Here is a 60,948-nt window from a genome sequence, read left to right as displayed (position 1 = left end):
CATCAGGCTTTACACGTTGAAGGACAATGTGATTAAAGCCAGATCAAATAAAAAAAACAGCCAGCTGACCATGTTGCCCATTTATCGCCCACCTATATCTACAAAGCGAGGGGAAAAAAAAACAAGAAAAACATCCAAAGCTCATCAATTTATAACGGGCTCATGGGAAATAAAATTCTCTATCGGAACAGAAAACAAATTAGTCCAAGCTTGGGTAGTCCGAAAGCTATGTCTGCCAGGGATGAATAAATCATGAGTTTACTTTTATGAATTCACTTACAAAAATGCCAACTATGGACCTTTTTTTTTTTTTTTGTTCTCCCACATCTGTAATACTAAAGATACAATGTGTGGCTGTCACAGCAAATGCTGGATTGTGACGCTGCTAGGTCTGTGTAGCTCCTATGCAGAAAAAAAATGATTCAATGAAAGCACAGGAGACACACCCATTACTATGGGTGCTTTTTCTGCTCTCTCTGTGTGCTAAGCAATCAGCCTCACTCATCTATAGCCATGTCATCTGATAAGAAATCAACATATTGTAACCATCTCTATTCTGACGTGATATTTATGACACCCAATACACTCCTTTTTTTATTTTTTTTGTACACATTGTAACATTGATGGTGTACCCAGCTTGCTGGTGATAGAGCAGGTATGACAATGAAGGGTGGAAAGTCACCAGTGCAATTTGGCATCTAAAAATAATAATTTTTGAGTTTTTTGAAAAATGTATATAATCAGTTAATAATAATAGTGCTTTAATATGAAGGAAAAGGTATTTAAAAAAAATCCTTATTCTGATGGCACTTTTCAGCAGAAAAGGTGACAGCAGCATCCCCCCCTAGAGCTCCCCTAGAAGTCCCCGCCCCGTCCCCGCACAGAGCCCGCCCCCTGCCTCTAGTACCCGGCTCCCTGCCTTGCTGTCCTTGCCATTGTCTCAGACGTTCCATACTCGAACGTCGTAACCTCCAGCGCTCCATCTCCAGACCACCCAGCAAGCTAGAACCATGAGGGAGATCGTTCACATCCAGGCCGGTCAGTGTGGCAACCAGATCGGAGCTAAGGTGAGGCTGGCATGCTCAGAGGATAGGCACCTGCTGGCAGAACCCATCAGACTCCAGATGGTCACCCCACCTTTATATAACGGTACTGAGCCATTAGATCCTTCCTACGTGGGCTGATCTCTATAGAAAATGGGGGGATCACTCATATAACTGCCTACCCATATATCTGTAGAAACAATATTATTAAAAAATAAATAAATATTCCCTCCAATGAAGAATTCTGCATGCTGGATGGGGATCTGGTTAGGGTGATGATGGGCTGGGCTTGATTTCATGGGATTACATTTTTTTTCTTATTTAGTTTATGTATATCATATGGTATTAAAATCATTTATGCAATTGGTATGTATGCCAGATTAAATACACATAATTATTTTATTAAAAGAAGGTTGTCACTTCAATGAAAAAAAAAAATCACAAGACTCTAATGGCGGTATTCTATGGTTTCTGCCCAGCAGTAATAGCATTAGGAGTTCTGTACTTGTAAGGTGGGGGAGCTGTGTGTTCCTGCACTGCCTTCCACAGCAAATATATATACCAGTGTGAACGATAAATACTGGCTGTAAAGTGGTAAAAATATAATTAAAAGATATAATTATATATATCGTACATATTTAAAATGGGGGGGGGGGGCATTTTTTTTTCTGCTCAATACAGGTAAAGTTTTTGTTTTGATTTAATAGATTCTCATTACATTTGTTGAACAGTATCTACATTTTAATGAGTAATGTCGTTTTGGAGGGAATTTCTTCCGTTCGTTTCCCCCACCCCCCACTGCGATCCTCTAACGTGGTCGTCAGTTCGGATATAAAATACAATTAAACATTAATTGTATTTTATATCCGAACTGACGACCACGTACAGAAGTGTTAAATGCCACATTGCACAGCCATGTGCCTACAATACTCCGGAAACTGTGACCGAATAGGGAGCAGATACTATTCCACTATAAAAGAATGGAATCCAGTAGGAAAACATCAGATGCCTTCTATTAGAAAAAATCGCCCAATTATTTATTTATATATATATATATATATATATATATATATATATATATATATATTCTATCCTAGTAATTTGACATAAACACTAAGCATTTTTATTGTATTTGCTTTTTATTGTTATTATTTTTTATTATTGTAAAATACGTTTTTAGGGAATTCTGTTTGCTGCATATTTTCGATTTTGAATAAAGTTTTTATGTTCATATCACTTATTAACACATTAAAATCAGATTTTGTTTTAAATAAAATGTATGAATACATTTTGAACCCCCCTCCCCCTCCCCTCTTGCTAACAGGAGATCAGTGTGCTATGGCGCCAACAGCTTTTCCCTCCCCCGACCACCTCCTCCTTCCTCTCTAGCTTTTCAGTCTTTGTTCTCAGGAAGCCTCTAAAATAGGGAGGGAGTTTCTTTAAAAATTGCATTTTTGACTTTTTTTCAATATCGAAAAGTCCACTGGGAGGCATTTTTTTCTCCTCTTAGAAGTGGTCTCACCCATATTCATTTTATATTTACCCCAAAATCCCCCCGGGAAAAAAAGAAAAATGCTTGTGACGTAGACACTAACTGCAGTGCAGTAAAGCTGCCCAGTAATACTATTACAGGAAAGATTAGGGGAAGGGTGTGTATTCACATCACATAGCCATCTGCAGGGTAGAAGAATGTACATCTTCACCATGGGAAGCCTCTATATAAAGCCATAAGCACTTATTTTGATTTAAATAAAAAGAAATATTAAACTGCCGCATTTCTTAAAAATATACATTTGTTTGTGTAAAATTTTTACAAAATATAAATCTTTTTGGCTTTGCTATGTAAAAGCTAATATTTTAGCAATAGCTTTATTTCACTGTATTATTCTGAAATACAATCCCAGTTGTCTTCCTAATGGCTGCAAGACTGGGTGATTAAAGTGTCAGAGTATTGTGCAGTTTTCTGGCTATAAATGGGATAGGGGAACCCTCCTAATTATAATGGGCTGGCAGCATGACCGATGGCTGAGATAGCGGATGTGTGCTACACATTGTAAGTCTATGCTGATGACAGCCTGGTGCAGCTGCAGTGCCACACCCTGGGGTGTAAACCTACACCCCATCTATCCCTGAGCAGCAGAGATCTGTGCATACTATAAGATTTAAATAACTGATAAAAGGTTGTTTAATATAAATGACAATATTAGTAGTATGATAGTACAGAATATAATGCACTAATAATACAGGGATACATGCTAGGTAGATCAGAGAGTGATACAGTATAGAGAAAGCAAAGGATGGATAGAACATGATGTAAACAGAAACTTAGCTATTAATATAGATACAATATAGACAAAAAAAAATATATAATTTTATATGTCTCCCTTTATTTATTTATTTATATATATATATATATATATATATATATATATATATATATATATATATATATATATATATATATATATATATATATATATATATTTGATACATGCATAGATACAAACATAACTAGACAGGGATAGATGGACAGATTATTATTATACAGGTTTCATATAATGCCAACAGATTGCACAGCTTTTCACAACTTGAGGGCAGACCGTACAGTTACAATACACGTTAATACAGAATCAAAGGGCCCTGCAGATACATCCATATATACATTATGCAGATACTGCTTACACTCTATATGACAGTTAGTGTGCTTTAACACTGAGGCATTGGGGGCGTCTGCGGTCGCTTTACCGTAGTTTTAGCGGCGGTATTCGCCCGCTAACAGGGAGCTTTTAACCCCTTCTAGTGGCCAAACAAGGTTAAAACCGCACCCGCAAAGCACCGCTGCAGCTTTGGCAATGGTTCGGCGGCGCTGCCCATTGATTTCAGTGGGCAGGGGCATTTTAGAAGCGGTGTATACACCGCTCCTACAGTGCTGCAAAGATGCTGCTTGCGGCGCTTTACCGCAATTTTAGCGACGCTAGCGGATCGCTTTTAACCCCCTCTAGTGGCCGAAAATGGGTTAAAACCGCCCGCAAAGCACAGCTTTGCCAGTGGTTCGGCGGCGCTGCCCATTGATTTCAATGGGCAGGGGCACTTTAGGAACGGTGTATACACCACTCCTACAGCGCTGCAAAGATGCTGCTTGCAGGACTTTTTTTTACCATCCTGTAATTGCACCGCTCCAGTGTGAAAGCACTCGGGCTTTCACACTGGAGAGACAGTAGAGGCTTTTTACAAACGCTATGCAGGCGCTAGTTTTAGACCCCTTTCACACTGGGGCGTTTTTCTCAAGCGCTTTAGCGTTAAAAAAGCGCCTGTAAAGCGCTTGAAAGAAGCCTCATCTGCAGTCCCAATGTGAAATGTCAGCGCCCGAAAAACGCTCGTAAAGCGCCGCTTAAACTAGCAGCGCTTTACCAGCGTTTTTTGAGCGTTAATGGGGTACTTTTAACCCCTGCTAGTGGCCAAATAAAGGGTTAAAAGCGCCCACAAAACGCTGCTGCCAATAGCGTTTTTCAGGCGTTTTTCGGGCGTTTTACAAGCGCTTCCCATTGATTTCAATGGGAAGGGGCGTTTTAGGAGCGTTGTATTCACCGCTCCAAAAGCGCTGCAAAGAAGCTGCTTGCAGGACTTTTTTTTTACGCTCTTCCAGCGCAGCGCCTCAGTGTGAAAGGACTCGGGCTTTTACATTGGGATTGCAGTTGCAGCTTCTTTTAGGCGCTTTTTTTAACGCTAAAGCGCCTGAAAAACGCCCCAGTGTGAAAGGGATCTTGGTGTGAAAGCACTCGGGCTTTTACATTGGGATTGCAGTTTCAGCTTCTTTCAGGCGCTTTTTTTAACGCTAAAGCGCATGAAAAACGCCTGAAAAATGCCCCAGTGTGAAAGGGGTCTTAGCGCCTGTAAAGCGCCTCAGTGTGAAAGCAGTTTTATGTTCCTGAGCACTCTGCAATCTATACTAAGACATTCATCAGTTGCAAGTGCATTTTGTAGTTCTTTTCTGAACCTTATGGTGTAGGATTGCCACCAATGATGTTCCCATCGGTCATATTGTTACCCATTATAATCATAGAGTATATGGGGTCCTTCATAGGATTGATAGTAGATATTGACTTTGACTCTCATTGACCACATTCCAAACAAAATGTTCTTTTGGATTGCTGATCTCTTGCTATGCAAGTGACTTCATTTGGGGGTGACTGGGCCTAGTGTCACATCCCCTTGCGCCACCCTCTATATTTTTAAGGCTGTATTGTTCTCCAATTTCCTCTGTCGATGTGGAGATGTGACGGGAGGGGGAGGGGAGGCCAAACCACAGTACGCTCAAGTGAAGCAGCAAAGGGAGGGTAGGTCTGCGTTCCATAGAGTAGGGATAGCATTGTAGAGCCACAAAATCAGACAGCACAAGACTGCACATGATTCATACACACAGAGCTCCTAGGAATGTTTTGTTCACATTTCCCAGAAGGACTTTAAAACCCACCAGTTCAATCAAGTTACTGTGTTGCGTTGGTGTTGGCACTCTGATCTGTGACCTCAAAGAGGAGGACCAGCTCGGGGTGAAAAAAAACTAAAATTCAGCAGCTACAAATACTGTAGCTGCTGACTTTTAATATTAGGACACTTACCTGTCCAGGGAGCTTGCAATGTCTGCACCTGAGCCAATCTTTAGATCGAATCCCGGGTGCTGCCACTGCCATTCCTGGTAAGTGAACCAAGCAGTGAAGTCTTTGGGCTTCACTGCTGGCTCTCTACTGCGAATGCGCGAAGCGTGCTGCATTTTGTAATTGGCCTGGTGGTGGGGGAGGGAGGAGGGCGGCCAAATTTTCGGGAGATCGGGCCGTGGCCCATCTCCCAGAAGTGGGGAAGAGGACCTGTCAAAAATGGGTCTCTGTACCCCCCGGGGCGTATAAGCGGAAGTCCCACTTTTAGGTGGAACTCCGCTTTAGGCTACTTTGTTTAAAGTCGCATTCTCCAAGCTGTGGCCCAGGGTCCAAATGCGGCCCTTGGCTTGCCTTTATCTGGCCCTTGGGGCACTATTCCTCCCATTGACACCAACAATGGAGCAGAATTCCTTCCGTTGACACCAATGATGGGGCACTATTTCTCCAGCTGACACCAATGAAAGGGCTCTCTTCCTTCGACTGACACCAATGATGGGGCAGAATTCCTTCCACTGACACCACGACTGGGCACTATTCCTCCCACTGACACCAATGATGGGGCATTATATCTCCCACTGGACGCCAGGACATTCTACTTCAGCTGGCATTAGTCTGGTAGCCTGAAGGTCCTTTGTTCAGAAAGTTTGGAGACCCCTTATTTGAAGGGTCAGTCCAACCACAACAGATGATTTGATTATGGGTGGGTTGAGTCACCCACTGGCCTCTTAAATATGTTAATGGCTGTGGGGCAAAATTTCTTTGATAGGGTTCCTAGCTTAGTCCTCCATTGCCACATTGATCCTACTGCAGCATACACAATCAGTAAAGAAATCAAGGCAGGTGGATAAGCCTCACTTCTAGTGGCCATGACTGTAATAAACCCAAATCTGGTTTCTCAAATCCTCTGGATTTTCCCTTGAAGCCTGAGATCCTATATGTCACACCTGCTAGTGGGTTCCCAGCTATAGACTTGTACGTTGACAAGTACATCTGGTCCCCAGAGTTCTTGAAGGATTAACGACTTTTGTGGGTAACTCACATGGCCAAATCATCTACCAGTAACTGAAATACCAGTTTTGGGTAGGAGGACTCTTTAAGTGACTCTACAGATGTATTCGGGTTAAAAAGCAGCAGAATGAGGATGTGGTTGGAGCTTCCTGTTTCTGTCTGCCAGTAGATCAGACTGTGAAAGTGACACCTTCAGTGACAAGTCCCTAAAGTTTTTCATCTTTCTTCACAGTTCTGGGAGGTCATCAGTGATGAGCATGGAATCGACCCAACAGGAACATACCATGGAGACAGCGACCTGCAGCTGGACAGGATCAGCGTCTACTACAACGAGGCAACCGGTAATCTGAGTCTCCCTCAAACATACTTTAATCCTATGAACTCCTTTGTGGTGACAGCACATAACTTGATCAGGACTGGAAAAGCCTATACAGATACTTGGAAGCTTTAGCAAGGTCTAGAATCCAGCAAAATAGTTTAAAGCAAACCTGTGCTGTGAGAACGTCAGATGTTAACTTTTGTGGACATCCTTATCGCTATTCCCTTCATTCTTGTATTTCTGATTTACTGACCTGGAGCATGCATACAGTAAATAAATTCAATACTCCCATAGTCATACTTGTTCCTGGCAAGTGACACCAAAATTATTGAAATCATTAGATTAGCATTTTGTTACGCAGCGGCAGCTGCAGAGGGGAGGAGAGGGCACTTAACAACGGCTTGAATTTCCCAGAGCGGTGAAGTCACAATAGCCTCCAACGTCCAATGTGTGTTCCCTCCTCTCCCCTGCAGCCTCAACTGGCTGACACACAGGAACCTGATAATGTGACCAGGCCAGAGCGTGCTAAAAATAGGTAAGTATATGCATCTTTTTTTAACACAGGTTAGTCAGGATAGGTGTTAAGAAGGGAAAGGGGACATTTTTAGAACTGGTTAGGTTTAGGCTGGACTTCTACTTGAAGTTGTGCATTTGATTGTATTCATTGAGTACAGTTTTTTATTTTGCTTTGCACCTTGCTCACAAGTTTTATTATAGTGCTAGCTAGCATAAAATGGTTATGGTCCAGTATTAGATTGTGCACAGTGCAGCAGTCTAGCATCCAATGACTCATTGTCTTCGGAGAATTTAGATTGGTCAAATTTGGATTGCTACACATTGTTGCTTCCTGTACTGTATAGCTTATTAAAGCTGTTTATATGTATGTTCATTCTACATGAAGTTATCAGATTTTTTTTTTTTTTTCATTAACACCACAACACTGGTATCATATGCAATGCAGAAAAATGCAGACTTGTATTTTTCCTGCAGTGCACTAAATGTCACCACATGTCATCACACGCACACTGCTCTGCAGTGACATGCGACATTATGTGACAAATAAAGGGAACAATAAAAGATAAAGTAAAGAGTGCAATACCCTGAACATTGCACTGCCCCCTGCTGGACTTTACACAGACATTAGCCTGCATGGTCAAATGCTGCATTTTACAGTCGGCTAGTGTGAATGATCCCTGGATGCTTCTTCACAGTTGTCATTTTAAAAATATGTTTGGAATTTGGAGGGCTTTTTTTTTTTTTTCTTTCCCTAGAGCTCTAAATGTGAAATGAGGGTGTGGCTTGCATTCCTCTAACTGACTTGCTTCTTTTTAATACTGTGCTTGCTAACAAAGGTTTAGCCAGTGGTGCCATAGAACAAATTATCTGTTTTGGCCTTTCTGTATAGTCAGATTCTTACCAATTATTGTAATTATTAATATTATTTATTTATTTCATATACAGGTGGCAAATATGTCCCAAGAGCCATCCTCGTCGATCTGGAGCCAGGAACAATGGACTCTGTCCGATCCGGGCCCTTCGGACAGATATTTAGGCCCGACAATTTTGTATTTGGTAAGCTTTACTAAGTTAAAGAAAATATAATTTTACATATATTTAATTTTAAGTACAACAAGAGTCTAAAAATGTAGGGGAAAAAAAAGCTGCTATATACCATGATGTCCTTCATTGGGATCTGTACCAGGAAAGCAGCTTAGTTGTATGAAAATGCAGTGTCTTGTCTCAGCAGCAAAGTGTAAAGACTTATTTTGTGCAAACGGCGAATCTTTAAGTTCAAAGTCCAGCATTCATAGCAGAAACTATATTTTTCCAGTCTGGAATTCTGATTCTGAGATGGGTTTTTCTCATACACACGGTTTTAATAAGGCTCATATGAAATTGTCTGGGTTATTGACTGTTTGCTGATTAAGATTATTAATAGCTCCAAGAGTATACTCTTATACTTAACACCTTTCTTCCTTCCTCAGGACAAAGTGGTGCTGGCAACAACTGGGCTAAGGGCCACTACACAGAAGGAGCTGAGCTGGTAGACTCTGTTCTAGATGTGGTGAGAAAGGAGGCAGAGAGCTGTGATTGTCTTCAGGGCTTCCAGCTCACACACTCCCTGGGTGGTGGTACCGGATCTGGTATGGGCACACTTCTCATCAGCAAAATCCGAGAAGAGTATCCTGACCGTATAATGAACACCTTCAGTGTTGTGCCCTCCCCCAAGGTGTCCGACACTGTTGTGGAACCCTACAACGCCACACTCTCTGTTCATCAGCTGGTTGAAAACACAGATGAGACCTACTGCATTGACAATGAAGCCCTTTACGACATCTGCTTCCGCACCCTGAAGTTGACCACCCCAACCTATGGAGACCTGAACCATCTGGTTAGCGCTACCATGAGTGGAGTCACCACCTGCTTACGTTTCCCAGGCCAGCTAAATGCTGATCTTCGCAAACTGGCAGTCAACATGGTCCCCTTCCCACGTCTCCACTTCTTTATGCCAGGGTTCGCTCCTCTGACCAGCCGAGGCAGTCAGCAGTACCGTGCGCTAACCGTGCCTGAGCTCACTCAGCAGGTGTTCGATGCCAAAAACATGATGGCTGCCTGTGATCCACGCCATGGCCGATATCTGACAGTGGCAGCAGTGTTCCGTGGTCGCATGTCCATGAAGGAGGTTGACGAGCAGATGCTTAATGTCCAGAACAAGAACAGCAGCTACTTTGTAGAATGGATCCCCAACAATGTCAAGACGGCAGTGTGTGACATCCCACCACGCGGCCTTAAGATGGCAGTCACATTCATCGGCAACAGCACCGCCATCCAGGAGCTGTTCAAACGCATCTCAGAGCAGTTCACTGCCATGTTCCGTCGCAAGGCTTTCCTCCACTGGTACACGGGAGAGGGCATGGACGAAATGGAGTTCACAGAGGCTGAAAGCAACATGAATGACCTTGTCTCCGAGTACCAACAGTACCAAGATGCTACAGCAGAAGAAGAGGAAGATTTCAATGAAGAAGCAGAGGAGGAGGCTTGAGCTCTCTCTACCGCCACTACTCCTTCTCCGTCTCCACTTCTTCCTCCTCCTACATTCTCAGGCTGAGAGAAAAAAAAGTCTTTACAGATGATCTCCATTTGTTTTATTCCTCCATCTTTTTTTCATTTTTCAGTGTTTTTGTTTTATGCTTCACTATTCCTTCTCTGTATATGTTGCTTTAGTCTTGTGGAAAGTCCTTGATAGTAGGCCCTGGTTGGAGCAGGTAACATCTTGTTAAGGTTTCCAGTTTGATCTTAGGAGTTGTCATACAGCTGGCAAGCTGTAGCGGGCTCTTTAGATGACCGGCAAAGCTTTGATTACTCGAGTTCCATCAAAAGGTGGCCTACTTAAAGTCAAATAACTACCTGTAGCTTAGTGCTGGTCTCTAGCTACAGGTTGGTTAAAAGTCTAATTATACCCAGAGATTGTAGAAGAGCCTAAAAACATCTAATCCTAACAATACTTTTCTGAGCCCCGTTCAGTGGTGGCTTATTTGTCCTTTTTTACAAGCGGTTTCCTTTATTTTTTCATTTCCTTAAGTTATTACTGTGGACACACATAAAATGTACCAATCACTGCCATTTCCCTAATTACCAACTAAATGGAAACTGTAAAAAAAGTCTCCAATTTTAGCTTGGCTTGATATAGGTCTCAATGGAAAAAAAAAAAGGCTTTGCCCGTCATTGTTTACAATATAACAACTAGTGCTTGAGATCTAACAAAATGCACGTACCACTCTTTGCAGCAAACAGTATTTTTAAATTTGCAGATTTTGGTTTTATTAATGACGTGGGCCTGAATTCTGCAGCCTGGGATGGCCATACTCGAGTTGGCATGTGGTTACCAAGGCAACCATTGTATTTAAAAAGAGAAAAATAATGAATTTTGCTGTTCGAAAATGAAAGGAATTGTGGGGAAGAATCTATCTCTAAGTGAAAAGTGGATGTTTCATTTCTTCTCCTGTTTTTATTTTTGTTGTTCTGTTCATCCTCTTCTTCTCTTTCTCTCCTCATGCCATAATTATTTTTTATTTTACTGTTGCTTTTTCATATTGAAAAGATGACAAGCCTGTGACGGAAAAAAAAAATAAAAGTTTTTTTTTAAGTTTTGTTTGGTGTATGATGAGCTCTTTATTTGAATGCAGGGTGGAACACTTCAGCTGGAGGGAGGTAAGAGTGTTGGAAATTAAAGTGAACTTTTGCTTTGCCCATTCAAGGCAAAACAACGGTTTCACTTAAAAAATTACTTTGTTATTAGGGAATTCTCCATCCCCATGTAACCGTCATGGTTCCCTAGTGGCCAAACACCAAGCACTAGCGCTGTCACATGGGAGGAAGGAAATCACATGCTCCATAAATACTGAATATTTTTCTTTTGCCCTTGGCAGCCTTAAGCCCCACTATTCAATTTTCTGCTGTTTCTTCCTTCAGATTTTTTGGTAAATCTGAAGGAAAAAATCAGCAGAAAATTGATAGTGTGTATGGGGCTTTAAAGTGATTTTAAGGCTACTTTCACACTGAGCGATAGAAATAGCCTCTGAAAAGCGCCTCAAAACCGCCTCCCATTTATTGCAGTGTCTTTTCACACTGGAGCTGTGCCATTGTGGGACGTTACCAAAAGTCCTGCAAGCAGCATCTTTGGGGTGGTTTGGGAGCTCTGTAAAAAGTGCTGCCAAAATGCCTGCCCATTGCAATGAATGGGCAGCGCAAAAGCGTACTGAAAAGCGCTGCTAAAACAGCGATAAAGCGCCGCAAAAAACGAGCAGCGATTTAGCGCCAACGGCACAAGCGCTCAGTGTGAAAGTAGCCTAAATGATCACCTTTCTGTTTAAAATTGAAATAAGAAATCAAAACATTTTTTATATATATAGAAAAACATTTATATATACATTTTTCATCTTTTATAAGTGATTACATTACCTCTTTTTTCCTCCTTTCTCAGCTGCAAAAGGGCTGGGGAGGGGGAGAGAAACAACAGAACACTGAACTTTCAATTGAATGGCTGTGCAGGGGTGGAGCAGGTGTCAGTACAAGTCTGATCATTGGAGGAGTGTACACTGAGTTCCCAGTATAGTTAGAGCTGACCACTGTGTTCTCCTTCTTAGTGTGGTCAGTTTCTAATAGGAAAGCAGGGGGACTAGCAGGAAAACTAGGGATTTCACACAAAGGAAGCAATAAAAGAGAACAGGAGACTTTTATTCATAAAAGTACACGGTATAACAGGTACATATCAGGAATATGAAATGCTGGGATAACAAACACTTTAAGAGAGCAATGGAAGAGAAAAAAGAAAATAATGTGCTAACAGGCATTAAAAAAAAGATACTGCTTTGCCCTTACATGGGCAAAATACAGGATTTTGCACATATGGGGGCTTCTAATTAAGACATTTTTTGTTGTGTGACAGTTATCTGAAAAGTTACATACAACTAATTGAAAAATAAATCTGATTGTTATCTGTTAAGGCTCCATTCACACTTGTGCCATTTGTCATGTGACTTGGGACATCAAAGTCTCATGTCAAGTCGCACCCAATCTTATCAATGACACCCATTCAAATCAGTGTGACTTAAAATCGCAGCGACTTTGAAAAGGTCCCTGCACTACTTTGTTGTGACTGATCCATATAATGGACAGTCAGATCAGAATTGCACCAAAAGTTATATCAACTCCACACTGGAAATCATGCAACTTTGGAGATGCGCTAATGGGAATGGACCCTAAACAGGGAGGTGTGATACATTTCTTTCAACACAGCACATATTTGATTATGCATCTGTAAGGATGAACATCAGACATGTAGTTGAGACATTAAAAAAAGGCCATTTTGACCTTATTCTCCAAAATCTGGATCCTAAACTTTACAAATATAGTTTACAAGATAGTGGTCATTAAAAGGATCCTTCCAAATCTTTCACATACCATATGGTTTCTCACACGTTACTGTCTTGTGTTAGAATAATGAAGATGAAATCCCATTAAATCTTTTGCTTCAGTAAGTGGTATGTTTTCACACTTTGGGGGACAATTACAAGATGTTATTTACATTGTTTGGTGGCCTAAGAAAAAGACTTGATAGAAACACAATTAACAATTTAAAGCCCAACTCCAGCCAGAATTTTTTATTATTTTTTGTATGGGTCTGCAAGGGTCAATAGACCTTCTTCTGTTTTGACTTTTTATGGATGTCTGTTCCTATTGAGGTGATAGGAATAAGTTCCAATAAGAACATAGACTAAAACACACTAGAGTGGGGTAGATTTAGAACCACTGATAATGACAGCACTGTATGTGCTTTCCTTATAACTTCTCATTTGTTGTCCTGGTTCTACAAGGACAGGAGGTAATGTAAAATCCCCCCCCAGTGATGTCCCATACAGAAATAGAAACCTGAAAGGAAATGTAACTTTCCCCCAGAAAAAACAACAAAACAAGTTTGGCTAGATTTGGGGCTTAAAACAAAAACATGAAGATAGACACTTAGAACAGACATGACTACAAGAAGGCAGAAGAGAAACTGGGCTTTAGGAGGCAACACCAAACACAATCTCTTTCTCATCTATGGAGGGACCCATGAGTTCATAAACATTTGGGTCATACTGCTGCCTACAGTAGGTTGGGAGGCTGGCTGGCAGGCATAAAAAAATAAGCCAGCCCCCGTATAACCCCTCTTCTGCCCAGCATAACTAGTTTTGCTTGTGTCCCAAGAGGTTGGACACCCTTTTTCCATGGCTCTGCAAAAAAAAATGTAATTTCTTTCTTGGTGTCTTTGAAGTGATATTAACCACTTCAATACAGGGCACTTAAACACCTTCCTGCCCAGACCAATTTTGATCTTTCAGCGCTGTCGCACTTTGAATGACAATTGCGCGGTCATGCTACACTGTACCCAAATTACATTTTTTCCCACAAATAGAGCTTTCTTTTGGTGGTATTTGATCACCTCTACGGTTTTTATTTTTTGCGCTACAAATAAAAAAATACCGAAAATGTTGAAAAAAAAATGGTTTTTTTTGTTTCAGTTTCAAAACTTTCTAAATAAGTACGTTTTCTCCTTCACTGATGGGGCTACACTGATGGGCACTGATAAGGCGGCACTGATGGGCACCAATGAAGTGGCACTGATGAGGTGGCATTGATGGACACTGATAGGCGACACAAATGGGCACTGATAGGTGGCACAAATTGGCACTGATAGCTGGCACGGATTGGCATGGATGGGCGGCACAGATGGGCATGGATAGGCGGCACGGGTGGGCACTCATAGGCGGCACAGGTGGGCACTCATAGGCGGCACAGGTGGGCACTCATAGGCGGCACAGGTGGGCACTCATAGGCGGCATTGGTGTTATACTGTACTAATGGATGCCAATCAGTGCCAAACAATGCATGCCAATCAGTGATGCCCATTGTGGGCACTGATTGGCATCCATTATGGGCACTGATTGCCATCCATTGTGCTGACTGGCATCCCTGGTAGTCTAGGGAGGATTACCTTTTCCCTGGTGGTCTGGTGGCGTCCCTGGTGGTCCAGTGTGGGCATCCTCGGAGGGGCTGTGCTGATAATCGATCAGCACAGACCCCCCCTGTCAGAGGAGCAGCCGATCGGCTCTCCTCTACTCGCATCTGACAGACGCGAGTGAGGAAAAGCCGATCACCGGCTCTTCCCATTTACATTGTGATCAGCCGTGATTGGACACGGCTGATCACGTGGTAAAGAGTCTCCGTCGGAGACTCTTTACCGAGATCGTAGTTGCCGGGTGTCAGACTGTCAGGTCAGGATTATGAAACTACTTTGCCACCGTCAATTTGTAATAGGGCGGGCGGCAAGTGGTTAAGTTAAAATATTTATAAAAAAAAAAAAAGTGCAAAGTCATACTTTCATGCTCTGTGTAATGGTTTTGTACAGAGCAGCCCAATTCTCTTCTTTTCAGGTTCTCCCCAGGGCTTCTGGCTCCTCCTCTTTACACAGTGCCCCCATAGCAAGCAGCTTGCTATGTGTGCACTTGTGCGGGCTGACTCCTATACCTTGTATGGGACTTGGCCATCCCCCTGCTCCCTCCTCACTGGCTTTGTTTGACAGCAGTGCAAGCCAATGGCTCCTGCTGCTGCATCACAGCCAATGAGGAGGCAGAGACTTGGGAGTACAGCTGCTCTCGTGCACGATGCTGGATCATGATTGGGCTTGGGTAAATATTAGGGGAGTTGCGGAGGGAGCTGCATGCTAAAGGTTTTTGACCTTCATGTGTAGAATGCATGAAGGTCAAAAACCTTCAGCCTTTACAACCACTTTAACCTCTAGAGGTCCGCGCTGTAGCCGTCATTCTATTGACGTCGTCCCGTGCACGAGGGGCCTGTGTGGCACGCTCTGTGATCAGCGAGTCTGAGACTCGCCTGATCATAGATCGGAGCAAGGGGTCGATCCCAACCCCTTACCATGTGATCGCAACAGAGCTGGTAATCGGCTATTTTTCTTTCTCGTGCTGTCAGCGCGAGGAGAAAAAAAAATGCCGATCACCGGCGGCCGTGAGAGGGACTTCAGTCCCGATCACGGCCAGATCATCAGTGCCCACCTGCCCTCTGCCAGTGCCACCCAAGTAGGGGAAAAAGTGAAACTCATCAGTGCCACCTATTAGTGCACACAGTGCCACCTATCAGTGCCCACAATCTGCCACAAAAACAGTGCTGCACCCCAGTGCCACATATCCGTGCCCATCAGTGTCATCTACCAGTGCCGCCCATCAGTCCCATCTATCAGTGGTACCCATTAGTGCCCATTCGTGCCATCTTATCTTTGCCCATCAGTGCCGCCTTATCTGTGCCCATCGGTGCCACCTTAGCTGTGCCTATTAGTGCCACCTTAGCTGTGCCTATCAGTGCCCACCAGTGCCACCTCATCAGCGCATTTCAATGAAGGAGAAAAATGACCTGTTTGCAAAATTTTATAACAAACTATTAAACATGATTTTTTTTATTTTGCATCTTTTTTTTTTGTTTACTAAAAAATAAAACTCCCAGCTGTAATTAAATACCACCAAAAGAAAGCTCTATTTGTGGGGAAAAAAATGATAAAAATTTAATTTGGGTACAGTGTAGTTAGTATGGCCGCGCAATTATCATTCAAATTGCATCAGCGCTGAAAATTGGTCTGGGCAGGAGGGGGGTTTAAGTGCCCAGTAAGCAAGTGGTTAATAAAGATTATTGCCACAATGCTTTTTTTTTATGCTCTGTGATTTCAATCAAGATTCCATGCTACAGCACTGTTTGAGCTGGTTTCTATATACAGTACCTCACAAAAGTGAGTACATCCCTCATGCCGCGTACACACGATCAGAATTCTCCTCGGAAAAAGCTCTGATGGTTTTCCCGACGGAATTCGGCTCAAGCTGTCTTGCCTACACACGGTCACATCAAATTCCGATAGTTTATAACGTGGTGACGTAAAACACGTACGACGGGACTAGAAAAGGAAGTTCAATAGCCAGTAGCCAATAGCTTCTGTCTCGTAGTTGAATCTGAGCATGCGTGATTTTTGGCGTGTATGAATTGCATACACACGATCGGAGTTACCGATTTTATAAATTTTTGGCTGGCGGAAATTCGGACAGCTAAATTCCGATGGAACATACACACGGTCGCATTTTAAGATGAAAAGCTCTCATCAGTCTTTTTGTGGCCGGAAATTCCAATCGTGTGTATGCGGCATCACATTTTTGTAAATATTTTATTATATCGTTTCATGTGACAACACTGAAGAAATTACGCTTTGCTACAATGTAAAGTAGTGAGTGTACAGCTTGTATAACAGTGTAAATTTGCTGTCCCCTCCAAATAACTCAACACACAGCCATTAATGTCTAAACTGCTGGCAACAAAAATGAGTACTCAGTACACCCCTAAGTGAAAATGTCCAAATTGGGCCCAATTAGCCTTTTTCCCCTCCCTGGTGTTATGTGACTCATTAGTGTTACAAGGTCTCAGGTGTGAAGGGGGAGCAGGTGTGTTAAATATGTTATCGCTCTCTCTCATACTGGTTACTGGAAGTTCAACATTGCACCTCATGGAAAATAATTCTCTGAGGATCTGAAAAAAATAATTGCTCTACATAAAGATGGCCTAGGCCAGGGATATGCAATTAGCGGACCTCCAGAAGTTGAAGAACTACAAGTCCCATGAGGCATAGCAAGACTCTGACAGCCACAAGCATGACACCCAGAGGCATGATTGTACTTGTAGTTTTGCAACAGCTGGAGGTCTTGGCTATAAGAAGATTGCCAAGACCCTGAAACTGCGCTGCAGCATGGTGACCAAGACCATACAGCGGTTTAACAGGATAGGTTCCAGTCAGAACAGGCCTTGCCATGCTCAACCAAAGAAGTTGAGTGCATGTGCTCAGCGTCATATCCAGAGTTTGTCTTTGAGAAATAGATGTATGAGTGCTGCCAGCATTGTTGCAGAGGTTGAAGGAGTGGGGGGGAGGGTCAGCCTGTTAGTGCTCAGACCATACACCGCACACTGCATCAAATTGGTCTGCATGGCTGTTGTCCCAGAAGGAAGCCTCTTCTAAAGATGATGCACAAGAAACCCCCCAAACTGTTTTCTGAAGACAAGCAGACTAAGGACCTGCATTACTGGAACCATGTCCTGTGGTCTGATGAGACCAAGATAAACTTATTTTTTTCATATAGTGTCAAGTAGGGATGAGCCCGATGCTGGACTCGAACATCGAGTGTTCAGTGTTCGCCGAACATCGAACATTATGAGACGTTTGCGGGAAATTCAAGTGCCCGTGGAACGCGCCATAATGAATGGCGGGCTTTTTGCGTAAACTAGGCTCCACTTCAGCGTCATGGGGCGGAGCACTAGGAGGTAGGCTCGTCTGGAGTTCCTCCACCCCTCCCTCTCCACCTGGAATCCCCACGTAACACCTTGCCCTCCCCCAACACGCGGCGAGAAGCTGAGCGGTGAACGGACCCTATCGGTCATGCGGGTATGCGGAGGAGAGCCGGACTGTGTTCGGTCTGGGCGCCGCTCCCCCTCAGCCTGACGCGGCCTCGGGAGTAAGTGACCTGCCTCGTAAACACTAGGAGATCATCCCCCGGCCCGGATGCCGGACGCTTGACACCAGTTGCAGACCCGAAGCTCTGAGCGGCAGGTGAGCCCCTTACACTGCCTACACACAGGAGACTGGAACTCTGCCATACTGCTCTACGGCCAGGAGTCTGCCCTGGAAAACAATACACCGACCCAACACAGCAAAGTGAAAGGGAGTCTGAGGACTGGACACCCGAAGTGCTCGGATACTGGAACGGGGTATTGTAATCAACAAGGCGTGAGTTTAAATTGGGAATGTGGAGAGGAGAGCTTGACCTGGGAGAGGCATGATAGAACCGTATATGCTTTGTGAGCAATGAACTGTGTGTGAACTGTGTCATATGGAGAAGAGCTTTGCAACTATAAATGCCGCGATAAGATAGACTTTTGTTGGTTTTTTTGCTCTTGTTTTTCACGGCTCGTTTCTACTATCTCCCTAACCCTGGGCATGCATGAGGAGGCGGCTAAGTGAGGAAAAAGCAGGAGAATAGAGTTATAAGATCTCTAAGAGAATATAAAATATATTAAAACCCTCCCCCCTCTCAAAAGTCTTGTACGCTTTGATGGAGCTTATGGTAACTCCATGGGAGGGGGATCCAACTTTTTAAATCTAACCCTGGGGGGGTTCTACTCAATAAGAAAAAGTCTAGATGTATGTCCATTTCTAGATCAGTGCCCCAGGTTCTATGCTGATATAAGCACTGTAACAAAAGAGACCCTTCCCCAAGTAAATCTAATAAAGGTGAAAAAAGGACACTTAAAACCCTGAGGAGATAAGCAGAGAGACGCTACAAAAGAACACTAAACTTTTTTCACCTAGAAGGTCGCGGGGGTGCTATGGAGGCAATAAACTGATCATGGTCCACGGCTATGCTTTGGGGCCCCCCCCGAGGCGGTCTCTTCTCTGGAAAGATAGTTGGGCAATTGGGATAACTTGCAAGTTTAGAGTGACTATAACTTTAACCCCCCCCCCCTCCCTTCCTATTGAAACGGTCATTGTTTATACGCAATCCCGAGTCAAGGGGACGTCGAGAGGAGCAAGCAAGGACATCGTTTGTACAAGAAAGGGGATTAGTACCGCCCAAGTTGAGCCCTTGCTGCATAAACTCAACCCAAACTGCCAGAGACTGGACAAGGAAAGAAGAAGTCAATACGACACCTTGGGATAAAAGCCGATAAAAAGACTGTATAACAACTGACGGGACCTATAGTATGATTATAGCTTGAATATCCTCTGACCTCTGTATATGTTTTGTACGGTTTGATCGGGGGGTGCTCTATTTTTTAAGTAAAGGGCCCTGGGGAGAGGTGGGAGGGGGGAGAGAGGTGGACAGCCCCTAGAATCTAGGAGAAGGGATCCAGCTCAGTGGATTCCCCCCCGTCCTCTGACCCCCCCCCCCCCCCCCCCTAGCTGCCAGCCTGAGAAGGGACTGAAAACGAGTTGGGTGGAGCTAAAGGGAAGTATGAGAGGGAAAGCAAAAACAGGTAAAAAAGCCCCACTGGCCCCCAGTCCAGGGGGAATCCAGCGATATATGGCAAGTAACTCTAGTTTAATGGAGGAAGGCCCTTGCAGCCCCAAATTAGGAACAGCACGGAGATCCGGCCCAAACAGGCAGAAGATGTTAGAAGAAAGTAAAGGGGGAAAGGAAAATGGAGCTAATATGAGGGCCCCGAAGGAAGTAAATGTGAGGGAGGAAAAAAGACTGGGAGAGGAGGGTACAATGGGAGAAGGTAGTGTGCTAGATATACCCCAGGAGGGGGAAGCCCCTCTAATTAAGGAGATGTTAATGGAGATGTTCGCAAAAATGGAGGACTCCTTAAAAATGGAAATAGCAGGAGTAAGGGCAGATATAGGATTGGTCCTTGGGAGGGTGGAAGAGATAGAGGAAAGACTAGACAACCAAGACCAAAGATTAGATGAGATAACAGAACAAATCACATCCCTTCAGTTAGTGAATAGGAGCCTCCAATATAAACTGGAGGACCAGGATAACCGGGGGAGAAGGAAGAATGTGCGCATTAAAGGCCTCCCAGAGAAATACAGCAGTAGGGAACTGGGAAGTATAATAAAGCAGCTATTCAACCCGTTATTGGGAAGAGAACCTGGAGATACCCTCAGGATAGACAGAGCTCATAGGATAGTAAGGAGGATAGTTTCAAGGGAGGAGCATCCTAGAGATGTGATAGTGAGGTTTCATTACGTAGAAGAGAGAGGCCTCATTATGGAGAAACTGAGGACATCAGCAGGATTGACCTTCGAGGGGGTAGAGCTGCAGGTCTTCCCGGACCTGGCCACAGAAACATTAGTGAGAAGGAGACTGTTGAAACCCCTCACACAACAGATGTTGGCATCGGGAGTATCCTACCAATGGGGATTCCCAGCCTGTTTAATCGTGAAAAAAGACGGCCGCTCTGCAGTTCTGCGATTCCCCGAAGATTTGCAAGGGTTCTGTGAAAGGCTGGACATCCCCCCCCGGTTACCGGGGTGGGGGGAAGAAGAAAAGATCAGACCCATGCCAAGGAAGTTAAGATGAGGGGGGGGAGTAGCAGAGCCAATAGTAAAGTAGTGTCCCCAAAGAAGACGCAAAGAAAGTCCCAAAGAAGGGGAGGATGGGGCTGGGAGAAGGTGGATGAACTGCGGGGGTAAAGGGGGAGGGTGAGAGGGAGGAGGCCTTCGGAGAGTCTCCGGTGGGAGCCCTTGGGTAAATATGGGTAGGAGAGGTTTCCTACGAGAGAGGTACCTAACCCATATGAACAACAAAGATAGGGGGGAACTCCGACCACCCTTTTTAGGGGTACTGTTGCGGAGAAGGGGTGGGAAAGGGGGGGAGGGGGGATGGTGGGAAGATGGGGAGGGAGGGATTAGTGGGTCTGGGGGGCTACCCCCCCCTTTTTTTTGTTATCCTCCTATGTCCTCTCCCCCTGCACCCCAAAGGGGGTCTGCCCCCGGGTCAGCCTATGGGAGATTCCGCTCTATGTTGAAAGCATTTGATGGTTGTAATTAATGTAATATCATATAATGTGAGGGGATTAAATACAAAGGAAAAAAGGTTTAAGATAAATAAAGAACTCCAATTTTTAGGGGGGAGTGTGGTCTGTCTCCAAGAGACATATATTACTAATGCATCCCCCGTAAAACTGTCATCATCTCAATTTTCACTATGGTTTTACGGGGACACACCATCAGCCCACTCAAGAGGCGTAGCCACGGGGTTCAATAGAACAACCAGATTTGAAATAAAGAAACGATTGGCTGACCCGGAAGGTAGATACTTATTCTTAAGGGGTAAATTGTTCGATATGAAATGTACAATAGTGAATGTATATGCGCCCAACAGAAACCCTGACAGATTCTTAAGGAAGGTACTAGAGAAGCTGGAGGGTTTCAAAGTTGGCAAACTAATTATAGCAGGGGATCTGAATTGGACTTTAAACCCCAATTTGGACAACTCGGGGGGCGGTAGCAGGGCGGCAGAGGGTAGATATAGAGCATTAAAGAGAATTTTAGCCAATGCACAGCTTTTAGACGCATGGAGAATTTCCCACCTAAAAAAGAGAGATTACACCCATTACTCAGCCCCACATAAATCTTTCGCTAGATTGGATTATATATTGCTTGACCACCAATTAGTACCAAATCTCAAAAAAGCTGAAATTAAATCAATTACACTTTCAGATCATGCCCCAGTAGTAATACAGCTTGAAGTACAGGGAGAAAGGGGAACAGGGAGAACATGGAAATTAAATAACTCTCTCCTACAGGATCAGGAAATCACAGCCAAGATCGAACAGGAACTGACTAGCTTTTTTGAGTGGAATGATACACCAGATATATCTAGAGCTACCTTGTGGGAAACACACAAAGCAGTCATTAGAGGGGCCCTGATCGGGATTGGCGCTGGGAAGAAGAAGGAGAGGGAGCAACAAAAAGTTCATTTATATAGGGAGATCAACGAATTAGAACAGGAATCTAGACCAAAGGGATTACGCGAAAGACAGGAGTTAAGGGAAAAAAAAAGAGAATTGGAAAAAATCCTAGAACAAGAAAGGGAGTCTGCATTTCACAAAATAAATAGAGAGAGATACCAATGGGGTAATTGGTCTGGTAAATGGATGTCAAAAAGAGTTAAGGATTACAAGAATAGGACCCATATTTCAATGATCAAAGATAGAAGAGGAGAGATACAATATTCTACACCAAAAATTGCGGAAAATTTCCACACGTACTATAGTGAGCTGTATAATATAAGAGGGAAAGGGGGAGATAAGGGGACAAGGAAAGGAAGAATAGAAGAGTATCTTCGGGACATGGACTTCCCCAGAGGAGAAAAGGAGGAGATGGAGACACTAGAAGCTCCGATAACAATAGAGGAAGTGAAGAGAACAATTAATAATACAGCCCTCGGGGGGAGTCCAGGTCCCGATGGATACTCTATCCTGTACTATAAGAAATTCCAGAAGTTTCTAATACCGAAACTCTGTGACTATTTCAATGCAGTGGGAGCAGGAGAGAGGTTCCGGGAGGAGGCCCTATGTGCACATATAACCTTGATTTTGAAAGAGGGTAAGGATCCAGCAGCCTTGGAGAGTTATCGGCCGATCTCCCTATTAAATACGGATATAAAGATCTTTGCGAAAATAATGGCAGAAAGACTAAAAACCCTCCTCCCGAAATGGATACATCCGGACCAGGTGGGGTTTGTCCAGGGGAGAGAGGGGAGAGATAATTCCCTGAAGTCCATAGCGCTGATCCAGGAAGCTACTAGAAGAGAGATCCCCACAGTACTGCTGTCAGTAGATGCCGAAAAGGCCTTTGACAGAGTAGAGTGGGAGTTCATAGATGGGATACTAGAACATCTAGGACTGGGAGAAAAGATGCTGAGGTGGCTTAAAGAGGAAGTAAACCCTGATGGGTTTACTTCCTCTTTTTTTCCCTGCAAAGGTAAAGCATAATGGACTACTATGCATCGCATAGTAGCTCATTATGTGTCACTTACCTGACACAGGAGCCAGCGAAGTCGCCGCTGATCCCTGTAGTCCGCCGCATCCATGTTGCTGGTGGCGTCTCGCAGCTCCGACGAATCACAGCGGCGAAGCCGCGATGACGTCACTCCCGCGCATGCGCACGGGAGTCGCGTCTCGCAGCTCCGCTGCTGCCACTCGGCGAAGTCGCGAAGACGTCACTCCCGCGCATGCGCACGGGAGACGACAAATTTGGCAAATCCATTCATGGATTTGCCGCATTTAGTGCGCCTGCGCGCCGCTGTCTACGGCGCATGCGCCGTAGACAGCGGTGCCCATTTTCGGGCAAATATCTCCTAAACCATATAGGTTTAGGAGATATTGCTTGGACCTACAGGTAAGCCTTAATCTAGGCTTACCTGTAGGTCCAAGTTGTTTGGAAGGGTTTACTTCCTCTTTAAATCCCTATATTTACAACCGACAGCGAGAATTGGAGTGAATAGATCCCTGTCTCGCCCCCTGGAACTGTTCAACGGGACGAGGCAGGGATGCCCCCTTTCACCGATTCTGTTTGTGATTTCATTGGAACCACTGTTAGTTGCAATAAGGAGGAACTGGGATATACGGGGTCTCTGGGTGGGCGGGAGGGAATATAAAGTCTCTGCATTTGCAGATGATGTACTGGTGTACATAGTCAACCCAAGAACAACAATCCCATCCCTCCTTAAAGAGTTTGAGCAGTTCGGTCGATTATCTAATTTTAAAATAAATGCGACTAAATCGGAAATCCTTAATGTAAATTTAACAGAGGCGGAACAGATAGTGTTAGGCTCTCAGTTACCATTTAAGTGGTGTAAAGGAGAATTGACTTACCTGGGCATAAAATTGACGGCACAAACGGTCAACCTTTATGGGGCTAACTATGTACCCCTACTGAATAAAATTAAGGACAATATAAATAAAATGAGACATAAAGCTCTCACATGGATGGGGAGGATAAACGCAATAAAGATATTCATATTACCACTGGTAATTTATACGCTTCAAATGATCCCAGTCCCCCTGCCCTTAAGCTACCTTGGAAAGGTAAAATCAATGATACTGTCGTTTATATGGGCACGTAAGAAGCCACGAATAGCCTATAATGTTTTAGTGAAGGAGAAAGAGAGAGGAGGTGTAGCACTCCCAGATTTCACGAAATATTATGAGGCGATAATTATAATTTCAAGGGTAGCGGATTGGTGTCATAACAAACAAGAGAAGAGCTGGGTAGAGTTGGAAGTCACATTAACCACTTTCAGACCGGACCATTTTGCTGGTCAATGACCAGAGGTCTTTTTACAATTTGGCACTGCGCTGCTTTAACTGGTAATTGCGCGGTCATGCAATGTTGTACCCAAACAAAATTTGCGTCCTTTTCTTCCCACAAATAGAGCTTTCTTTTGATGGTATTTGATTGCCTCTGCGATTTTTATTTTTGGCGATATAAACGTAAAAAGACCGCAAATTTTGAAAAAAAAAGATATTTTCTACTTTTTGTTATTAGAAAAATCCAATAAACTCAATTTTAGTCATACATTTAGGCCAAAATGTATTCAGCCACATGTCTTTGGTAAAAAAAAAGTCAATAACTGTATATTTATTGGTTTGCACAAAAGTTGTCACATCTACAAACTAAGGTACGTTTTCTGGAATTTACGCAGCTTTTAGTTTACCACTGCCTATCTCATTTCTTGAGGTGCTAAAATGGCAGGGCAGTACAAAACCCCCACAAATGACCCCATTTTGGAAAGTAGACCCCCTAAGGAAATTGATAAGTGGCATGTTGAGCCCATTGAATATTTTATTTTTTTGCCTCAAGCGATTGAATAATGACAAAAAAATTTTTTTTTTTTTTTTACACAAAGTTGTCACTAAATGATATATTGCTCACACATGCTATGGGCATATGTGAAATGACACCCCAAAATAAATTCTGCTGCTTCTCCTGAGTACGGGGATACCACATATGTGGGACTTTTTGGGAGCCTAGCTGCGTACGGGGCCCCGAAAACCAAGCACCGCCTTCAGGCTTTCTAAGGGCGTAAATTTTTGATTTCACTTCTCACTACCTATTACAGTTTTGAAGGCCATAAAATGCCAAGATGGCACAAAATCCCCACAAATGACCCCATTTTAGAAAGTAGACACCCCAAGCTATTTGCTGAGAGGCATGTTTAGTCCATGGAATATTTTATATTTTGCCACAGGTTGTGGGAAAATTACAAACTTTATTTTTTATTTTATTTTTTTTCACAAAGTTGTCACTAAATGATATATTGCTCACACATGCCATGGGCATATGTGAAATGACACCCCAAAATAAATTCTGCTGCTTCTCCTGAGTACGGGGATACCACATGTGTGGGATTTTTTGGGAGCCTAGCCGCGTACGGGGCCCCAAAAGCCAAGAACCGCCTTCAGGTTTTCTAAGGGCGTAAATATTTGACTTCACTCCTCACTACCTATTACAGTTTTGAAGGCCATAAAATGCCAAGATGGCACAAAACCCCCACAAATGACCCCATTTTAGAAAGTAGACACCCCAAGCTATTTGCTGAGAGGCATGTTGAGTCCATGGAATATTTTATATTTTGCCACAAGTTGCGGGAAAATTACAAACTTTTTTTATTTATTTTTTTCACAAAGTTGTCACTAAATGATATATTGCTCACACATGCCATGGGCATATGTGAAATGACACCCCAAAATAAATTCTTCTGCTTCTCCTGAGTACGGGGATACCACATATGTGGGACTTTTTGGGAGCCTAGCCGTGCACGGGGCCCCGAAAACCAAGCACCACCTTCAGGCTTTCTAAGGGCGTTACAGTTTTGAAGGCCATAAAATGCCAAGATGGCACAAACCCCCCCCAAATGACCCCATTTTGGAAAGTAGACACCCCTAAATTTAGGGGTACACTAGTGAGACTAGGTAATAAATGGCGGGTGCCCTGAAACTATAAAAAAATAACTAACCAACCAGCGTCACCTGTAACAGTTATATGGTGATCACTGGTGAAAGGGTTAACTAGGGGGCAATCAGGGGGCTTTATGCGGTAGTATATGGGGGTCCCTGGCACTATAAAAAGCTGCGGCGAACCTAAATACCTACCTGCCTAACTAGCGTCACCTGTCACACTAATACAGCGATCAGAAAAACGATCGCTTATCAGGCTGGGTTCACACTGGAGCGATGCGGGAACGCCACGAATCCGCGGCGGGTTCCCGCATCGCATGCCTCCCGGCGGCAGTTCACACTGCCCTATGCGAACTGCTGGGAGTGTCAGTGAAATGTTAATGACACCCCCAGATCAGTTTGCATATCGCAGTGCGATCTGCAAACTCGGATCGCATGGTGTGAACACCCATGCGATCCGATTCTGCTGCAGACCAAAAAAAGGGTCCCGTGCGAATTTGCGGCGGGTGCGGCGCGAATTCAGTATGGCTGAACTCGAATCGCACAGAGATCGGATGTGATTTGCACTGCAGTGCGGTGCGAATCACATCCGTTCTCATAAACCGCTGCAATGTGAACCCAGCCTTAGTGACACTGGCGACGGGGGGTGATCACGGGGTTAAACCTTTATTGGGGGGGTTAGGGGGGTACCCTAGAGCTAAAGGGGGCTAACCCTAACTGCCCTAACAGTTATTACAGTCACAAATGACACCAATGCAAAAAAAAAAAAATGCTATTGGTGTCACTGTGACTGAGGGGGCAGGGGTGATTGGGGGGGTGATCGGGGGGTGAAGGGGGGGTGTGAGTGTGCCTGGCATGTTCTACTGTGAAGTGTCGTGTTGGTGCAACTCACCGATCCTCTCTCCTCAGTGCCGGAACGAAAAATACCGACACGGAGGAGAGATTACATCACTTCCTCTCCTGTGTTTACATTACAGGAGAGGAAGTGATGTCACGCCTCACTTCCATTCGTCAGGAGCGATCGAGAGGGGGTGGCCATGAATGAATGGCCGCCCCCTCATCCCGGATCGCTTCTGAACGAAAACCGACCGCCGCTGGCACCGGGGGGGGGCCGATCGGGCCCCCCACCCGCGGGAAGGCAGGGACGTACATGTACGCCCATATGCCTGCCGTGCCAAACTGTCGACGTACATCGTCGTGCGGCGGTCGGCAAGTGGTTAAGTAACACGGAGTTAGCTAAAATGATATGGATACCCCCTCAATATAGGGATCTAGGGAACAGCACTTGCACTTTAACTAGGCACACGTTAAAAATTTGGGATAAAATAAATAAGAGACACAACTAGCACTATAATTCCCCCTTAATATCACTGTTGGACACAAATTATTTTCCCCCAGGGAAAGAGGAGCGTTTATACTTTAGTAGGTGGGCAAAAAGAGAGGAAATAATATTGATAGAAGTAATGAAAGAGAATAGGATAAGCACTTTTAGGGAAATCACACAAGAATGGGGTCGTAGGCCATTAGATAACTGGAGATACACGCAAATGGCTCACTTTATTCAAGGATTACCACAGCCATTAAGAGGAAAGACACAACTTAGACCATTAGAGAAACTATTTAACCACTTGCTTACTGGGCACTTAAACACCCTTCCTGCCCAGACCAATTTTCAGCTTTCGGTGCTCTCACAATTTGAATGACAATTACTCAGTCATGCAACACTGTACCCAAATTAATTTTTTGTCCTTTTTTTCCCACAAATAGAGCTTTCTTTTGGTGGTATTTGATCACCTCTGGGGTTTTTATTTTTTGCGCTATAAATGAAAAAAGACCGAAAATTTTGAAAAAAAACGCATATTTCTTTGTTTCTGTGACAGAATTATGCAAATTATTAATTTTTCTTCATAAATTTTGGCCACAATTTATACTGCTACATATCTTTGGTAAAAATAACCCAAATTAGTGGATATTATTTGGTCTTTGTGAAAGTTAGAGAGTCTACAAGGTGTGGTGTGAATCGCACAAAATTGATCACCCGGACGAACGTGCCTGCTCTACGGCCGTCATTCGGCTATAGGGCGGGCGCGATGTGGTTAAGGAACCACAATGTTTAGAGAAAAGGTTCTCCAAAATATATAAGATATTAAAGCAAGAGGTAGACGTTGGGCTCCCAGATTATCTGGGGAAATGGGAGGAAGAAATAGGACCTTTGAGAAATCAGGAGCATAGGAGTAAAATAATTAAAATGACCCATTCCTTGGCAAGAGATGTCCAAACGATCGAAATGTCCTTTAAATTAATAGCGAGGTGGTACCTGACGCCCCAGAGAATACAGAGGTTCAGTGAAGAAAATCAGATGCTCTGTTGGAGGGAATGTAAGGGACCAGGGTCCTTCAAGCATATATAGTGGGACTGCCCTAAAATAACCCCCTTCTGGGAGAAAATAAGAGAAATTATATTTTTTGTGACAGGGGAAAGGGTGGGAAATTCTCCATGGGAATGCCTGTTTCATGACACAAAGAAAGGGATTGCGCAATACAGAGGTACAATGACCCCACTCCTATTGAATGTAGCTAAATCTTTGATCCCGTGCCATTGGAAGACTGTGCAGGTTCCGACAGTTTCAGAGTGGGTTCGGAAAGTAGAACATATAAGGGTAATAGAGGAGTCCATACAGAGACTGGAGGATACAGGTCAAAAACATCTAAGTAAATGGCAACAATGGGGAGCATTTTTGAAAAAGGAGTATCATATAAGGATGGAAAGGGATGGAGAGGGAGAGGAATGAGGGGAGTAGGGGTTCGGGGGTCTTTTTTTTTTGGGATTGGGTAAGGGATTGGGAATATTAGTATTGTTATTAAAAAAGTATGTAATTGAAACCTACATATGTTGTTTTGCAAAAATGAGAAAAGAAATAAAGAGTATATAAAAAAAATAATGAATGGCGGGACCGTCAATGCACTGCGAGATCGCAGTGCATCGACGGCTGCTGATTCGCCAAAGCATGCACCTGACCTACATGCTTTGGCCCTGATGCTCTGATGTGAGAGCCATGATTGGCCAAAGGCAGGGTGCCTTTGGTCAATCGTGGCTCAGGGGGCTGAGTCCACGGCAGCCATACATAGTTTTATGAATGAGAGCAGCAAAATTACATTTGTAAAGGAAAAAATGTAATTTATAACTGCTTGCGGCTGTCATGTATTGCCTGACCCCGGCAATATAGATCAAAATCATTGGGGGGGTAGGGGGTGCTCGTGAGCAGCAAACCAAGAGGACCGTTCGGTAATCTCGCTCCTCGCTGCCCAGCCACATTAGCCACATTAGCACCAATATTGGGGCACTCTTGGCTTCCCCTGTACCTCTCTGGATCCCTGCAGCTCCATACACCCCATGAAGAGAAGCTCCACCTGTTCCTCCAGCGCTAAGTCAGCGGACCGGAATCCTCCTGCTGCCTTCCCACTCAACGCCATCATGGGCATCATGGCCTCGAGCCAGGACCTTTTCCAACAATCCCTTCCTAAGGATGCCAAAAGTGATGCCTCGGAAGTGGCCCCACACCAGCAGCCTGTACTCCGCGATGCTGACCTTCATGCATGCTTTAAAATCATGCTGCAAGTGGAACTTTCAGCTGCTACCACTAAACTTGCAACACACCTCACCAAGGAGATCATGGAGCTCGGCTAGTGTTAATATTGAGTTGATGCGCTACTGCATGTTCTTATGTTTCACTTTAAATTTTGTTTATGCCAACTCCCTCTCCACAAGTTGCGGCCTGACTTGCTGGCCCACCACACATTAAATGTTACCTTTGACCCCCCCCCCCCGGGGCACCTGTTGTATCTTTCATTTACCACCCCTGTTTTTTTTTATTTTCTGGCCAAGACTCTCCATCTAGTTAACAATTCTGGCTACTTAAGCCCAGCACAGCCATTTGTTCGGTGGCAGAGCCCCCCCTGCCTCACATATCTTACATTAAATGTGATTCACGCTTGCCATGATGTACTTAGTACTACCCTCCCTCCTTTACTACCTTGTTTTTGTTTTGCCCCCCCCCCCCCCCTCTGGTCCTTCTTTCCCTTTTTTCCTTTGCTCGATTATGGCCCAAGACACAAATCTTTGATGGCCGATGCGGGACCTCCTCAGTTCAGCTTCATTTCGTCTCCTCGCTATAGCTATGACTCCATTGAAGTTCTATTCACACAATATCCAGGGGTTCAATTCTCCAGTGAAGCCTTCAAAGGTATTTCACCAATCCACATGATAGCTTCTGCAGGGTCGACCATGTCTTTATTAACTTGCGAATCATTCCCAACATACACAAGATAAGGATCCCTGCCTTCCATGGTCAGATCATGATCCCATCGTCTTCTTGCTCATACTCACTGGCCTAACTCGCTCAACTTATCAATGGCGGCTCAATCAATGTATTTTTTTTCCGACAATGTAGGCTCCATGACTTCAGCTATCTCTCTGTGGGAAGCCGACAAGGCTATCATGCGGGGCCACTGCATTCAGCTTGCTTCCTCTCCCAAGCAGGACAGGGAAAATAAGATCCAAGAACTATCGACACACCTGGCATCCACTAATGCGATATGGAAATCCAACCCTACCCCTGCCAATAAAAATGCTCATGACACCATTGTCGCTGGACTGGATTTGCTGTCCACCGACATAGCCGAAAAAGCCCTACGATGGGCCAAGCACAAATTTTACACCTGTGCAAACAAACCAGGTGCGATGCTGGCCAGAAAACTCAATGCCACGGACCATACCCACAAACCAGTTTGCCCTTGCTTGACTGGAGAAGACCTTACCTCTGATCCGACCAAAGTCTCAGCGACCTTCGCTGATTTTCTGACCACTTTATACAGTAAACCCCCCCTTCCCCCTTGATTTAGCAGACGTCTTCTTCCGTGACCTTCATCTCCCCCCCCCCCCTTTCATCTGCGGCTCACACGGCCCTCAATGCAGACATTTCTGAACTGGAGGTAGCTCAGGCCATCAAAGGCATTCGGCTTTCAAAGGCCCTGGGCCCAGACGGCTTCTCCAGCCTATATTAATGGAAATTTTCCTCCCTCCTGTCCCCCATTTGACAGCATACTTTAATAGCATGAAACAGAGTGCACTGCCTTCCCCTGACTCCTTAATAGCGCACAGATCCATGATTCTGAAAACCACTGTAGAAGCCCATGACCCCCAAGCCTTCCACTATATTTCTCTGCTGAATGAGGGTATGAAACTATTGGGCAAGATTGTTCTCGCATTAATAAATACCTACATTCCCTGATTCACAGGGACCAGGTAGGCTTTGTGCCTGGTTGCCAGGCAGGGGACAATGTTCAGAAGGTGGTTCACCTGATTTCCCTGTTACACTACCCCAAAATCCCAGGATTTCTTCTCTCGCTTGACAGATACAAAGTTTTCGACTCCCTCTTGAGGGACTACTTACACTATGTGCTTTAACGGTGGGGCTTTGGAGATTCAGTTCTCACCTGGCTGACTGCACTATACTCTTCCTCTTCGGCTGCTGTCCGCTATGCAGGCTGCTTATCACCCCCATTCTCCATCTCCAGAGGAACACGGCAGGGTTGTTCCTTCCCTGTCTCCTATTCTCTTTACCCTTGCCCTTGAACCTTTGGCCATGCCCCTTAGAGCTGACCCAAATATTAATGGATACGCAGGCAAATGTTACAATGTAAATATGTTTGCGGATGACACTCTTTTGACCCTTACTAACCCAATTGTCTCCTTACCCAATCTACATTCCCTCCTGACCTGCTTTGCTACCATCTCAGGGATCCAGATTAATCCCCACAAAACCACTGTGCTGAATATTTCCCTTCCAGGTCCCCTGGTTACGCACCTCCAATCCACCTTCCTGTACCGCTGGACTTAGAATTCCGATTTAGAATATTTCAGTATAACTCTGACTCCCTCTTACTCCTCTCTTTTTTCTGCTAACTACTATCCCCTGTTAAGTACCATCATGGCACTCATGACATCTTGGCGGCTCCCCATCTTTTCTTGGATTAGCCGCATCCATGCCATCAAGATGACGGTCCTTCTGAAGATCTTATACTTCTTCCAGACTCTACCGGTTCGGATCCCCACATTTTTCTTGCGTCTTCTCCAGAAAAGGCTTCTCTCCTTTATTTGGGCCAACAAGCGTCTTAGGGTCCCCCACTTTACCCTGTATGCCCACAGGCTGAGAGGTGGGCTTGGAGTCCCAAATATCGCCAAATATTACCAGGTTGTGCAAATCTCCCAGCTTGCAATGCTCCAGGCTACCTCCGATATTCCACTGGGTTCTCCTGGAAATCTCCAACTGTGCACCGGTCCCCATCTCTGCCCTCTTATGGCTTCCTCCTAAAATGCATCCCCCCTCACTCAGCCCTCTGATGGCACATGGCTTGAAGCTTTGGGACTCGGTCCGGTACTTCAGTGGGCTCATTTCCCCATCCCTTCTGTGCCTCCCCCTCCTAAATAACCCTATGTTTCCCCCCGGCTTAGAACAACCTTATGTTTTTTCCTGGTGGCCAGCCCATGGATTCTCTCAGGGCTGACATTTTCTTGGAACCCGCTCATTCCCCTCGTGGGCTTGAATCCAGGAGATTCATGAAGCTCCCCCAGTGGAATTCTTCCACTATCTCCAATTACGACACTGGATTTCCTCTCTCAGACTGACGCTTTTAAGCACCATAAAACAGCCTTTGAACAAACATGCCAACACTCTCCAGGATCTCCTGGTACCATATCTTTGATTTACTCCTCCCTTAACTCGAGCGGGACTCAAACCTCCATATCTTATGTCCCCAAATGGGAGCAGGACTTATCCCCCATTGATTTGGCGGAGTGGAGCAAAGCCTGGTCTAATATTGCGAAATGCTCCTTCAACATCGCTACCCTAGAGGCAGCCTACAAGGTACTCCTCTGTTGGTACTGGGTTCCAACCCGTATTGCCAAGTCAAATCCATCCTACAGTGATAGATGCTTCAGGGGCTGTGGTCAAGGTGGTGACGAATTTCAGATCTGGTGGACCTGCCCCCCGCTTAGTGGGATACTGGTCAAGGGTATTTGGTCTTCTGTTTACTCTCTTCCATGTGTGTATCCGCAAGAATGCCAAGTTGGCCTTACTCCACTGCCCGATCCTGGGCCTCTTTTCCTATCAGCTGATATTTGTTTATCGATGAGAAGCGTGCAATAGAGGCCGGCTGTCTGGTTTGCGGAGGTGAAGAGCATCTTAAAGAGGAAGTAAACCCTGATGGGTTTACTTCCTCTTTCATTCCCTGCAAAGGCAAAGCATAATGGACTACTATGCATCGCATAGTAGCCCATTATCTGTCACTTACCTGACACAGGAGCCAGCGAAGTCGCCGCTGTCCCCTGTAGTCCGCCGCATCCATCTTGCTGGTGGCGTCTCGCAGCTCCGCCACTGTCATTCGGCGAAGCCGCGATGACGTCACTCCTGCGCATGCGCACGGGAGTCGACACGTGCGGCAGCTCCATTCTTGGAAATGCCACGCTCAGTGCGCCTGCGCGCCGCTGTCTACGGCGCATGCGCCGTAGACAGCAGTGCCCGTTTTCGATATTGCTTGGACCTACATTGCTACATTGGACCGATATTGCTTGGACCTACAGGTAAGCCTTAATCTAGGCTTACCTGTAGGTCAAAGTGGTTTGTAAGGGTTTACAACCACTTTAATGACTCTCATGATTAATGAGAAGATGTCTAGAATTCTCCATGATCCCCATGCCAAATTCCTCAAGGTATGGGGCCTGTGGGGGTCCTACGCTCTTCCTACTCTGCATCTGACCAGCCTAGGCCTCTCTTACTGACCTCTTTTGCCCCCCCCAACACGGGGGGGACCTCTTCCCTACCTATTCTACACCTCATTTTCCTTCTCCATCTTTCCTTCTCATCTCTTGTGTCCCTCCTTTGCCATTTGTCCCCCCCCACTCCTTTTTTTTTATTATTTTAGTTTTTTGCTGTCTCATATGACCTTGATCCAAGTTTTGTTTTTCCAAAGATTTTCTGGACTACTCCACACCCCATGCCCTGAGCAATTAAGCTCAGTCACCCCCCAAGCCAATTTAAAAAAAAAAAATGGCGTAGGGGTCCCCCCCAAAATCCATACCAGACCCTTATCCGCAACCTGGCAGGCCAAAGGAAACCGTACCAGGACACATGCCCTCAACATGGGGAGGGTGATTTGGGGTCCCCCAAAGCACCTTGTCCCCAGGTTGATGGGGACAAGGGCCTCTTCCCCACAACCCTTGCCCGGTGGTTGTGGGGGTCTGTGAGTGGGGGGCTTATTAGAATCTGGAAGCCCCCTTTAACAAGGGGGCCCCCAGATCCTACCCCACATGTGAATGGGTATTGGGTACATTGTACCCCTACACATTCACCAAAAAAGTGTCAAAATGGTAAAAATGACAGGAGACAGTTTTGGACAAGTCCTTTATTAAAAAAAGTGTCCCGCAATGTCCATTCATCTTCGATGACACCGTCCGACGGCAGGAGAAAAAAAAACGGAAAAACTCTGGCTCCCGCTGACTGCAGGTTTTTTGCAATGACAGCTATTATATAGTTGAGGGTGGGGCCACCGCTCTCGTCGTCCCCTTGTTCCTTCAGCCTGCCAGGTTGCGTGGTGGGATAAGGGTCTGGTATGGATTTTGGAGGGACCCTTACGCCATTTAAAAAAAAAAATTGTCTCTGGTTATCCTTAAAATCCATACCAGGCCTGAAGGAGCTGGTATGGATTTTGAGGGGGCCTACGCCATTATTTTTATTTGGGTGCAGGTTCCCCTTAATATCCATACCAGACCCCCAAGCACCCTCCCCATGTTGAGGGCATGTGGCCTAGTACGGTTCAGGAGAGGAGGCGCTCTCTTGTTCCCCCCTTTTCCTGCGGTCTGCCAGGTTGTGTGCTCGGATGCCTTACGCCATTTTTTTATAATTTTTTTGCTCGGGGTTCCCCTTAAAACCCATACCATACCTGAAGGGCCTGGTATGGATTTGGGAGGGGGAGGCCATGCCATTTAAAAAAAAAATTTGATGCAGGGTTCCTCTTAACCACTTCAGCCCCGGAAGAGTTGGCTGCTCAATGACTAGGCCATTTTTTTTTGATACAGCACTGCAATGCTTTAACTGACAATTGTGCGCTCGCGCAACGCTGCACCCAAACAAAATCCATGTCCTTTTTCCCCACAAATAGAGATTTCTTTTGGTGGTATTTGATCATCTCTGAGGTTTTTATTTTTTGCACTATAAACAGAAAAAAGAGTGTCAATTTTGAAAAAAACACAATATTTTGTACTTTTTGCTGTAATAAATAGCCCCAATTTTTTTTAAAAGCAAATTTTTTCCTCAGTTTAGGCCGATATGTATTCTTCTACATATTTTTGGTAATAAAAATAGCAAAAAGCATATATTGATTGGGTTGCGCAAAAGTTATAGCGTCTACAAAAAAGAGGATAGATTGATGGCATTTTTATTATTCTTTTTTTTTTACTAGTAATGGCGGCGAGCTACAATTTTTATCGAGACTGCAACATTATGGCAGACACATTGGACACTTTTGACACATTTTTGACAATTATACAGTGATCAGTGCTATAAAAATGCACTGATTACTGTATAAATGTCACTGGTAGGGAAGGGGTTAACATTAGGGGTGATCAAGGGGTTGACTGTGTTCCCTATGTGTGTGTTCTAACTGTGGGGGATGGGACTGACTATAGGAGATGAGAGATCATGGTTCCCAGCCGGTCACAAGCATTGGCACCTCCGCTGTGCAGCGGGCGCATGCGCACCTGCTATCCCACTTAAAGGGACTGATGTATAGCTACGACGTTCGCAGGATTGTGCCAACCTGCCGCAGTACAGTGATGGCGGCTGGTTGGCAAGTGGTTAATATCCATACCAGACTTGAAGAGCCGTGCATGGGTTTTGGGGGGACCCTCGTGCAATTTTTTTTTTTTTAATTTGTTGCGAGGTTCCCCTTAATATCCACACCAGACCTAAAGGGCCTGGTAATGGACTGAGGGGGACCTATGCTGTTTTTTTTTTCAATGATTTTTATAGATATTGCCGGGATCCGACAATTTATTACAGCCACGAGCAGTTTTAAATAAAAAATTTCCTTTATAAATGTAATTTTGCTGTGGTACTGTTCAAAACAATGGAAAGATGCTCTACTTTACGGGCATTAAGCATTATTAAAATCACTGCCCCTGCAAAAACAGCTGTTTTTAAAACTTTTTTTTGCATTGATACACGTCCCATGGGGCAGGACCCAGGTCCCCAAACGTTATGACAATAACCTGCATATATAAGCCTTTAAAATTATTAATTTTTGATTTTTCATGCCCCATAGACTTTAAAGCGGTAGTAAACCCGCTGAATTTTTTTTTTTTCATACCTGCAAGGGAAAAGGCATAATGAGCTAGTATGCACCGCATACTAGCTCATTATGAAATACCTTAGAACGGGGCCCCGACATCCCGCCCGATACACGCCGAGGGAGCTGACATGTTCCCCCGGCATGTGTGTTCCGGATATCGTGGCTCCGGCTCTGCGAGTGGCCAAAGTCGCGATATCGTCACTCCTGCGCATGCGTGTGAGAGTTTTCTTTCCGGCAGGGTCTGGCGTCTGCCAGGCTTCCAGCCGAGGAACCTTTGTGAGCATGCGCCGCTGCAATCAGCGGCTCATTGCCAGGGGAACATCTCCTAAACCATACAGGTTTAGGAAATATTTTTTTACCTACAGGTAAGCCTTATTATAGCCTTATTACACTGCCCAAGCACCTCATATGATACCACAATGCTCAGGACTGCCACCTCTCCTGTCCACCCCTTGCACGGCCCTGCTAGCAGAAATCATTGTGTTCTGCCGGTGGGGAAAGGTTCCTCATACTCTCCCACTAGCAGAACACCTCATGCAGTCCAGTGCGTTTTTGTTCTGCATCAGAAAAGCAATGTATAGTAGGTCATATGGTTTCCAATGGCATAGTTCACACCAGTGGCATCAGTTCCAGTGTGTTCCAGCTCCAGAAAAAAAAGTAGAACATGCTGCATTTCTTCTGCACTGAACTGTAGTGGAACGCTGTAAAACACATAAAAAACACACTAGCATGCACCTAAAGACACCAAATAACGCACCGGAACACACGTCCCCATTTAAGGTGAAGAAAAAAAGAAGGGAAATAATGCACTGAAGAGCATCAAAAATGCATCGGAAAAATGCGTATGCACACATACATATGGAATGCATCCAGTACTGCATTTCTAAATGTTCTAAATGTTTTGATTGGGGCATCAAGCAATCTTCCTTTCCTTCACCCATGGTGGAAAGAAATGAAAATCACATAATCACTGCTTTCGTTTCTTTTCCCTCAGTCCGCTAGGTGAACGGAAAAAAACAAAACATCTATGGCTTAGCAGCTATAACATGCCGCCCCCCCCCCCCCCCCCACGAGCCCACCGCATATTAGCACATTATGGTAGACTTACCTCTCAAATGGTGCCCTCCGGCACTGTGTTGTCACTGTTCCCACTGGTGCTTCCACGTCTTCCTGGTCTTCCTTTCCGGGTCTGGTCTGCATGGCCTCTTGAATGGCACTGATTATGTCACTCCAACGCATGCACGCGCTAGTCACATTATTACAGGGGTGCCATAAATATACACTGAGCTGCGCATGCACGGCTCAGTGTACATTAACACTGACAGGCAGGGAGAAGCATTTGTGACAGAAGAGACCAATAGGGTGCCTCAGGTTTCCTCCCACACCCCAAAAGACATGCTGGTAGGCAAATAGGCCCCAGTTTTTATATGCTTGTGAGATAGGAAGTTTGGATTGTAAGCTCCTGGAGAGCAGGCACTGACGTGAAAGCAAATTGTGATCACTATATACACTTACTGGACACTTTATTAGGTACACCTTGCTAGTACCAGTTTGGACCCCCTTTTGCATTCAGAACTGTCTCAATTCTTCATGGCATAGATTCAACAAGGCTTTGTAAACGCTCCTCAGAGATTTTGGTCCATATTGACATGATCGCATCACGTAGTTGCTGCAGATTTGTTGGCTGCACATCCATGATGTGAATCTCCCATTCCATTACATCCCAAAGATGCTCTATTGGATTGAGATCTGGTGACTGTGGAAGCCATTGGAATACAGTGACCTCCTTGTCATGTTCAAGAAACCAGTTTGGAGATTATTTGAGCTTTGTGACATTGTGCATTATACTGCTGGAAGGAGCCATCACAAAATGGGAACACTGTAGTCATAAAGGGATGGATAGGCCGTTGCATTTAAACAATGCTCAAATGGTACCAGGGCTTTTTTTTTCTCAGAGAATAGGTGCAGGAACTCCTCCCTTTCGAGTCACCCCTTGACTTCGTCCCCTACCCAGCTCCAAGCAACCATTCCTTTGTCCACCCCTTACCCCTTTAAAGAATACAGAACCAAGTATCATTTTGTGGTGCTAAGTATTTTGTATGGAATTTGTTAATGATACCAAAGAAAGGCAGTAAAATAAATCTAGCAACAATGGACACCCCAGCGACAATAGATCCACTTAAGCAACAATTGGCTCCCAACAGTCAGCATCAATAGACCCTTCAACAGCCAGGAACATTATACCCTAACCTCAACAGTAGATCCTTCCCAGCACTGATTGACCCCTGCATCATAAGACTAAACCCAACAACAATAGATCCTCCACCAGCAACAATAGACCCCACTGTAAAAATAGACCCCCTCCAGCAACAATAGATTCCCCAGCAGCCAGCATCAATAGACCATGAAGCAGTCAGCAACAAAGACCCCTCCCTCAACATTAGATCCTTTCCCACAATGATTGACCCCCCAGTAAGATAAGACCCACCTCCAGCCACAATAGATCCCCCACAAGCAACAGAAGACCTCCCCAAAAATAGATCCCCTCCAACAACAATAGATTCTGCAGCATTAATAGACCCTCCAGCACACCCAGCACCCATTGCTATTACATACATTTAGAGCTGGAGGTGCCGGAACTGCGTTCCCCCGCCTACCAGCTGAAAAAAGCCCCGATCGGTACCAAGAGGTCTAAAGTGTGCAAAGAAAATATTCCCACACAATTACAGCAATTACAGCACCAGCCTGAATACTCTGATACAACGATGGATCCATGCTTTCATGTTGTTTACGCCAAATTCTGACCTCACCATCTGAATGTTGCAGCTGAAATCAAGACTCATCAGACCAAGCAACGTTTTTCCAATTTTCTATTGCCCAATTTTGGTGAGCCTCTGTGAACTGTAGCCTCAATTTCCTGTTCTTAGTTGATGAGTGTCACCCGGTGTGGCCTTCTGCTGCTGTAGCCCATCTGCTTCAAGGTTTGATGTGTTGTGCATTCATTCATTCTGTAATCAGTGGTTATTTGAGTTACTGTTGGCTTTCTATCATCTCAAACCAGTCTGCCCATTCTCCTCTGACATAAATAAAGCATTTTAGTCCACACAACTGCCGCTCACTGGATAGTTTCTCTTTTTCAGAGCATTCTCTTTAAACCTTAGAGATGGTTAAAATCCCAGTAGATCAGAAGTTTTTGAAATACTCAGACCAGCCTGTCTGGCACCAACAACCATGTCACCTTCAAAGTCCTTTCTTCCCATTCTGATGCTCGGTTTGAACTTCAGCAAGTTGTCTTTACCACGTCTAGATGCCTAAATGCATTGAGTTGCTGCCATGTGATTGGTCGATTAGCAATTTGTGTTACCGAGCTATTGAACAGGTGTACCTTAAAAAGTGTCTGGTGAGTGTAAATGCCTAAGATAAACAGTGTAAAAATACAGCTTATTTTTGTTTTTTTATATGAGAGATTATTTTCCTAGTTTGAATTGTCCAGTTCATCATCTCTATGGCCAGTTTCAATGTCTGCAAACTCATTAAAAGATGGGAATAAAGACTTTTCTCCAGCCTCCCCCTCTAGACCCCTGCCATGGTAACAAGGCCAGCAGTTTCCAAGGCCACAATTACCATGTTATCTCTAGTAGTGGGGGCAGGGAAGGAGATTTCTCACTCCACACTGTGTGACAGTACAAGATACGCACACACATACATACAGGTGCATCTCATAAAATTTGAATATCAAAAAGTTAATTTATTTCAGTAATTCAATTCAAAAAATGAAACTCATATATTTTATATAAATGTGTTACACACAGAGTGATATATTTCAAGCATTTCTTTCTTTTAATTTTGATGATTATGCCTTAGAGCTAGTGAAAACCCAAAAGTCAGTATCTACGAAAATTTGAATATTATATAAGACAAATACAAAATAAGGATTTTTAATACGGAAATGTTGACTAACTGAAAAGTATGTCCATGTACAGTATAGTATGCACTCAATACTTGGTCGGGGCTCCTTTTGGATGCATTACTGCATCGATGCTGTGTGACATGGAGGTGATCATCCTATGGCACTGCTGAGGTGTTATGGAAGCCCAGGTTGCTTTGATACCGTAGTGTCCTTCAACTCCTTTGCATCATTGGGTCTGGTGTCTCTCATCATCCTCTTGACAATACCCCACAGATTCTCTATGGAGTTTAGGTCAGGCGAGTTTGCTGGCCAATCAAGCACAGTGATACCATGATCATTAAACCGGGTAATTGGTGCTTTTGGCAGTGTGGGCATGTGCCAAGTGCCATGAAAGCGGCATCTCCATAAAGCTGGTCAGCAGAGGGAAGCTTGCTCTAGAATTTCCTGGCAGAGGGCTGCACTGAACTTTGGCAATGGTGGTAAGTGACACACTGATGCTGCATCTGATGACAGGCAATTGTGGCAAGTAACACGCTGCATCTTGTGACAGGCTGCATCTGGTGACAGGAAATGGTGGCAAGTGACAGGCTGCATCTGGTGACAGGCAAGGGTGGCAAGTGACAGGCTGCATCTGATTACAGGCAATGATGGCAGGTGACAGGCTGCATCCGGTGACAGGCAATGGTGGCAAGTGACAGGCTGCATCTGATGACAGGCAACAGTGGCAAGTGGCAGGCAATGGTGGCAAGTGACACACTGATGCTGCATCTGATTACAGGAGATGGTGGCAAGTGGCAGGCAATGATGGCAAGCAGGGATGAGCCGAACACCCCCGATTCGGTTCGCACCAGAACTTTTGAACGGACCAAAAATTTGTGCGAACTTTAGAACCCCATTGAAGTCTATGGGACTCGAACGTTGGAAATAAAAAGTGCTAATTGTAATGGCTAATATGCAAGATATTGTCCTAAAAAGGGTTTGGGGACCTGGCTCCTGCCCCAGGGGACATGGGTCAATGCCTAAAATGTTTTTAAAAACGGCTGTTTTTTCGGGAGCACTGATTTTAATGACGATTAAAGTGAAAAAAAAAAGTGAAATATTCCTTTAAATATCGTGCCTGGGGGGTGTCTATAGTATGCCTGTGAGGTGCCACGTGTTTCCCGTGTTTAGAACAGTCCCTGCACAAAATGACATTTAACGGAAAAAAAGTAATTTAAAACTGCTTGTGGTGTTAATGTAATATCTGGTTCCAGCAATATGGATGAAAATCATTGAGAAAAATGGCATGGGTAGCCCCCCTGCTCATTACCAGCCCCTTTGGGTCTTGTACGGATATTAATGGGAATCCCGTACCCAATCCATATTAAAAAAAAGAAAGGCGTGGGGCCCCCAGGCCCTATATACTCAGAACAGCAGTATACAGGCGGTGCAAACAAGACAGGGACTGTGTAGGTTTCTTGTGTTAAGTAAAACCTGTTTGTAATTTTGAACTGGTACATTTTTAAAGTGTAGCTCCAGTCAAAAAATCTATTTTTAAGCTTTTTGGAAAACATAGGAAAGGGTTATCACCCCTGTATAATTTTTTTTGCCATACGTCTTTTTCATCTCACTTCATGTTGTCTCCTTCCGTTTGCAAGTAGGAGACGTTTGTAAGTTGGATGTTTGAAAGTAGGGGCCTGCCCTATATGCTCTGCAGAAATGGCGGAACAAGGTGTTGGTGTTGCCACAACATTGTAAGCCCTCAAAGTGACTCTTGTTGGGGGCGCTGGAGCGTCCTGCTGTGAACGATTATATCAAGAATTGTAATTACATGCCATTGTTGAACAGTGGTAGAAAAATTGTGCCTTTGGTGGTTGTGGTGGTGGTGCTGGTGCCACAACACTATAAGTCCTCATAGTTATTCTCGGTGGGCACAGGAACGGGCCCTGCTGTGAAATATTATATAAAGAATTGTAATTACATACCCTTGTTAAACAGGGGCTGAAAAATTGGGCCTTAGGCACTGCTTGCTGGTGCCACAACACTGCAACCTCTCCCAGATACTCTAGTTGGAGTGCAGGAATGAGCCCTGCTGCAAAGCATTTCATCAAAAATTGTATTACATGCCCTTGTTAAACAGGGGCTGAAAAATTGGGCCTATACACTGCAACCTCTCCCATATACTCTAGTTGTAGTGCAGGAATGAGCCCTGCTGCAAAGCATTGCATCAAAAATTGTAATTACACGCCCCTGTTAAACAGGGGCTGAAAAATTGGGCCTTAGGCACTGGTGCTGGTGCCACGACACTGCAACCTCTCCCATATACTCTATTTGTAGTGCAGGAATGAGCCCTGCTGTAAAGCATTGCATCAAAAATTGTAATTACACGTCCCTGTTAAACAGGGGCTGAAAAATTGTGCTGGTGGCATCACCCGGAACCAAAAATGTTCTTCCAAGATATCAGCGGAGGAGGAAGAGGATAGACAGTCAACATAACAGGACAGTCACTCAGCATCAGCATAGGCAGTCTTGAAGGGATGTGATATTTCAAAAAAAATTATTCGGTTACATCAGCTTCAGGGGATTGGTAGCTGGTGGTGATCCAAGAATTATTCATCTTTATGAAGGTCAGTCGATCAACCGAGTCGGTGGACAGGCACACCCTGTGATCGGTTACAAAGCCATTAGCAGCACTAAAGGTGCGTTCCGAAAGAACGCTGGATGCAGGACAGGCCAGTAGCTCAATTGCATACTGTGCAAGCTCTGGCCAGTGATCCATCCTCAAGACCCAGTAAGCCAGAGGATTTTCGGTGTGAAAGGTGTCCAAGTCTGACCTTGCCCCTAGGTATTCCTGCACCATGTCAATCAGATGCTGGCGAAGGTTGCTGGAACCGATCATACCTTGGGGCTGCGGACTAAAAAATTGTCTGAACGCATCGGTCAGACGGCCACCTTCTCCACCGCTCCTTCTGACCGATGCCTCAGCAACACGTTGTCCAGGACCAGTCTCTGGGAACGCGTTGCCCAGACCTTTCTGCAAGGCATCCCGGAGATGTCTCATCCTCTGCTCCCTCTGCGACAGCAAGATAAGTTCCGCAACCTTACCCTTGTACCGTGGATCAAGGAGAGTGGCCAGCCAGTAAAGGTCCCTCTTCTTGATCCGAAGAATATGAGGATCCTTCCGCAGGCTTTGCAGGATCAGGGAGGCCATGCAGCGTAGGTTAGCTGAGGTATTCGGTCCGGAGTCCTCTGGGTCACTAAGGACAACATGATCCGCAGCCACCTCCTTCCAGCCACGTAGAAGTCTATGGGTTTCCTGGGACTGTAAATCATCCCTACAAGACTGCTGCTGCTGATGCTGAGTGCCAGGCTCCACCTCCATGCTGACACAATCATCCTCCTCCTCCTCCTCCTCTTCCTGTGTGATGGGTGGGACAGCAGGAACACTGTCTGGATAAAGGGGGCCTTGAGAGGCAAGGAAGTCCTCGTCTTCCTGCCTCTGTTCTGCCTCAAGTGCCCTGTCCATTATTCCACGCAGCATATGCTCCAACAGGTGGACAAGAGGTACAGTGTCACTGATGCATGCGCTGTCACTGCTCACCATCCTTGTGGCCGCCTCAAACGGTGACAGGACAGTGCATGCATCCCTAATCATGCCCCACTGGCATGGTGAGAAAAAAACAAGCGCCCCTGAGCCTGTCCTGGTGCCGTAGTCGCACAGGTACTCACTGATGGCCCTCTGCTGCGTGTGCAGCCGCTGCAGCATGGCCAACGTTGAGTTCCACCTGGTGGGCATGTCACATATAAGGCGGTTCTTGGGCAGGTTCAACTCCTTTTGGAGCTCAGCCAGCCGAGCACAGGCATTAAATGATCGGGGGAAATTCACACAGACTTTCCTGGCCTGCTTCAGGACATCCTGTAAGCCCGGGTACCTGCCCAAGAACCGCTGCACCACCAGGTTAAGGACGTGAGCCACACAGGGCACATAGGTCAGTTGTCCCTGTCGGAGGGCGGAGAGGAGGTTGGTGCCATTGTCGCAAACCACCAATCCTGGTTTAAGCTGGCGTGGCGTCAACCACCTCTCGGCCTGCCACTGCAGAGCTGACAACATATCTGCCCCAGTGTGGCTCCTGTCCCCCAAACAAACCAGCGCAAGCACGGCATGACATTGTTGTGCCTGCGTACTTCCGTAGCCCCTTGAACGCCTATGGAGCACCGCTGGTTCCGAGGACAGAGCACTGGAAGAGGCCATGGAGGAAGAAGAGAGGGGGTGGAGGAGAGAGGTGTGTCACAACCAGTAGTAGCATTTTGGAGGCGTGGTGGCGGAACAACCTCCAACACTACTGCACCTTGTCCTGCATCCATCCCAGCTGCCAGAAGAGTGGCCCAATGGGCCGTGAAAGACAGGTAATGTCCCTGTCCATGCCTGCTGGACCATGAGTCAGCGGTAATATGCACCTTACCACTGACCGCCCTGTCCAGCGAGGCAAGGACATTGCCTTCCACATGCCGGTGGAGAGCCAGAATCGCCTTCCATGAGAAAAAGTGGCATTTGGGGACCTGTCACTAAGGAACCGCACATTGCACAAACTCACGGAAGGGGGCAGAGTCTACTAACTGAAAAGGTAGCAGTTGAAGTGCTAGCAATTTAGCCAAGCTAGCATTCAACTGCTGGGCATGTGGATGGCTGGGAGTGAACTTCTTTCTACGGTCCAGCAGCTGGGGCAGGGAAATTTGCCTGCTACAATCGGACGTGGGTGTACTGCTAGAAGAGTGCCCGCAAGCACTTGGCTGTGACACACCTAATTCTACACCTTCATTCCTTGCAGTGTAGGTTTCAGAGAGGACTGAAGGTCTAGTGGGGTTGGAGATCCCAGCTGATGAGGAGCAAGGAGAGGTCTGCTTTGTTCTTTGGTGTGGGTCTTTGAGGTAAGCTTGCCAACGAGCTGCATGGCAGGTCAACATATGTCTGGTCAAGTATGTGGTGCCCAAGCGGCTGATGTTTTGGCCACGCGAGATACGCTTGAGACATATGTTGCAAATAGCAGTGGTGGGATCTGATGCACTCATCTCAAAAAAGGCCCACACCAAAGAACTTTTAGAATAACACGCAGAAGCAGTGCCCTGCACAGGCGGAGCTCTGCGGTGTGATTCAGTCGGTGTGCTGCCCCTAAGCTGGCCCCCGGAAGGCATCCTGCCTCGTTGGAGATGTGCCTCCTCCTCCTCTCTCCTACCAGGCACCCATGTGGAGTCAGTGCCCTCATCATCCCTTACCTCTTCATTGCTGGAGCAAACCTGGCAGTATGCTGCAGCTTGTGGAACATGACTGCTAGATTGCTGTCCTTCTTGAGCATCCCCTCTCTCTGTGCTCACGCTACTGCCTTCCTCTAGCTGAGTATCATCACCAGAGCCTACAAAACACTGGGCATCCTCCTGGAGCATGTACCCAACACTGTGCTCAAAGAGTTCAGGGGACTCCTCAGGAGGACGTGGTGGGTCTAGGAAAGGAGTCACTGATGATGACATTGATACAAGGGAAGAGGATGCTTTGGCAGCTAATTTGCTAGTACCCTGAGCCTGGGTGAGAGAGGATGAGGAGGATGAAGATGGCTTGGTCATCCACTCTATCAAGTTTTCGGCATGATGCGGCTCAACACCTCCAGCTGCCGAAAATAAGGACAACCGTGTCCATTGGCCACGTGCTGATGACGATGCACCGCGTCCATGACCAGAACTGTTGTCTCTATACACAGAGCCTGCTTTCCCTCTTTTATCCCTCGTAACCTGTCTGCCTCTCCTTGTTGGCCTTCCAGATATGGTAATGGCCTGAAGGGAGATGGGAAAACCAGCAATTGGGTAGTGTATATTGTGCTGGAGGCACAAAACACCCACTAACTCCTGCAGATGCCTTTATTATAGAACACCAGCAATAAAGGGTAGATACAGGTGTATATTGTGCTGTGCTGGAGGCACACAACACCCACTAACTCCTGCAGATGCCTTTATTATAGAACAACAGGAATTAAAGGGTAGATACCGGTGTATATTGTGCTGTGCTGTAGGCACACAACACCCACTAACTCCTGCAGATGCCTTTATTATAGAACAACAGGAATTAAAGGGTAGATACCGTTGTATACTGTGCTGTGCTGGAGGCACACAACACCAACTAACTCCTGCAGATGGCAGATGGCTCAATTAGAGAAGAGCAATATAGGTAGATACAGGTGTATACTGCGCTCAAGGCACACAGACAACACCCACAAACTCCTGCAGATAACTGATAGCTCAATTACAGAAGAGCAATATAGCTATATAGGTAGATACAGGTGTATACTGCACTCAAGACACACAGACAACACCCACAAACTCCTGCAGATGGCTGATAGCTCAATTACAGAAGAGCAATATAGCTATATAGGTAGATACAGGTGTATACTGCGCTCAAGGCACACAGACAACACCCACAAACTCCTGCAGATGGCTGATAGCTCAATTACAGAAGAGCAATATAGCTATATAGGTAGATACAGGTGTATACTGCACTTACTGCGCTCAAGGCACACAGACAACACCCACAAACTCCTGCAGATGGCTGATAGCTCAATTACAGAAGAGCAATATAGCTATATAGGTAGATACAGGTGTATACTGCGCTCAATGCACACAGACAACACCCACAAACTCCTGCAGATGGCTGATAGCTCAATTTCAGAAGAGAAATAAAGCAAAATAGGTAGATACCGGTGTATACTGCGCTCAAGGCACACAGACAACATCCACAAACTCCTGTAGATGGCTGATAGCTCAATTACAGAAGAGCAATAAAGCAAAATAGGTAGATACAGGTGTATACTGCTCTGAAGGTACACAGACAACACCCACTAACTCCTGCAGACGCCGGAACACTACAAAGGCCGCCGAGCTGGCGGCCTTATATAGTGTGGGGCGTGTACTACACAGTTGCAAATCATGGCTCTCCTCGCTGCCGGGCGCTGTGATTTGCCAAGCATGCGGGGTCACAGTGCATGCTTGGCCAATCATGAGCCAGCAATGCAGTGCGATGGCGCAGTGCATTGTGGGCCATGAGCGCCACACAAATTTGGCGCGAACGACCCACAGAGTTCTGGCTTCGCCGAACGGGCGAACAGCCAGTGTTCAAGTCGAACATGCGTTTGACTCGAACACCAAGCTCATCCCTAGTGGCAAGTAACACGTTGCATCTGGTGGCAGGCAATGGTGGCAAGTGACAGGCTGCATCTGGTGACAGGCAATGGTGACAAGCGAAAGGCTTCATCTTGTGGCAGGCAATGATGGTAAGTGACACTCTGCATCTTGTGGCAGGCAATGGTGGCAAGTGACACGCTGCATTTGGTGGCAAGCGGTGGTGGCACACTACATCTGGTGGCAGGTGATGGCGGCACGCTGAATTTGCTGGCAAGTGACAAGCTCAGAGTTCCCACCAATTCGGCATTATGGTGAGTTGAACTATTTCATTATATATTACAATGTTGTAATATAAATAATGTGATTCAGTCATTTTGACACCATATCAAGCATGGTGTCGGGATGATTTAAGTGCCAACACGTCCTTTGAAAGGATTATTTCATTTTCCTATATCAGTGTTAGAAATGTTAAAGGAGCCAATGGGAGCATTCAAGTTTTTTATTTTCTGTTTCCAAATCCCTACATTGCTAAGTAGTAGAGCTGTGATTAGTTAATGCTGGTAAAATTCAGGATGTGGTTGGTATGCTTGCAGTTTAGGGTTACTGAAACAACTGTAAACTCAAAAGTTTACAATTAGCGGTGATAAGCTGTTGAGCATTATCCTCAGGTGCCATAGAAACATTTGTAAAGGGGCGGGGTTAGTAAGATGACCATGCCCATGTGGGGTCCAGAAATATTTCTGCACCCAGGCATCTCGGACCCTGGAATCGGCCCTGACGCATACTATACTGTACATAGACATACTTTTCAGTAAGCCAACATTTCTGTATTACAAATCCTTTTTTTTTATTGGTCTTGTGTAATATTCTAATTTTCTGAGATACTGAATTTTGGGTTTTCACTAGCTGTAAGCCATACTCATCAAAATTAAAGAAAGAAATGCTTGAAATATATCACTATGTGTGTAACACATCTATATAAAATATATATGAGTTTCACTTTTTAAATTGAATTAATGAAATAAATTAACTTTTTGATGATATTTTAATTTTATGAGATGCCCCTGTATGTATTGAAAAGTCACAGGATACGGTGATTTGAAGGCTAAAAACTAAAAAACAGAAATGCCGCGTACACACGATCGTATTGTCTGGCGTACTTAGTCCGACAAACAATCCGGCGGATAGTCCGGCGGACTTTCTACCGAACGGACTTGGCCACACACGGACACACAGAAAGTCTGGCGTTCGCTTGCGCGATGACGTACAGCACGTACGACGGGACTAGAAAAAGGAAGTCCAAGACCCAGCAAAGCACCCTTTGGGCTCCTTCTGCTAATTTCGCGTTAGTAGAAGTTTGGTTAGAGACGATTTGCGCTTTTCAGACTTCAGCTTAATTCGTTTGTTTTCTGCTGTGCAGTCTGCCTGTGAGGTTTGTATCTGCTCTTCAGTGCACGTGGATCAATTTGTACCTGTTCTCAGGTGCTTCTGGTCCGCTCGTTCCTGTTTTTCAGGTTGTTCTTCATAGGTCTGCCTGTTCTTCAGTGCGTTCAGTTAAGCTTGTTTGTCCAGCTGACCGTTTCAAAGCCATGGAGAGTGGACGTACTCGTTCGTGAGTTCGTGCTATATGGGGGCTTGGTGTTGGGGTTCATACTTTGACCCAAACCCAGTCCATGAACAGGGCGAGGAGGAGTTCATGGACGAAGAATTGGTTGCGCCAGCGCGACCAATTCTCACATATGCCTTTGCTCCGTGAGATCCGTGAGAATAATCCTGAGGATTTCAGTAATTATCTCAGGATGACAGACCCCGTTTTTCACAGTCTGCTGGCTTTGCTGACCCTTTATATCAGCAGGCAGGATACCTGCATGCGGCAAGCCATCACTCCGGAGCAGATGCTCATCGCCACGTTGCGCTACTTGGCGACAGGGAGAAGCTTGCAGGACCTCAAGTTGACGACAGGCATCTCCCCACAGGCTCTGGGGATCATTATACTAGAGACCTGTTCTGCCATTATTCGGGTCCTGCAGAAGGAATATATGAAGGTAAGTTTTATCCTTTAACCACTTTCAGACCGGACCATTTTGCTGGTAAATGACCAGAGGTCTTTTTACACTTTGGCACTGCGCTGCTTTAACTGGTAATTGCGCGGTCATGCAATGTTGTACCCAAACAAAATTTGCGTCCTTTTCTTCCCACAAATAGAGCTTTCTTTTGATGGTATTTGATTGCCTCTGCGATTTTTATTTTTTGCGATATAAACGTAAAAAGACCGCAAATTTTGAAAAAAAATGATATTTTCTACTTTTTGTTATTAGAAAAATCCAATAAACTCAATTTTAGTCATACATTTAGGCCAAAATGTATTCAGCCACATGTCTTTGGTAAAAAAAAAGTCAATAATTGTATATTTATTGGTTTGCGCAAAAGTTGTCACATCTACAAACTAAGGTACGTTTTCTGGAATTTACGCAGCTTTTAGTTTACGACTGCCTATCTCATTTCTTGAGGTGCTAAAATGACAGGGCAGTACAAAACCCCCCCAAATGACCCCATTTTGGAAAGTAGACCCCCTAAGGAAATTGATAAGAGGCATGTTGAGCCCATTGAATATTTTATTTTTTTGCCTCAAGCGATTGAATAATGACAAAAAAAAAATTTTTTTTTTTTTTTTACACAAAGTTGTCACTAAATGATATATTGCTCACACATGCTATGGGCGTATGTGAAATGACACCCCAAAATAAATTCTGCTGCTTCTCCTGAGTACGGGGATACCACATATGTGGGACTTTTTGGGAGCCTAGCCGCGTACAGGGCCCCGAAAACCAAGCACCGCCTTCAGGCTTTCTAAGGGCGTAAATTTTTGATTTCACGCCTCACTACCTATTACAGTTTTGAAGGCCATAAAATGCCAAGATGGCACAAAACCCCCACAAATGACCCCATTTTAGAAAGTAGACACCCCAAGCTATTTGCTGAGAGGCATGTTGAGTCCATGGAATATTTTATATTTTGCCACAAGTTGCGGGAAAATTACAAACTTTTTTTTTTTTTTTTTTTTTTTCACAAAGTTGTCACTAAATGATATATTGCTCATGCATGCCATGGGCATATGTGAAATGACACCCCAAAATAAATTCTGCTGCTTCTCCTGAGTACGGGGATACCACATATGTGGGACTTTTTGGGAGCCTAGCCGCGTACGGGGCCCCGAAAACCAAGCACCGCCTTCAGGCTTTCTAAGGGCGTAATTTTTTGAGTTCACTTCTCACTACCTATTACAGTTTTGAAGGCCATAAAATGCCAAGATGGCACAAAACCCCCACAAATGACCCCATTTTAGAAAGTAGACACCCCAAGCTATTTGCTGAGAGGCATGTTGAGTCCATGGAATATTTTATATTTTGCCACAAGTTGCGGGAAAATTACAAACTTTTTTTTTTTTTCACAAAGTTGTCACTAAATGATATATTGCTCACGCATGCCATGGGCATATGTGAAATGACACCCCAAAATAAATTCTGCTGCTTCTCCTGAGTACGGGGATACCACATATGTGGGACTTTTTGGGAGCCTAGCCGCGTACGGGGCCCCAAAAACCAAGCACCGCCTTCAGGCTTTCTAAGGGCGTTACAGTTTTGAAGGCCATAAAATGCCAAGATGGCACAAACCCCCCCCCCCAAATGACCCCATTTTAGAAAGTAGACACCCCTAAATTTAGGGGTACACTAGTGAGACTAGGTAATAAATGGCGGGTGCCCTGAAACTATAAAAAAATAACTAACCAACCAGCGTCACCTGTAACAGTTATATGGTGATCACTGGTGAAAGGGTTAACTAGGGGGCAATCAGGGGGCTTTATGCGGTAGTATATGGGGGTCCCTGGCGCTATAAAAAGCTGCGGCGAACCTAAATACCTACCTGCCTAACTAGCGTCACCTGTGACACTAATACAGCGATCAGAAAAACGATCGCTTATTAGGCTGGGTTCACACTGGAGCGATGCGGGAACGCCACGAATGCGCGGCGGGTTCCCGCATCGCATGCCTCCCGGCGGCAGTTCACACTGCCCTATGCGAACTGCTGGGAGTGTCAGTGAAATGTTAATGACACCCCCAGATCAGTTCGCATATCGCAGTGCGATCTGCAAACTTGGATCGCATGGTGTGAACACCCATGCGATCCGATTCTGCTGCGGACCAAAAAAAGGGTCCCGTGCGAGTTTGCGGCGGGTGCGGCGGGTGCGACACGAATTCAGCCATACTATCTGTATAGCTGAACTCGAATCGCACAGAGATCGGATGTGATTTGCACTGCAGTGCGGTGCGAATCACATCCGTTCTCATAAACCGCTGCAATGTGAACCCAGCCTTAGTGACACTGGCGACGGGGGGTGATCACGGGGTTAAACCTTTATTGGGGGGGTTAGGGGGGTACCTTAGAACTAAAGGGGGCTAACCCTAACTGCCCTAACAGTTATTAGTCACAAATGACACCTGCCGGGTGATCAGGGGGTTAAACCTTTATTAGGTAATAAATGGCGGGTGCCCTGAAACTATAAAAAAATAACTAACCAACCAGCGTCACCTGTAACAGTTATATGGTGATCACTGGTGAAAGGGTTAACTAGGGGGCAATCAGGGGGCTTTATGCGGTAGTATATGGGGGTCCCTAGCGCTATAAAAAGCTGCCGCGAACCTAAATACCTACCTGCCTAACTAGCGTCACCTGTGACACTAATACGGCGATCAGAAAAATGATCGCTTATTAGGCTGGGTTCACACTGGAGCGATGCGGAAACGCCGCGAATCCGCGGCGGGTTCCCGCATCGCATGCCTCCCGGCGGCAGTTCACACTGCCCTATGCGAACTGCTGGGAGTGTCAGTGAAATGTTACTGACACCCCCAGATCAGTTCGCATATCGCAGTGCGATCTGCAAACTCGGATCGCATGGTGTGAACACCCATGCGATCCGATTCTGCTGCGGGCCAAAAAAAGGGTCCCGTGCGAATTTGCGGCGGGTGCGGCGGGTGTGGCGGGTGCGGCGGGTGCGGCGAATGGCTGAACTCGAATCGCACAGAGATCGGATGTGATTTGCACTGCAGTGCGGTGCGAATCACATTCGTTCTCATAAACCGCTGCAATGTGAACCCAGCCTTAGTGACACTGGCGACGGGGGGTGATCACGGGGTTAAACCTTTATTGGGGGGGTTAGGGGGGTACATTAGAACTAAAGGGGGCTAACCCTAACTGCCCTAACAGTTATTACAGTCACAAATGACACCAATGCAAAAAAAAAAAAAAAAAAAAAAAAAATGACATTGGTGTCACTGTGACTGGGGGGGCAGGGGTAATTGGGGGGGTGATCGGGGGGTAAAGGGGGGGTGTGAGTGTGCCTGGCATGTTCTACTGTGTGTGGGATGTGTTGGTGCAACTCACTGATCCGCTCTCCTCCGTGTCGGAACGAAAAATACCGACACGGAGGAGAGAATACATCACTTCCTCTCCTGTGTTTACATTACAGGAGAGGAAGTGATGTCACCGGGGATTTCCATTCGTCGGGAGCGATCGCGAGGGGGTGGCCATGAATGAATGGCCGTCCCCTCGTCCGGGATCGCTCCCGAACGAAAACCGACCGCCGCAGGCACCGGGCGGGGGCCCGATCGGGCCCCCGACCCGCGGGAGGCAAATCACGTACATGTACGTGCTTATGCCTGCCCGTGCCATTCTGCCGACGTACATCGGCGTGAGGCGGTCGGCAAGTGGTTAATATTGCATTATATGCATTGTATGTTTGTATTAATTTCATCATGACTTAATATCCATGACAGAAATATGCTGTGAATGTCCCCTTTATATCCATACATGCATTTTTAAAATGTATTTTTTTTTTCCTTTTTCCTTTTGTGTCCCACATGCATATTTGCCTTCACTGACGTCCCCAGCATGCAATCCTGGGCCCATATACACCCACAGCCTAGCCCTTTTTTTTCAAATTCATATTGCCAGCTCCATTGTACTGTTTTACCACCCCACCCTTTTGGAATTGTTTTCAGGTGTCATATACTAATTAATTAGGCCCCCACCCTTTTGGAATTGTTTTCAGGTGTCATATACTAATTAATTAGGCCCCCAGCCTTTTGGAATTGTTTTCAGGTGTCATATACTAATTAATTAGGCCCCCACCCTTTTGGAATTGTTTTCAGGTGTCATATACTAATTAATTAGGCCCCCAGCCTTTTGGAATTGTTTTCAGGTGTCATATACTGATTAATTAGGCCCCCAGCCTTTTGGAATTGTTTTCAGGTGTCATATACTAATTAATTAGGCCCCCAGCCTTTTGGAATTGTTTTCAGGTGTCATATACTAATTAATTAGGCCCCCAGCCTTTTGGAATTGTTTTCAGGTGTCATATACTAATTAATTAGGCCCCCACCCTTTTGGAATTGTTTTCAGGTGTCATATACTAATTAATTAGGCCCCCAGCCTTTTGGAATTGTTTTCAGGTGTCATATACCAATTAGGCCCCCACCCTTTTGGAATTGTTTTCAGGTGTCATATACTAATTAATTAGGCCCCCAGCCTTTTGGAATTGTTTTCAGTTGTCATATACTAATTAATTAGGCCCCCAGCCTTTTGGAATTGTTTTCAGGTGTCATATACTAATTAATTAGGCCCCCACCCTTTTGGAATTGTTTTCAGGTGTCATATACTAATTAATTAGGCCCCCAGCCTTTTGGAATTGTTTTCAGGTGTCATATACTAATTAATTAGGCCCCCAGCCTTTTGGAATTGTTTTCAGGTGTCATATACTAATTATTTGGCCCCCACCCTTTTGGAATTGTTTTCAGGTGTCATATACTAATTAATTAGGCCCCCCAGCCTTTTGGAATTATTTTCAGGTGTCATATACTAATTAATTAGGCCCCCACCCTTTTGGAATTGTTTTCAGGTGTCATATACTAATTAATTAGGCCCCCCACCCCACACTCACCCACATAAATTATGTTCCATGGGCCATCAGAGGGGTGAGTAATCTGCGAATTGGGCCTTATCTTAGATTTTTGTAAAGACGACTTTTCCAATATGTATGTTTTACTGCTGTTCCAAAATGCTTTATGGTTTAATTTGGTATGAATTGTTTTTATTTAATGACTAATTTTGTTTTTCTTTCTGTGTTTGACTCCCCAGTTTCCTTCCACGCCACAGGAATGGCTGTGGCTTCCCAGTTCGCTGCCCGTTGGGACTTTCCCAACTGTGGAGGGGTGATCGACGGGAAACATGTGCGGTTTGTGCCCCCACCCCATTCGGGGTCTTACTACTGGAATTACAAGGGGTTCCATAGTGTGGTGTTAAAGACGGTGGTGTCGGCCCAATATGACTTTATCTACGTGGATGTGGGGAAGAACGGCCGGATGTCAGACGGAGGAGTGTTTAAGCAGACGGAGTTCTGCCACCGTCTCATGACTGGTGGCCTGGGCTTGCCACCAGATGCTGATAATGTGGAGGGTCTACCTTTTGTATTTATCGCCAATGAAGCGTTCGGTCTGGCTGACCATTTGATGAAGCTGTTCCCACAAAGGACCCTCACCCTCGGAGAGGAGGGTTTTTAATTACTGGCTGGCCAGAGCAAGAAGGGTTGTGGAGAATGCTTTTGGTATTATGGCCAGCCGGTTCCGTCTGTTTTTTTTTTTTCCACAAAAGTTTTTATTGATAATGAAAAGGGCAAAAATTACAACTTACTACTAAATTAATACAATTACAGTATCATTTATACATAATATATCGGATGTTTGTAAAATTGTTAGGAAAGCCCATTAATCTGGCAGGGAGCAGATAAGTATGTCATATCAAACTGCAAGATAAAATATCTATTTTATAATTGACTCGATGTTTATAAGCAAAACATATACAATTTTTTTTCCAAGGTTACACATAAAAAAAAGGGGGGGGGGGGGAAAGAAACGGGAGAAGATGGAGAAGAGGGCAAAGGATGTTTGGTGTTTAGCAGGCCAGTGTTCCTTTGTCTATCTGGACTTTCACATCATAGCTGGATGTCACAGATTTTCAATGATTACAGTATGGATGTTTTGTATTCCTGAGTATCTTTATATTCTATCCATTTGAGCCAAGTTGAGGTAAAGTTTGTCATTCTTTCCTGTGAAATACTTAGAAAGGATTCTATAGAGTTGATTCTTCTGAACCATTCTTTTTTTGACGGAGGGGAGGTTGATCGCCAATGGCAAAGGGATACAATGTCTGGCAGCGTTTGTCATAAACATGGTTAAGGATTTTAAATACCTTTTTTTGGGAATTGTGTTATGGTGTAGTAAAAAGTGTGCTGGGTCAAAGTTTAACGTTTCTGAGGTTATTGATGAGATGGTTTCATTAACCATTTTCCAGAACGTCTGGATTTGTGGACAAGACCACCAAATGTGTATCATCGAGCCTTCCTCTCTGTTGCACCTCCAACATCTGTCAGAGATCTGAGGGTAGAATTTGTGTAAGATGTTGGGCGTTCTGTACCATCTTGCTAAAATCTTATATCTGCATTCTTGGGTGGCGACATTAAGTGAGCCTTTGTGGGCGTATGTGTAGATGGTTTCCCAGTTCTCTTTGGTAAGAGATAAGTTAAGGTCGTGTTCCCATGCTAGACAAGACGGGTGGAGAACTCTAAACCATCACCAAACAGTGAATTGTACAGGGTGGAGATGTGTCTTTGAGGGTGTTTTTCTAGACATATGATCTCAAGGGTCGTGGGGGTTTTGGACTTTAATTGAGCCGTTTCCGCTCTGGAGAGAAAGTGTCTTATTTGAAAGTAGGTCCATTGCGAGATCAGACTAGGGTCGTTGTCCTTGTTTATTTCTTCGAAGGACAAAAGTTTCCCATTTCAAAAGAAATGTTTGGCTATCACTTCTTTGTGTGGCCATTTATCTAGGAATGTTTTTTGTTCATTTCCTGGGGGGAAGTCAGGGTTATTTCTGAACGACGTTAAGGGGCTGATCCAAGGGGTAGGGTCATTTTTTCTGTAGGTATCGTGAAATGTTGCCAGAGTGGGGCCGATAAGAGGGTGAGATTTAATTTCTTTTGAGTGGTGTTTGGGGTTTATCCAAGGTAAGTGATTGATTGGGTAGGTGAATTGTGCTTGTTCTAAGGACACCCAGTCCTTGATTGGTTGATGTAAATTCCAGTCAACTATGCGTGTTAGAAGGGCTGATGGTATTACCTGATGGTATTTCCTTAAGTCTGGAAGTGCAATTCCGCCTTTGTTTTTGGGGAGGTTTAGTCTCGTATATTTAATTCTAGGAGGTTTACTTCTCCATATAAAGGTGGAGCTTGCTTTGCAAAAGGAGGCAAAAAAGGAAGATGGCAATCTAATGGGGATTGTTTGCATTGTGTAAAGGAATCTGGGCAAGATTGTCATCTTTATCAGTGATGCCCTGCCAAACCATGAAATGTTGAGAGAGTTCCATCTTTTAAGGTCCTCCTTAGATGTTTTTAGTAAAGGTAAGACGTTAAGTTTGAATAGATCATTTAGGTCGGAAGGAATTTCAATCCCTAAATAAGTGATATTTTGTGAAGACCACTTGAATGGGAAGTTTTGTTTGCATAAGTCTACAACGTTAGAGGATAGTGAAATGTTTAATGCTACGGATTTGGAATGGTTGATTTTTAAATTAGATATTAGTTGGAATGTTTCGAGTTCTTGAATGATATTGGGTAGTGAGATATGGGGTTGTGATAAAAAGAGTAACATATCATCTGCGAATGCAGCAACTTTATAAGAATGGTCTCGTATTTCAATCCCCTTTATATCTGGGTTGGATCTCATTTTGTTCAGGAGTGGTTCCAGGGTGAGGACAAAAAGTAGCGGAGATAAGGTACATCCTTGTCTTGTGCCGTTTTTTAGATTGAAGGCCTTCGACAGGTGGCCATTTGTGCGAACTCGTGCTGTTGGGTTAGAGTACAATGCAGCGATATAGGCTCTCATCTGGGGTAGTATGCCGATATTTTTCAATACAGCATCTATAAAGTCCCAGGCCACCCTGTCGAATGCCTTCTCTGCATCAAGAGAAAGGAAGAAACCTTGTTTTTTTTTAGAGGTCAGCCAATGGTTTATGTTCAGGGCTTTAATGGTGTTATCTCGGCCCTCTCTTCCCGGGATAAAACCCACTTGATCTAGGGAGATTAAAGATGATAGTAGGGGTAATAGTCTGTTGGCGTATATCTTGATATCAACATTTATTAAAGAAATTGGTCTATAGTTTGTGACTAGGGTCGAGTCCTTTCCATCTTTGGGAATAACTGTTATATGTGCTTCCAGGACCTGTTTTGGGGGATGCTGTACGGAGTGCAGTGACTGGAACGATTACAAGAATCTTGGTTTTAGTATGTTGGTGAAAGTTTTATAGTATTGTAGGGGTAGACCATCTGGACCTGGGGCTTTGCCTATTTTCATATCTTTTAGGGCCTTGTCAAATTCTCCACCATTAATGGGGGATTTGAGTTCTTGGGCTACGTTCTCTGCTATTTTAGGGGGGCTATATTTTTCTAGGTAGGCTTGGATAAGTTTCGCTCTGGCCTCTGAGTTAAGAGGACATTTGGGGTTGGAAGGGATATTATATAAAGACTGATAATATATTTCGAACTGCGTAGCTATCTCTTCGTTTGAGGAATATGACACACCTTGATTGTCTCTTATCTGATGTATAGTAGATGCGACTTTCTTGTTTTGGACCGCCTTCGCGAGTAGTCTTCCACTTTTGTTTCCTTGTTCATAATATATTTTGTGTCTTAAAATATATTGTCGTTTAGCTTTCAAATTCAATTCCTCAGTGAGTCGAGCTCTTGCTTTTGTTAATTCCTCAAACGTAGCGATCGCCACATTTTTTTTATGTAGAAGTTCTAGTTTGTGAATTTGATCTATTAGGGAATTGATTCTAATCTGTTTTTCTTTTTTGAGTGTAGTCAGTTTCTTTATAAATTCACCTCTAATGATGCACTTATGGGCCTCCCATTGGATGATGGGAGAGGTGTCCTCATTGTCATTTCGGGTAAAGTAATCGCTCAATACATCTTTAAAGTGAAGTAAGTCTATGGGGTCTTTCAGGACAGTGGTGTTTAGTCTCCAGGTTTTAGTTCTGGTATTTTTATCCGTAAATGTCAGGGTTACCGTAATGGCATGGTGGTCAGAGATAGTCATAGGCTCTATTGTTGAATTTTTCAGAAGCGCTAGGTCCGGTTGTGAGATGAAAAAATAATAAATTCTTGAGTATTTTTGGTGAATTGTAGAAAAATAAGTATAATCTTTGGTTTGAGGATTGAGAGTTCTCCACGTGTCATGTAACATTAATGATTGTAACTGAAGTTTTATTTGTTTCAGGGCCCTATAGGGAAGGCTTGAAGTACCATTTGAGGTATCTGTGATGGGGTTAAGGGGGGCGTTAAAATCGCCTCCTAGTAGAAGGATGCCAGAGGCAAAGTTTGTTAATAGGTCTTTGACTTTGCAAAATAAAGCAACCTGTTTCGAGTTAGGGGCGTATATATTAGCTATTGTGATAGGGTGAGAGGACAATCTGCCTTTTAGGAAAACATATCTCCCCTCCGGGTCTATCATTGTATCCTGTATCTGTAGGGGTGAAGGGGTTTGTTTCGAGATGAGAATAGAGACCCCTTTCGTTTTCCCCTCTGAATTTGTGGAGTGGAATACTGTGGTGAAGCGCTTGTCACACATTTTGGGGGTATTATTGGACTTGAAGTGAGTCTCTTGAATGCAAACGATATTCACTTTAAGTTTGTGGAATTCAGAAAGGAATTTGGTTCTTTTAGTGGGTATGTTGAGCCCTTTAGCATTAATAGATATAAGTTTTAATGAATAAACTGTTGATTGTTGTCTCTGGGACGGCATTGTGATAATTGTCTTCTTATAATGGCGAACTCAAAGAGTTCTTGTAAGGGAGAAGAAAAAAAAAGGGGGGGGGGAGCCCCTAAGAGTGGGGTAAGGGAGGAGGGTAGGAGAATTGGGGTTTACCTTATAAAGGTAGTGAAAAAGTACACCGGAGGAAGGATTAGACCTGCTAATCTGACCTGTATGTGAATGCCGGAAGGGTCAAGGAGTGAGAAGAGGGTTCACTCCTTGTGTGGGTACGAGGTCCAAAGGTGAACAGTTAAGTGTCAAGATGTAGTCTAATTTATAGATTGTTAGATGTTTTGTGTGTGAATCTGGCATCCAGGAAGTTTTATTGGGTATAGTTTGATAAAAAGGAACAGGGTTGTAATGTTGAGAGGCGATGTGGGGAGCGAGAGTTAAGCTTATCAGCTTGTGGACAATTACGTTTAATGTCATAACCTTGGGTGTCTTATTCTGGTAAGGTTTGCGGATGGGTGACCGCTTGTTAAGTATGGGCAGGGGTCTCTCACATTTGTAGGACTAGGATAGAGTATTAAAATGCCATCTGAGAGCGGTGTTTTGAAGTGTGGCCACTGGTTGGCGCCCTCTTGCCGTTAAATATGATTAATAATTAGAGTGTATTGTGTGTCAACCTTGTGTGGTAACAAACATTAGAAGAACATTTATAACAACAGTTTCTTTTAAAGTGGAAGAGGAAAAAAGTGAAGCGCATTGATAATCCTGCTAGACCAATAGACGTTCAACAATGAGAGTAGACTTCTAATAATTATTGCAATCAGTATTACAAATCTATTGATTTTCTCCCTCCGAACAAAAAAAATTTGGATCATTATAGACATTAGGACAAATAAGCAATGACTTTCTTGAGCCCAAGAAAAGTATATACTAGAAGAATTCTCAATACGCCCAAACAGACTATTTAGAAAGGCCGTAAGGAGTTGATCTAGCTATAGTCAATTCTTATTGCCTTCAAATGGAAGTTGGTAATAACAAGTAACGCTTAACTGTGTAGAAAACCATCTAGCGGAACTAGGACAGAGGTTGTTCTAGTCTCCACAGAATGTAGGATAATTAAACCGTAACTGAAGAAAATCTAAGTCGCCTGCATGGCGGCCTGGCGAAACATTCTAACCATAATGTTCCCTATCTCAATTGTACAAAATAAAAAGTACTCACAGATCAGGTTTCGAAGATCCCCCTTAGATGGCTTACCTTTGGGGTGTCGTTTCTTATCCTGTTGTACGTCTGAAGGATGATGACTCGCTGGGTTTGTGCGTTTTCAGGTCAAAAGGCACTATCAGACGATGGGGAGCCATGTTTTGGGAGTAAGAGTAGAAAGTGGGCAGGAGGCTAGAAAAAAAAAAAAAAAAACTAAAAAGAAAAACATAAGGTATCAAGAGGAGGTGAGAGGTGGCATTGAAATATAGGCCTCTGGATAATGATACTTCATTGGAGGGGAGGGAAAGGATGTATGACTGAGGTTTAAGACGA

The 60,948-nt window shown here is 44.7% G+C and overlaps 1 protein-coding gene across 2 annotated transcripts; it reads left to right on the top strand.

The window, feature by feature from the left end:
* The first annotated feature begins 900 nt into the window (after positions 1-900).
* TUBB (tubulin beta class I) lies at positions 901-11,177 on the top strand. 2 transcript variants are annotated; one of them, XM_077463241.1, is made up of 4 exons: positions 901-1,067; positions 6,939-7,047; positions 8,487-8,597; positions 9,011-11,177. In XM_077463241.1, the coding sequence occupies exons 1-4, from the start codon at positions 1,011-1,013 to the stop codon at positions 10,066-10,068; spliced, it is 1,335 nt and encodes a 444-aa protein (XP_077319367.1). In that variant the 5' UTR covers positions 901-1,010; the 3' UTR covers positions 10,069-11,177. The 2 variants fall into 2 exon arrangements, with proteins under 2 accessions (XP_077319367.1, XP_077319416.1); XM_077463290.1 differs by lacking the exon at positions 901-1,067 and adding an exon at positions 1,131-1,149.
* The last annotated feature ends 49,771 nt before the right edge of the window (positions 11,178-60,948 follow it).

Source organism: Lithobates pipiens, unplaced genomic scaffold (genome assembly GCF_037356315.1).
Source record: "Lithobates pipiens isolate NorthernLeopardFrog02 unplaced genomic scaffold, aLitPip1_a1.2 Scaffold_1, whole genome shotgun sequence".
Lineage (NCBI taxonomy): Eukaryota > Metazoa > Chordata > Amphibia > Anura > Ranidae > Lithobates > Lithobates pipiens.
Note: the sequence above shows the minus strand (reverse complement) of the source record. Positions and strands in the feature narration are given on the sequence as shown.

What these genes read in the sequence shown, in the direction of transcription:
- TUBB (XM_077463241.1), top strand. Translation starts at nt 1,011, where the DNA reads ATGAGGGAGATCGTTCACATCCAGGCCGGTCAGTGTGGCAACCAGATC. An exon ending in CTACTACAACGAGGCAACCG is followed by an intron (nt 7,048 to 8,486) that starts GTAATCTGAGTC and finishes TTTCATATACAG; the next exon opens with GTGGCAAATATGTCCCAAGA. An exon ending in GCCCGACAATTTTGTATTTG is followed by an intron (nt 8,598 to 9,010) that starts GTAAGCTTTACT and finishes TTCCTTCCTCAG; the next exon opens with GACAAAGTGGTGCTGGCAAC.